Source organism: Nicotiana tabacum, chromosome 18 (assembly GCF_000715075.1).
Source record: "Nicotiana tabacum cultivar K326 chromosome 18, ASM71507v2, whole genome shotgun sequence".
Taxonomy (NCBI): domain Eukaryota; kingdom Viridiplantae; phylum Streptophyta; class Magnoliopsida; order Solanales; family Solanaceae; genus Nicotiana; species Nicotiana tabacum.
Window position 1 is genome coordinate 3,868,420 of NC_134097.1, and position 72,089 is coordinate 3,940,508.

At 38.0% G+C, this 72,089-nt stretch overlaps 2 non-coding genes across 2 annotated transcripts; one reads left to right on the forward strand and one right to left on the reverse strand.

The window, feature by feature from the left end:
* Window positions 1-42,618: 42,618 nt before the first annotated feature.
* LOC142173092 (small nucleolar RNA R71) lies at window positions 42,619-42,725 on the reverse strand. The gene has a single exon (XR_012702521.1). It is a non-coding gene; the product is annotated as a small nucleolar RNA R71 (small nucleolar RNA).
* A 6,721-nt stretch (window positions 42,726-49,446) lies between these two features.
* LOC142173114 (small nucleolar RNA R71) lies at window positions 49,447-49,553 on the forward strand. The gene has a single exon (XR_012702544.1). It is a non-coding gene; the product is annotated as a small nucleolar RNA R71 (small nucleolar RNA).
* Window positions 49,554-72,089: the final 22,536 nt, after the last annotated feature.

The window sequence follows — 72,089 nt, forward strand, 5'->3', positions numbered from 1 at the left end:
ATATATATATATATATATATATATATATATATATATATATATATATATATTACAACCTCTTATTAAAGTTTGGCTTTTGTTACCCCTGAAATTCACCAAGTTCTCAAGCCAATTACACCGATGTTGCTATAGTAAATGAGATATAAATTTAATTAATTGAACCCAGCGTTTGATAAGCAGTTGTTCCTAGTCAATGGATGCTTAAATACAATGAGGATACATAAGCTACATAAATAAAGTTCCTAAATGGAATAGATTACATGAGATTCAATACTCTATTTAGGAGTGCTTTTCTTGCAAAATCAAGTATTTTCTTTAATTTGACAGAATAAAAAGGTGCCAAACTATGATCCTCTTAGTAATTACAGAAACGCAAAAAAGGAAAAACTATTAACATTGGTTTTATTCAAAACTTATCTCTTTCAAAGTTGTTCACACTATGGCTTCTCAAAGGGAATCAGATCTCCATAATTAACTCTAGTTTTTCTTCCTATTTTAGCATAATAACAAGAAACTTAAACCAGTATATAGATGATTGTAATAATTAAGAAGTGGTGGACATGTTTCAAACACATTCAAGCAATTAGCAAAGCACCTTGATGTACTAAAGTGCTATGCCAATGGAAAAAATCCTCCATTTTCACCTTTTGATATCAATTATTTTCTCTATTCTATTTGTTGTGTTGGGCAATGCAAAATCTCTTTCGCCACTCAACTCCACTTACATTATGCAATCTAGAAAGAGATTTATGTCTCTTGATTCAACTAAGCTTCCAGATCCACCAATGTCATGCCATACTTTTACTATTTACCATCGCCATGTATTTGAAAAATCAAACTTTAAAGATTATGACTCGTTGCTTGAAAGTAGGATTGCTCGATGTCATGCTAGAGCTAGTTATTTAGCTTCTATTTTTTATGATGGTAACGATGTTGTAACGCCAAATGACAACCAGAATGATGCAAATGCAGGTCTCACAAGGCAACAAGATGCACAAGGGGGTAAGATTCGCGAATTGGTCCCAAAATCAACTGATACACACTGCGTACATGGTGAGTATATTGCATCATTTTTTATTGGTACTCAATTGATCAAAACTTACTTGCTAATAGACAGTGTAAGTGGTTTACTTTGGTGGCAATGTGGACCATGTGAGGCCAATAACTGTTACAAACAGGATCAACCTCTATATAATTTTACTACGTCTAGAACTTCTCGAAAAGTTGATTGCATTCGACATAGTTCATATTGCATAACTGCGGACCCAGCTTTTCATTGTGATCATGATACTTCTGAATCTATATATAACAAGAAATATACAGATGGACCAGGAACAAAAGGTTTTATGGCAGATGACGTGATTTTTTTGTTTTAGACCAAAGACCAATTCGGGTTACGTTTGGATGTAGCAATGAACAAATTGGTCTTTTTAGTAGTTCCTATTCTGGGATTGTTGGCCTTGGGCGTAAAGTATTTCCACTAGAAAAGGGTGGATATTCTTTACCATCGCAATTTAGGGCATACCTATTTTCCACGTGTCTACCAACTTTTCATTCAGGAAAGGGATCTATACTGAGTTTCCATATAAGCAAGTGGCCAAGTGCAATATCAGCAAAATTGTTACCAAATTATAAGTACCCATCATTTTATTTTGTAAACTTTTATAAAGTTTTTGTTAATGAAAGGGAAGTTCCAGTGAAATCCTCGTGGTGGAATTTCAAACGAGATATGAGTGGTGGAATCTTCGTGGATACAGGGACAACTTTTACCCGTTTTCCTAATGATTTTTATGTCATATTTCGCTACATATTTAGAGCTGCAGTAGAAGATAGTCCTATGGTTGAAAATCCAATCGGACCTTTTGACACTTGCTATAAAGTGGATCCAAATGGTGAGGAACTATATTTTCCTATTGTGAAGTTGTACTTTGGTAGTGTAACCCGGAGTACAGAGTTGATTCTGGAACAAGAACGTGTAATTGTGAAATATCAGGGGTTTATTGTTTGGCTTTTATTGGATGGGAAGAAAACTACTCAATATTAGGGGTTAATCAACTCCAAGGTGTAGGATTAACTTTTGATACTTCAGCAAATACTTTGTCCTTTGACATTAATGCATGTGATTGAGGTATAAATAAAATTTCTTGTGTCTTGCAATCTCAAGGCGTACACAAATTCACTACGATTACAACTAGCATGTATTTTTCTTGCTTTCTTAAAATCATGGATCCGTCTCCCGTAAGAATGCCGTTCAAAATCATTTGTAGCAAGCGTCTCCAAATTGATATTTTTTTCATTCTTCAATTTGATTGATTAATTAAGTTACTGACAGCAAAGCTATCATATATCATAGTAAAATTAATATATATATATATATATATATATATATATATATATATATATATATATTTCGAAGGAAACCTCCGTCGATATATAGTATTTTTAAAACTATATATTGTAAATTCACTTATTTCTTTTTATTCTAATTCATTGAACAGTAATAACTGTTGAAAGATTTCAAAGGCCCTCTTCGAAGGCCATGCAGTCGAGAATTTCTCCTTCCCTCCTGGCATTGAATTGTTTCAACGACATTTGGTAGACTTTTAGTTGATATTATTAATGTTATTTAAAATTTATATTTTATATTTCCATCGGACTTGCATCTGCCTTTCCGGTATATCGTTATCTCTGCTATTGGTAAGTTCCATCGAAATTTTAGAATTTTTACCATAAGACCAATAAGTTGATTCAAAACCTCGCGATCAACCTCCTATACAGAGGCTAAGCTTATTTGAATTCCTTCAAAGTTAAAGGTTATAGGACTCTCCTTTTCTTTACTCTTCCTGACGCAACTCAGTGTCTTAAAGAAGCTTCTTTACCGGCAAGGGTCGGGATCAACTACTTTCATTAACTGGTCTAGTAAAAGAAAGCTTTTTTAGCATCTTTTACATCGTAAATATAATGCATCACCACCGACTTTCATAGAACAACCATAACTGTCAACCATTTCCACCGACTAACTACCTCTATCGCCTGCCATCATCAATTAGCCACCACGCAAAGGCACTAACTACCATCGCACAACCATTACTGTTAGCCATCATCGTTAACACACTAACTACCACCACGCTAGCTGATATTTAGCTTAAAATATATATATTTATATGTATATCTCCTCATGTTTTACTCATGTTTCGTGGAATTTCGGATGTAAAATGTATTGATTTATATTAATTCAAGGTGTTTTTATGTGTAGGAATCATCCGCAAGCAATTGAGGGCGAAAGGTGCGAGATTAGAGTCAAAACGGAGGAAAACGAGAAAAGTTGGAATTTCAGCGCCACAGGCAGCGCTTCACGGCACCTGTGGCGCCAGTGGCAGAAACTTTAGAAAACCAATATGTCACGACCCAAAATTCCACCACAGGCGTCGTGATGGCACTTAGTCTCTAAGACTAGGTAAGCCGATTACAATTACATTTCGAGCCATTTGTTTTTTTTTTTTTAAATAGATAATCGAAACCAACAACGGAATTAATTAACAACCGCCCAATACTGGTAATACTGAGTCGCGAACTCTAACTGAGTACATGCAGTGATCCCAAGGAGCGAATATACAATACTGTTCGAATAAGAGTGGACAGTACAATAAAAATGAAAAGACTCCAAGGGACTACGACGACCAAGCAGCCCTTCCTTGAATCCTTGTGATCACACTCTAATCTCTGTCCGAATCCGATATCTCCAATATCTGGCTCTGTACAAAAATGAGCAAAAGTGTAGTATGAGTACACCACGGTCGGTACCCAGTAAGTATCAAGATTAACCTCGGTGGAGTAGTGACGAGGTACAATCAAGACACTCACTAATCTAATAACCTATGCAATATATTATACAAAAATAATAGAAAACAAATAGCAGTGATAACAACAATAATCAACTAGTGATGTAAACAGCAAAGCAGCAAGAACTCCATAAATATTGCTCAAACAGGTAATGAACATAAGTACAACCAATAATCAAGTCCTTCAAAATATACATCTTTCATCTATAAGTTTTTCAATAGAAATCTCTAGAATATAATCATTTTCAATAAATATATTTCGAATATACTTCTTTCAATTAAATATCCTTCAAATATGATTCTTTCAAATAAATATCTTTCGAATATAATTCTGTCAAATAATATTTTGAATATAATCCTTTCAAATAAAAGTCACCTTGTGACACCTCATCTCATAATCATAAAATACGGGTCTAAGTCCACTTTCATATTTCCACAGCATCTCATGCCAATATCTCTATCACAACCGCACGAATAACTCACGTGCCAATATCATTATCATATTTTCCCCGGCACCTCGTGCCCACATTTCATGTCCGTTGCGGTGTGCAACCTGATCCCATATAACATTAATCATACCTGTTGCGGCGTGCAACCCGATCTCATATAACATAATCCGCCTGGCAATAGCCACATGCTTCCAATTTCAACATAAATCAGACTATTATCAAGTTTAACGAAACAACAAGACAAGTTGCACAAAATATAAAAATAAAACACAAGAAAAATCACAACATCACATGAAAATTACCAACGCAATAACCCCACATCATCACATAAAAATTACCAACACAATAACTCCACATCATCACATATCATCCCTGACAATAGCCACCCTTTTCTCTTCTATAGCCACCCTTTTCACTCCTATAATTGCCTCCCTTATCCCTCAGCCCTGACAATATCAATAGTCACCCTTATCGCTCTTATAGCCACCCTTATCGCTCTGCATAATAGCTACCCTTGTCACTCCGCCCAAATAATGTCCCAACACACATAACCATAGTGAAATGACACCCTTATACTCACATAATATCAACAGTGAAATGCCACCCTTATATCCTCATAATAATAACTCAAATCACACAATAATTTACACGAAATATTATCACGACAACACAACTCAATCAATTAATATCACAATTTTCCCAATGACCATAACCAATTCCAATGATATAGTAAAATCAATAAATTTCTCAAAAATAATCCAAGCGTCCACATAACGTATATAAAACCTCGAAAACAACAACAAGGAAGGAAAATTAACTCAGCATAAGACAACACTTTCTTTACTCCAAGTTATTCTTTGATAAATATATTAATACCTCAATTTAAACTTATTTAATTAATTATTTGCAGATGAAAAATCCATAAAGAATTAAATTCTAAGAAAATATCAAATCAACAAATACACGAAATTCAAATAAAAATCCCAATGACAATCACAGAAAATTATCATATAAAATACAAACCTAACAAACAAGGAATGAGGCATGACAATTTCAAGGATTTACTAAATACCAACAATTATACAATTTAATACATAAAAATACCTAAGACTTTAAGCCAATAAAATTTGCACATATAAGCCCGAGTACATACTCGTCACCTCGCGTACACGGCTTTCAATCATACAACTTCCACATAAGACTCAATGCCTAAGGGGTAATTCGGCCGCTCAAGGTTAGGCAAGATACTTACCTTTTTGAAGTTAGACTGATATTCCAAAATCGCCTTCTTGCTTGAATTGACCTCCGGACACCTCAAATCTAACCAAATTAATTGTATAACTTCATTAAAATTTATCGAAAATAATTTCGGATAATAAAACGTCAACTTAAAATTTCATATTAAAAAGTCAACGCGGGGCCCACCTCTCGGAACTTGACAGAATTTTTATGAAATCCGAACACACATTCCGATACGAGTTCAACCATACCATATTTACCAAATTCCTATAACGAATCGACCTCCAAATCTTAAATTTTTGTTTTATAAAATTTCTACAATTTTCCCCAAATTTTCATCTCAAGTTAAAATTTCTACAATATTCATGTATATTAACCAAATCTGAGTTAGAATCACTTACCCCGATGATTTTCTTGAAAATTCAACGAAACATCGCCACAAACCGAGCTCCCAAAGTCCAAAAATAAAAAAAAAAGAGATAAAACCCTCGCTCATATAGTATAAAATCTGATCCCCATTGTGCTGACCGCACATTGTCTTGTGCGGTTGCACATCCTAGGTGCTACGGTCGCACTCCAAACGAGCGGCCGCACTTCAGCAGCTCTGCACTATCAGGCTTCAGTAAATCGACCATATCTTTCTCTACAAATGTCCAAATGATTAATGGTATACTATTTTGGAAACTCGATTCAAAGGGCTACAACTTTCGTTTTTGAATAATCTCCAAATGCTTTGTAGGTTAAACAATTTATGCTTCCGAAGTCGGACCATCGAATCTGCGAAATCACCTTTCTGCGGCCGCGAGAAATATTCTGCGGACCGCACAATTCCTACTGCTACAGCACTCTGGGAATTTGCAGCCGCACTTCTGCACTCTAAAATGTGCCCTCCGCACTTTATTTGTCCCATAACATCGTCAGAGTGCCGAAATGCCTGGACTCGCTCAAAACTCACCCCGGAATGCATTCGAGCCACTCGGAACCCCGTCCGAATGTACCAACCAGTCCTATAACACGATACGAACTTAGTCGGGCCCTCAAATCACATCAGACAACATCAAAACACGAATCACACTCAAATTCAAGCCTATTAAAACTAAGGAATTCCAACTTCTACAATCGATGCCGAAACCTATCAAATCAAGTCCGATTAACCTCAAATTTTGCACACAAGTCATAAATGACATAACAGACCTATTCCAATTTCCAGAATTACATTCTGACCCCGATATTACCAAAGTCAAGTCTCGGTCAAACTTTCAAAACTTCCAATTCCAACTTTCACCATTTCAAGCTAAATTAACTACGGACTTCCAAATAAATATCCGGACACACTCCTAAGTCCAAAAATACCATACGGAGCTATTAGAACCATCAAAATTCTATTTCGGAGTTGTTTGCTCAAAAGTCAACTCTCCTGTCAACTCTTTTCTTGTAAGCTTCTTAAATAAGAATTGTTCTTCCAATTTGATCCTGAATCGTCTGAAAACGAAACTCGACCACACACGCAAGTCATAATACACAACACAAAGCTGCTTGGGACCTTAAGTCGCTAAACGAGATGCTAATTCACAAAATGACAAGTCGGGTCGTTACATTCTCCCCATCTTAAACATACGTTCGTCCTCAAACGTGCCAAGAATCTTTCTGAGGACTTTTATTTACTTAGTGTATTTACTACTCGTGGATGATTCTACGTCACCGCAAATTTAACATGGATCCGACAACACCATCTCAGTTGAAGATTACTCTTTCATCCATACTTATAAACTTTAAAACCAAATTTCTTACACTCCAAACATTTTAAAAACGCCCGATTTTTCATATCAATACACGGTATTAGTCTCAACCGACTATAGCAACTCGTGCCTACGCACACATCATACGTATGCCCATAATCACATCTCTGGTCATAATAGATGTTCATAATTAATTCCATCATCAATTAACCTCATATTAATCAAAGCCTCATTTCAAATTTTCACAACACTCACAGCAAAATGTGAGGCATGAAGACCTCATAATTATTTATCCGACTTAACGAGTCACTTGGGCACCCACCTCGTAGGCTAAAACTCAATAATTACAACATGAATATGGCAAATTATGCACCGAGAAACACATATAAGAATTATCAAATAAGCCTAACAGATACGACTCCCTTTCAGTACTATAATACAAATTAAATTTTACAAATGGAGAATTTAAAACACATTAATTAACCACAAGGATCTCATCCTAATATAACTTCCACCGTGGCTCGTAGCCCGGTTTAAATATTTCACAACATATTAAAATGCGAGGACCCCGTCCTCAACTCTAAGTCACAAGTAATATGCACATTGTGCCAACTAAAAATTTTCATTTTCTCTTCAATAATTTCCGTTAAACAAAACCATAACACATAATGAACCCCCATACCGGTAAGGCATTAAATTCATAAAATTGAAATCAATTATCCCGGAATTACATCAAAATACATTGTAGTGAGTAATAGAAAGCCACTTTTGGACTCATAACCCATAATAATGTACAAACAATAATAATAGGCATGGTCTAACACTAAAAAATCTCCCAACAGGGATAAACACGGGAGTGGAGTATAAATTTCCAAATCCACCATATAAGGAGCACGAAAGGAGTTTTCACCTCAATAATCGGAATCAAATCAAAATACGAATAGTGCTCCTTTTATTATAAATTAAATCATACCTGCAACGACACCATCTGGTGTATCGGCCTCATCCAATTCATAGAAATTATATCAACGGGCTGGGCCTCCCCCTCTTCGGCTCCCTCTACCCGCATGTCCTCCACCCCTAATGTAATGACTCAACCGGTCATTTTGACTTTTAGAACCCCATTCCCTAAAATAAAACTCCTTGTATGTGCTTTTATTGATTTATGACTTACGTGGATGGTTGGTTCGGGATTTGAAATGTTTGGGTTGAAATCGGAACCCTTGGTTCCTTAAGGTGGCTTTAAAAAGGCTAAGTTTGACTTCAGTCAACATTTTGAGAAAACGACCCCGGAATCGGGATTTGACGGTTCCAATAGGTTCGTATGATGATTTTGGACTTAGGCGTATGTTCGTATCGGGTTTTGGATAACTTCAGGGCGTTTTGGCGCTTAATAGTGAAAATCAACTATTTGAAGATTTAAAGTTCTTTAAATTTGGTTTGGAGTAGGTTTTGGAGTAATTGAAGTACGTTTGGAATTCCGAGTTTGGGAATAGTTTCGTATGGTGATTTAAGACTTGCACGCAAAATTTCGTGTCATTCTGAGTAGTTTAAGTATGTTTCGGCATATCGGAAGTAAATTAAAGAACTTGAAAATTTTAAGTTGAATCAATTTGGTTTGAGGTGTGATTCTTAGTTTTGATGTTGTTTTACACGTTCCGCGGGTTCAAGCGACTCCATTTTATGATTTCAAACTTATTTGTATGTTAGGGCGGGATCCCGGGGGCCCCAAGTGTCAATCGCACGAGGCTTGGACCAAGTTGGAAATTGGGAGCCAAAACTGAAGCTTCCAGCTACGGTCAGAATCGCACCTACGCATTGGCCAGCCGCAGGTGTGAGCCATAAGCCGCAGGTGCGAAGGTGAGGAACTACCCAGCAACCGCAGATGCAAAGTGTTTTGGCATAGATGCAAAGTGTTTTGACGCACCCGCGAACGCGCAGGTGCGAAGGATTGGCGCGCAAAAGCGGATGGGTGAGCAGGTGCGAAGGGATGGGCGCACCTGCGTTTGCGCAATGGCGAGCCATTTTCCGCAGGTGTGGTGCTAGGACAAAGGGGGAAATGTGCACCTGCGAGGAATGTTCCGCAGGTGCGGTACCGCATGCGTGAGTGTAACTCCGTAGGTGCAGAAATCACTGTTGGGCAGAACCTTAAAAATAGACGAAGCTCAGTCCATTTTTAGTCTAGTTTTCTTCCATTGTTGGGCGATTTCAGAGCTTTTTGAGAGGGTATTTCAACTAGCAAATTGGAGGTAAGTTAATTCTACGCACCTTGGGTTAAATACATAGATTATGGGTAGATTATAACTAGTAAATCTTAGAAATAAAAGGTTTAAATGAAAAATCTGGATTATTATAAAAACGAGATTTTAACCACGAAAATGGTTATGAAATTAGATAGAAATTATATATTTGAGTTTTTGAGATTATGGGTAACGTTTTCATCCGAAAATTTCTGGAATTCGGGCCCATGGTGAATTTTAGGAATTTTACCGTTTTGGTTAGGGTAATTTATTTAATAGCCAAAATTCGAGTTATTGAACATGTATTAATTATTTTGTATAACATTTGGATAGTTTCGGATTTTTCGGCATCGAATTGAGAATTTAACGCGACGTGGTGATTAGAAAGTGGACTTTGAGGCAAGTTAAGTCTGTTTTCTAATCTTGTAAGGGAGAATTTACCCCAAAGGTGATGAAATTAAATAATTGTTGATAATTGCGGGGGTTACGTATGCACGAGGTGACGAGAGTCTGTGCCTAGCTTCTACTTATGCAAAAGTATGGATAGTTTAGGACTCAAATCATGAATTACTTGTGTAAATTGTATTCTTTATTTAATTATATTATTTGATATATATAGTGAATTGTTAGGGAAGATAGTAAAAGATGAAAATCTCATATACTTAATTTTCTGTTTAAATTAATTAATTGTTAAAATAAGTTGTTCATCCTCGAATTAATCGTACAATAAATATATTCTCATTCCGGAGGTACATAAGAAAATGTCCCCCTTTCTTATGGAGCGGGCCGAATGCCTCGGCAGTATATATGCATCTATAGATCACACCGCACGTCCCTCGGTAGTGTACACAACACTCTGGAACGGGAGTACCTAATAAAAATAATAATTACACGATAACTTGGTATTTTAATTGCAGCTTGTGAATTTAATTAGTAGATTGAAAATTGTTGTATTTGAAGGAATTGAATTGTTTCTGTTGGTTAAATAAATTATTGTAAATTCTATGAAACATGATTTATTTAGACATTCTATTTTTATTTCAATTATTATTATTGATCCTTAGTGAGTGTCAAAGTCGACCTCTCGTCTCTATCTCTTTGAGATTAGGCTTGATACTTACTGGATACACGTTGTTTACGTATTCATGCTACACTTACTGCACTTTTTGTGCAGGATGTGAGACAGGCACTAGTGGAGGACCTATCATCGCACATCCACGTTATCTAGAGGAGTAGTGGTGAGCTGCCTTTCTGAGTAATTCTGCAGCTACCAATGACTCTTCTTGTATTTACATTTTGTCTATTTTATTTCAGACAGTATTTGGAATTTTGTATAATCTACTAGATGCTCATACACATTGTGACACCAGGTCTTGGCACACGCACAAGTAGAATTTGGATTTGTATTATTTCTTTGATTTAAATTAATCGATATATTTTCTATTTTCTTTAATATTGCTAGTAAAAGAATAAAATTACTTAAAAAAGTATTCTGAAAATAATTGATATATGTTTAACTTATTAGTTGGCTTGCCCAGCTGTAGTGTTGAGCGCCATCACGACCTTTAGGTGAATTTGGGTTGTGACAACAAGGTATCAGAGCACTAGGTTCACGTAGGTCTCACAAGTTATGAATAGGCCTAATAGAGTCTTGCGGATCGGTACAGAGATGTTTGTACTTATCTTCGAGAGGCTATACGGTGTTAGGAAACTACCTTTCTTTATCTTCCGTCATGCAATTGACGTAGTACGAAATATCTTTCTCTTACTCTCTCACAGATGGTGAGAACACGCTCTAATGAGGCTTCAGACCAGGGAAGAGCTACTCCCCCAGTTGCTAGAGGCCGAGGCTGGGCTCCAGCCCGTGGTAGGGGATGAGGACGTCCCAGGACTGTTCCAGTTATACCGACAGTGGGTCCAGCAGAGGATCCCATTATTGAGGAGCAGGGTGAAGTGCCTGTGGCAGAGCCAGCTCCGGTGGATTTCACATCTGCACCAAGAATCCAAGATGTCATGGGTCGTACGCTGCGATTCATGGACACTATGACTTAGGTCAATTTATTTTCGACAGACCCAACCACATCTCAGGCAGGCGGGGGAGCATAGACTCCGACCGCACAGGCTCAAGGACAGGCAACTGCTGTATATCAGACCCAGAGTGCACTACCCGTGGGTGGAGCCCAGCCAGTGGCAACATCTACACCTGAGCCCAGGCCAGCTGTAGCCGCCGATCCACAGAAACTATTGGACAGATGGACTAGACTACATCCTCCTATCTTTGGGGGTGAGCGACATGAGGATCCCTAGGACTACATTGATCGGTGCAGGGATAAACTGTACAAGATGAGGATATTAGAGTCTCATGGGGTTGACTTTGCTATTTTTCAGCTAGTGGGCAGAGCCCGTAGATGGTGGAAGTCTTATATTCTTGGTAGACCAGCAGATTCTCCTCGCATAACTTAGGACAGGTTCACCGTTCCTGGACATGTATATTCCACCCTCTCAGAGGGAAGAGTTGAGGTTTCAGTTTGAGCAGCTCTAGCAGGGCCATATGTCAGTGACCGATTATGAGGCAAGGTTTTCTAAGTTATCTCACCATGCACTTATGATACTCCCTACTGAGGCGAAGAGAGTGCAGAGGTTTGTTACGGGTTTACATACTGGCATTCAGGCCAATATGGCTCGAGAGGCTAAGATGGGTACTTCTTTTGAGCTAGTCGTGGAGATAGCCCGAAGGATTGAGGGTGTGCGTCAGCGGAGTCGTGAGCAAGTTATGAGAGATAAGCAGGTTAGGTATTCTGGAGAGTTTAGAGGTCCTCCATCTAGGGGCAAAGGTCAGTTCGTGAGAGAGCAGTCCAGCAGGCCCCCATATCCAGCACCACCGCCTCCTCGGGGTGCCCTAGTGCTACTTTATTTCAGTGCTATACCAGAGAGTTCTTATCGCCCACCAGCTATTCAGGGTTCTTCTAGTGGGTATTCAGGTCACTAGGGCCAGACTTCTAGTCAGTAGCTTATCGCACCGAAAAGTTGTTACGAGTGCGGGGATCCCAGTCACATGCGGAGATTCTGCCCCAGGCTTCGGGGTAGACTAGTGCAACAGGGTCAGCAGCCTATGATTACCGCACCAGTTGCTCCACCAGTAGTCCGACCACCAAGAGGTAGAGGACATATGGGTAGAGGCCATCTTAGAAGTGGAGGTCAGCCAGGTAGAGGCCAGCCAGTTGGCCCTCCAGCTCGGTTCTATGCTTTTCCGGCTATTGATTCAGTGTCTGTAGTTCGAGAGTTCTCCGATGTATTTCCTTCAGACCTTCCAGGTATGCCACCTGATCGTGATATTGATTTCTGTATTGATTTGGTTCCAGATACCCAGAATATATCTATCCCACTGTATCACATATCTCTGAAAGAATTGAAAGAACGACTTGAGGAATTACTAGCCAAAGGGTTCGTCAGACCTAGTGTATCGCTTTGGGGTGTACCAGTATTATCTGTGAAGAAGAAGGATGGAACAATGCGAATGTGTATTGATTATCGTCAATTGAACAAAGTCACTATTAAGAACAAGTACCCATTGCCGCGTATTGATGAACTATTTGACCAGTTGCAGGGTGCTAGTGTGTTCTCTAAGATAGAATTGAGATCAGAGTACCATCAGTTGAAGATTCGGGATTCAGATGTTCCGAAGATTGCTTTCCGGTCTAGATATGGTCATTATGAGTTTTCGGTGATGTCTTTCGGTTAAACTAATGCCCCGGTAGCATTTATGGATCTGATGAACATGGTATTCAGGCCATATATTGATTCGATTATCATTGTCTTCATTGATGACATTTTGATCTACTCGCGCAGTAAGAAAGAGCACGAGCAACATATGAGAGTGGTGCTTCAGACATTGCGGGGACAAAAGTTATATGCTAAGTTCTCCAAATGTGAGTTCTGGCTAGAATCTGTAGCATTTTTAGGGCATATTTTATCGGGCGAGGGTATTAAGGTTTACCCAAAAAGATTTAGGCAGTTCAGAATTGGCATCGTCCTACTTCGGCGACTGAGATCAGGAGTTTCCTAGGTTAAGCAGGTTATTATCGTCGGTTCGTGGAGGGATTTTCATCTATTGCGGCACCTTTGACCAAATTAATCCAGACGAGTGCCCCGCTTCAATGGTCCGATAATTGTAAGGTGAGCTTTCAGAAGCTTAAGACAACATTGACTACAACACCAGTGTTAGTGTTGCCTTCCAGTTCGGGGATGTATACAGTGTATTGTGACGCTTCACGCATTGGCTTGGGTTGTGTATTGATGCAGGAAGGGCAAGTAATTGCATATGCGTCATGTCAGCTGAAGCTAATTATCCAGTGCATGATTTGGAGTTAGCTGTGATTGTTCACGCTCTTAAGATTTGGAGGCATTATCTTTATGGGGTGTCTTGTGAAGTTTACACTGATCATCATAGTTTTCAGCATTTGTTCAAGCAGAGGGATCTAAATTTAAGGCAACACAGATGGCTTGAGTTACTAAAAGATTATGATATTACTATCCTGTATCATCCGGGAAAAGCAAATGTGATTGCAGATGCCTTGAGTAGAAAATCGGAGAGTATGGGTAGTTTGGCTTTCATTTCAGTAGAGGAAAGGCCATTAGCTTTGGATATTCGGTCCTTGGCTAACAGACTTGTGAGGCTGGATATTTCAGAGCCCAACCGAGTTCTTACATGTGTTGTAGCCCAGTCTTCACTAATTGCGCAGATCAAGGCTCACCGGTATGATGATCCACACTTAATGGTTCTTCGAGAAACGGTACTACGGGGTGGTGCCAAGGAAGTTACTATTGGCGTGGATGGTATTCTACGACTCCATGATCGTCTATATGTTCCTAATGTGGATGAATTGAGGAAAACGATCCTAGAGGAGGCACACAGTTCTCGGTATTCTATTCATCTAGGTGCTACGAAGATGTATCGTGACTTGAGGCAGCATTATTGGTGGCGGTGAATGAAAAAAGACATAGTTGAGTATGTAGCTAGGTGTCTAAATTGCCAGTAAGTTAAATATGAGCACCAGAGGCCAAGTGGCCTACTTCAACATATGACTATACCAGAGTGGAAATGGGAACGCATTACTATGGACTTTGTAGTGGGGTTGTCGCGGACTTTGCGGAAGTTTGATGCAGTTTGGGTCATTGTTGACAAGTTGACCAAGTCGGCACACTTTATTCCGGTTGTGACTACGTATACTTCAAAGAGGTTGGCCCAAATTTATATTTAGGAGATAGTTCAGTTGCACTGTGTGCCAATTTCCATCATATCATATAGAGGCCCTCAGTTTACTTCATATTTCTAGAGAGCAAGACAGAGTGAATTGGGGACCCGTGTAGAGTTTAGCACAACCTTTCATCCACAGACCGACGGGCAGTAAGAGCGGATAATTCAGATTTTGGAGGATATGTGTGTGATTGAATTTGGAGGTCAGTGGATTCGTTTCTTGCCTTTGGCCGAGTTTGCTTATAACAACAGTTACCAATCCAACATCGAGATGGCTCCGTTTGAGGCTTTATATGGTCGGCGATGTCGTTCGCCCATTGGACGGTTTGAGCCCGGTGAGGCTAAGTTATATGGTACCGATTTGGTGAAGGATGCCTTGGAAAAGGTAAAGCTGATTAAGGAGCGACTTCATACAGCACCGTCCAGACAGAAGAGTTATGCGGATCAAAAAGCGCGTGATTTATCATTTATGGTGAGTGAAAAATTTCTCTTGAAGGTTTCGCTGATGAAGGGAATCATGAGATTTGGGAAGAAAGGAAAGTTGAGCCCAAGGTTTATAGGCCCATTTGAGATGTTGAGACGAGTTGGGGAGGTTGCTTATGAGCTTGCATTGCCTCCCAGTCTATCAAGAGTTCATCCGGTTTTTCATGTATCTATGCTCTGGAAGTATCATGTCGACCTATCACATGTGTTAGACTTCAGCACAGTTCAGCTAGATAATAGCTTGGGTTATGAAGAGGATCCAGTTGCCATTGTTGATAAACAGGTTCGCTAGTTGAGGTCCAAGAGTATTTCTGTAGTAAAAGTCCAGTAGAGGGGCCAACTAGTCGAGGAAGCGACTTGGGAGGCGGAGGAAAACATGCAGAGCAAATATTCACACTTATTTAGCACTCCATGTATTATTCTAAACTTGTTCGAGGACGAACATTTATTTAATAGGTGGAGAATGAAATGACCCAACCAGTAATTTTGACTTTTAGAACCCCTTTCCCTAAAATAAAACTCTCAGTCTGTGCTTTTATTAATTTATAACTTGCGGGGATGGTTGATTCGGGATTTGAAGTGTTTGGGTTGAAATCGGAACCCTTGGTTCATTAAGTTGGCTTTAAAAAGGCCAAGTTTGACTTCGGTCAACATTTTAAGAAAATGACCCTGAAATCGGGATTTGACGGTTCCAAATAACCCGGGAGCGTTTTGGCTCTTAATAGTGAAAATTAACTATTTGAAGGTTTAAGGTTCTTTAACTTTGGTTTGGAGTAGGGTTTAGAGTAATTGAAGTTCGTTTCGAATTTCGAGTTTGGGAATAGTTCCGTATGTTCCGCAAGTGCGGAATCGTAGGCGCGAGTGTAACTCCGCAGGTGCAGAAATCACTGTTGGGCAGAACCTTAGAAACGGATGAAGCTCAGTGCATGTTTATTTCGTTTTTCTTCCATTGTTGGGCGATTTCAGAGCTTTTTGAGAGGGGATTTCAACTAGAAATTTGTAGGTAAGTTAATTATACACACCTTGGGTTAAATACATAGATTATCGGTAGATTATAACTAGTGAATCTTAGAAATCAAAGATTTAGATGAAAAACCTAAATTTTTATAAAAACAGGATTTTAACCACGAAAATGGTTATGGAATTGGATAGAAATTATATATTTGAGTTCTTGATATTATGGGTAACGTTTTCATCCGAAAATTTCTGGAATCCGGACACGTGGGCCCTAGGTGAATTTTAGAAATTTTACCGTTTTGGTTAGGGTAATTTATTTAATAGCCTAAATTTGAATTATTGAACATGTATTAATTATTTTGTATAACATTTGGATAGTTTCGGATCTTTTGGCATCGAATTGAGAATTTAACGCGACGTGGTGATGTGAAAGTGGACTTTGAGACAAGGTAAGTCTCTGGTCTAATCTTGTGAGGGGGAATTTACCCCATAGGTGATGTAATTAATTAATTGTTGCTAATTGCGGGGACTATATATGTACGAGGTGACGAGAGTCTGTGCGTAGCTACTATTTATGCTAAAGTCCGGGTAGTTTAGGACTCTAATCATGAATTACTTGTGTAAATTATATTCTTTACTTAATTAAATTATTTGATATATATTGTGAATTGTTAGGGAAGATAGTAAAAGATGGAAATCTCATATACTTAATTTTTTGTTTAAATTAATTAATTATTAAAATAAATTGTTCATCCTCTCGAAATTAATCTTACAATAAATATACTCTCATTCCGTAGGTACATAAGAAAAATGTCATGCTTTCTTGCGGAGTGGGCCGAACGCCTCGGCAGTATAGATGCATCTATGGATCGCACCGCACGTCCCTCGGCAGTGTACACGACACTCCGGAACGGGTCGTATGACCTCGACAGAAATCGTGCCTAATAAAAATAATAATTATACGATACCTTGATATTTTAATTGCAGCTTGTGAATTTAATTAGTAGATTGGAAATTGTTGTATTTGAAGGAATTAAATTGTTTCTGTTGGTTAAATAAATTATTGTAAATTCTATGAAACATGATTTATTTAGACATTCTATTTTTATTTCAATTATTATTATTGATCCTTAGTGAGTGTCAAAGTCGACCTCTCATCTCTATCTCTTTGAGATTAGGCTTGATACTTACTGGATACACGTTGTTTACGTATTCATGCTACACTTACTGCACTTTTTGTGCAGGATGTGAGACAGGCACTAGTGGAGGACCTATCATCGCACATCCACGTTATCTAGAGGCGTAGTGGTGAGCTGCCTTTCTGAGTAATTCTGCAGCTACCAATGACTCTTCTTGTATTTACATTTTGTCTATTTTATTTCAGACAGTATTTGGAATTTTGTATAATCTACTAGATGCTCATACACATTGTGACACCAGGTCTTGGCACACGCACAAGTAGAATTTGGATTTGTATTATTTCTTTGATTTAAATTAATCGATATATTTTCTATTTTCTTTAATATTGCTAGTAAAAGAATAAAATTACTTAGAAAATTATTCTAAAAATAATTGATATATGTTTAACTTATTAGTTGGCTTTCCCAACTGTAGTGTTGGGCGCCATCATGACCTTTAGGTAAAATTGGTTCGTGACACCTAACTGGTTGTGCACGTGGAGTACTAATTGGAATAAAGCCCGCAACCTGAGTGTTTTGATGAAATTCGCCTCTCCCAAGTCTGGGACAATCTCTCATGATGTGCCTAGTATCACCATACTCATAACAACCTTTCTGAGGTCGCGGCTGCTCTAACTGAGTTTGTGCCGAATAACATGAATAACCACTGTAAGAACCCTGTATTGGTGGTGCATTATAAGAACTTACTGGAGCACCCCGAGTAATCTGATGTGCGGATTGAGCTGGCCAACTACTCGAGCCTCTGTCATAATGGGTCATAACTGAAGAGTAAAATTCACTAAACCCTCCAGACCTTTTGGCCTCCTTAGACTCCTTTTCCTTACCTAGAATACGCTCAATGCTCCTTGCAATCTCTACTACTTGCTGAAATGGAGTATCGGTTTGCAACTCTCAAGGCATACATATTTTAAGATCAAAATTGAGCCCCTCAATGAATTTGTGGACCCGCTCTCTGATGGTAGGAATCAAAGTAGGTGCACGACAGGCTAATTCACTGAACCTGATGGCATATTCTGACGCTGTCATGGTGCCCTGACACAACCGTTCAAAATTTGTGCGCCACACATCTCGGAGAGTCTGGGGAACAAACTCTTTCAAGAACACCTCTGAAAACCGAGCCCAAGTAGGTGGTATTGCATCAGCTGGTCTACCTTCTTCATAGACTTGCCACCACTGATACGCTGCTTCTGACAGCTGAAATGTAGTAAAGGCTACTCCGCTCACTTCCACAATAATAATGGTGCAGAGAATACAATGATATTTTTCTAGAAATCCCTGAGCATCCTCAGTAGATGTGCCACTAAAGGTAGGTGGACCATACCTCTTAAATCTCTCAAGTCTCTTGTGTTCTTCTTCTGATGCCTCTGGCCTAACCTCAGGCTGAACCGGAATAACAAGTTGTACCGGTATGACATCCGGAACCTGATAAATGTGAACCCGCTGCTCTGGAATACATGCAGTAGGATTCTGAGTTACTCTCCCAATTGGTGAAATATTTAGTGAAACAGAGATCAATCCCGCCTGAGTTAATGCACCAAACATATTCAAGAACTGCGCTAAAGTCTCCTGAAATCAGGGGTAACAGCAGGTGCTTCTGGTACCTGTCCCCCAACTGGAGCTACTGGCGGCTCCTCAATTGTTGCTCTGACGGGTGCTATAGTCGCAGCACGTACCCTTCCTTGGCCTCTACCTCGGCCCCGGCCTCTTGCGGCCCTAACAGTATGTGCGGGTACCTGCTTAGTTGACTCGGTAGTATGTGTCCTCATCATCTGTGAGAGAATAGAGATACAAAGGCTCAAATTCCACAATCAACAAATCCGCACGACAATAATGAAAGAAGTGAAAATTTTCTAATAGTTTTGTAACCTCTCGAAGATAAGTACAGACGTATCCGTACCGATCCGCAAGACTCTACTAGACTCTTTTGTGACTCATAGAACCTATGAACCTAGAGCACTGATACCAACTTGTCACGACTCAAAATCGCACAACAGGCGTCGTGATGGCACTTAGTTCTAAGACTAGGTAAGCCGATTACAATTACATTTTGAGCCTTTTGTTTTTCTTTTTTTAAATAGATAATCGAAACCAAAAGCAGAATTAATTAACAAACCTCCCAATACTAGTAATACTAAGTTACGAACTCTTACAGAGTACATGCAGTGATCCCAAGGATCGAATATACAATATTGTTCAAATAAGAGTGGACAATACAATAAAAATGGAAAGACTCCAACAGACTGCGATGACCAAGCAGCCCTACCTTAAATCCTTGTGATCACACTCTAATCTCTGTCCGAATCCGATATCTCCAATACCTGGCTCTGCACAAAAATGTGACGAGGTACAATCAGGACACTCACTAGTCTAATCACATGTGCAATATATTATACAAAAATAATAGAAAACAAATAGAAGTGATAACAATAATAATCAACTAGTGATGTAAATAACAAGGCAGCAAGAACTCCATAAATATTGCTCAAACGGGTAATGAACACAAGTACAACCAATAATCAAGTCCTTCAAAATATACATCTTTCATCCATAAGTGTTTCAATTGAATTCTCTAGAATATAATCCTTTCCAATAAATATATTTCTAATATACTTCTTTCAATTAACTATCCTTCAAATATAATTCTTTCAAATAAATATCTTTCGAATATAATCATTTCAAATAAAATTCACCTTGTGTTACCTCATCTCATAATCATAAAATACGGGTCTAAGCCCACTTTCATATTTCCACGGCACCTCGTGCCAATATCTCTATCACAACTGCACGGACAACTCACGTGCCAATATCATCATCATATTTTCCCCGGCACCTCGTGCCCATATTCCATATATGTTGTGGCGTGCAACCCGATCCCATATAACATTAGTCATACCTGTTGCGGCGTGCAACCCGATCCCATATAACATAATCCGCCTGGAAATAGCCACATGCACCCAATTTCAACATAGATTAGACTATTATCAAATTTACCGAAATAACAAGACAAGTTGCACAAGATATAAAAATAGACACAAGGAAAATCACATCACATGAAAACTACCAACGCAATAACCCCACATCATCACATAAAAATTACCAATACAATAACTCCACATCATCACATATCATCCCAAACAATAGCCACCCTTATCTCTCCTATAGCCACCCATATCACTCCTATAATTGCCTCCCTTATCCTTCAGCCCTGACAATATCAATAGCCACCCTTATCGCTCCTATAGCCACCTTTATCGCTCTGTATAATAGCTACCATTATCAATCCGCCCAAATAATATCCCAACACACATAACCATAGTGAAATGACACCCTTATACTCACATAATATCAACAGTGAAATGCCACCCTTATATCCTCATAATAATAACTCAAATCACACAATAATTTACACGAAATATTATCACGACAACACAACTCAATCAATTAATATCACAATTTTCCTAATGACCACAACCAATTCCAATGATATAGTAAAATCAATAAATTTCTCAAAAATAATCCAAGCGTCCACACAAAGTATATAAAACCTCGAAAACAACAACAAGGAAGGAAAATTAACTCAGCATAAGACAACACTTTCTGTACTCCAAGTTATTCTTTGATAAATATATTAATACCTCAATTTAAACTTATTTAATTAATTATTTGCAGATGGAAAATCCATAAAGAATTAAATTCTAAGAAAATATCAAATCAACAAATACACGAAATTCACATAAAAATCCCAATGACAATCACAGAAAATTATCATATAAAATACAAACCTAACAAACAAGGAATGAGGCATGACAATTTCAAGGATTTACTAAATGCCAACAATTATCTAATTTAATACATAAAAATGCCTAAGACTTTAAACCAATAAAATTAGCACATATAAGCCCGAGTACATACTCGTCTCCTCGCGTACACAATTTTTCATATTACACAATTTCCATATAAGACTCAATGCCTAAGGGTTAATTCCCCCACTCAAGGTTAGGAAAGATATTTACCTTTTTGAAGTTAGACCGATATTCCAAAATCGCCTTCTTGCTTGAATTGACCTCCAGACAGCTCAAATCTAACCTAATTAACTGTATAACTTCATTAAAATTTATCAAAAATAATTCCGGATAATAAAAAGTCAACTTAAAATTTCCCATTAAAAAAGTCAATGCGGGGCCCGCCTCTCGGAACCCAACAGATTTTTTACGAAATCCGAACACTCATTCCGATACGAGTTCAACCATACCATATTTACCAAATTCCTATAACGAATCGACCTCCAAATCTTAAATTTTCGTTTTATAAAATTTCTACAATTTTCCCCAAATTTCCATCTCAAAATACTAATTACATGATGAAAACAATGATATATTCATGTATATTAACTAAATCCGAGTTAGAATCACTTACCGCAATGATTTTCTTGAAAATCCCACGAAACATTGCCACAAACCTAGCTCCCAAAGTCCAAAAATGAAATATGAGATAAAACCCTAGTTTATATTGTACATAATCGGATCCCCATTGTGCTGATCGCACATTTGCTTGTGCGGTCGCACATCCCAGGTATTGCGGTCGCACTCCAAATTGTGCGACCGCACTTCAGTAGCTCTACACTACCAGTTTTCAGTAAATGGACCATAACGTTCTCTACAAATGTCCAAATGATTAATGGTATACTTTTCTAGAAACTAGATTCAAAGGGCTACAACTTTTGGTTTTGAATAATCACTAAATTCTTTGTAGATTAAACGATATAAGCTTCTGAAGCGAACCATCGAATATGCGAATTTCTGTGGCCGCGAGAATAATTCTGCGGACCGCACAATTTGAACTGCGGTCCGCACATATTCAAGTGCGGTCCGCATAATTCCTACTTATACATCACTTTGGGAGTTTGCGGCCGCACTTCTGCACTCTAAAATGTGCCCTCCGCACTTCAACTATCCAATAACATCGTCAGAGTGCCGAAATGCCCGGACTCGCTCAAAATACCACGGAACTCATTCGAGCCACTCGGGATCCCGTCTGAATATACCAGCAAGTCTTATAACATGATACGTACTTAGTCGGGCCCTCAAATCACATCAAACAACATCAAAACACGAATCACACTCCAATTCAAGCCTATTAAAACTAAGGAAATTCCAACTTCTATGATCGATGCCGAATCCTATCAAATCAAGTCCGATTTACCTCACATTTTGCACACAAGTCATAAATGACATAACAGACTTATACCAATTTCCAAAATCATATTCTGACCCCGATACCACTAGAGTCAAGTCCCGTTCAAACTTCCAAACCTTCCAATTCCAACTTACGCCATTTCAATATAAATCAACTACGGACTTCCAAATAAATATCCGGACACAGTCCTAAGACCAAAATAACCATACGTAGCTATTGGAACCATCAAAATTCTATTTCGGAGTCGTTTTCTCAAAAGTCACCTCTCCGGTCAACTCTGTTCTTTTAAGCTTCATAATAAGAGTTGTTCTTCCAATTTAATCCTGAATCGTCTGAAAACCAAACTCGACCACACACGCAAGTCATAATACACAACACAAAGCTGCTTGGTACCTTATGTTGTTGAACGAGACGCTAATTCAAAAAACTATAAGTCGGGTCGTTACACAGCGCCAGGGCCAGCTCCCCACGCTGTCCTGGACACTAGTGACGGAAAAGTTGTCCAAGTTTGTCCGGGACAAAGTTATTTCGGCCGTAGACCTACCCAACGTGTATAAAAGAAAGACTAAGCCTATTTTGAGAGGGGAGACACCACTTTGAAGAGAAAATACACACGGGAAACATCTGGGAGCGAGGAGATCTCAGTTTTCTTCATCGTTTCATAGTATTTTCAATTATCCAACACTTAAGAATTTGTTTGATACTATCATGAATGGCTAAAACCCATAGTTCTGGGGTTGTGATTTAGCTATGAATAGTGTTGTTTAATGTTGACTTAACCTTGATTACAATTCACTAATATATGGTTGTTTCTATAATTCTGTGATTAATTGCTTAATTGTCTCGCCAGTAGTTAGGTTCTCTTTACTATCAGTGTTATGCTTGGGACAACCATGTTTATAGTAGAGAAGAATTGAAGAGAGCACGATCTTAACCCTTAGGGGGGGCGAATTTGTGGTTAGGATAGGAATATACCTAATCACCGTATTTAATTAAATATCGTAATCTTAATGCATTCTTAATAGATTGATTTCATAGGAATATAGGCGTTAATCTATTTTAAATAGGCGAGTAGTAATTCAGGAGAATGCTACAAGAGCAATTGTTCGATTAATTAGCAACCATGAGTGAATTGTATGAAAGGGAGAGTTAACTAAAACACAATAAGATTGGTGAATCGATTACAACCCAGGAATATTTGTTTCTACTGAATACACAACAATCATTTTGTTGCTTGATAATTTAGTTACTACTTAGAATTATTGTTTAGTATAATCACACTCCTGAACTCGAATTGGCTCGGCTGAATAACAATCTTGGTGAATTTAGTGGGTAGTTAATATAAGTCTTTGTGGGTTCGATACTCGACTTATCATTTTATTACTTGTACGACCACGTATACTTGTGTGTGCGCCTGGGAGCAACAAGTTTTTGGTGTCGTTGACGGGGACTTGAATATTGATTACTTTCTAGTTTTTTGCTTTAATTGTTTATTTTGCCAAGTCTAATATTACTTGATTGTTGCTCTGCTCTTAGGAACCTTGATTGAATGCGAAAGGTTAGAAGTCAGGACAGACATCAATGCTTTGACCTCGAACTTGAAAGAATATTTCATAGGAGGTTGAGGGAAGCAAGGGACGCAAATAATCTTCAGGCACTTGTTCAATTTCCTGTGAGAGCAACATATGGTTGTTTAGGAGATGGCGATGCCCAGTATTGCTAATGTCACCTCCAGCATTGTGAAGCCTAAAATTACTGGGTATTTTGAGCAGAAATAGAGCATGATCCAGCTACTTCATGCGAATGGGCAATTTATGGGTCTTCCATACGAGGATTCACAATAGCATATCCTGAATTTCTTAGAGATTAGTGATTCTTACATCACTAACGGAGTCACTCCAGACTATGTGAGGCTCACACTTTTCACGTTCTCTCTGTTGGGCGAAGCATAGCGATGGCTAAAGGCAGAACCAACTTATTATATTACATCATGGAATGATATGGCAAGAAAATTTTGGCAAGGTTCTTCCCTTCAGGCAAAACTGCAAAGATCAGAAGTGAGATAGTTGCCTTCAAACGGAAAGCGGGGGAGTCATTATGCTCATCTCGGGAGAGGTTCAAGGGGTTGCTCAGAGACAAACGAAGTGCCAGCTCAAACTTTTATAGAACGTCTACTTCCTAACACAAAGATTGTGGTAGATGTTGCAGCTGGAGGTCAAGTGTTGGAGAAAAGCATTGATGAGATATATGCATTATTGAACAAATTCTCCAAAAGCAATCCTGATTGGCAAGGAGAGATAGGTAGACACATAGTGCAAAAATCTATAGGGGTTCTCGAGTTAGATGTCGTCTCGGCATTATCAGCACAAATTTCCACATTGACCAACCAAGTCAATCAGATGACCTTGGTTATTAATAAGAAACAATCCCAGTTAGTGCAACAAGTGCAATTATTTTGTGAAGTATGTGGAGAAGGTCACACGAGCGACTTATGCCCAGTTAATCCTGAGTCTGTCTGTTTTGTGGGTAATGCAAATAGGGCCAGACAAACCAGTATGGGAACACTTATAATCCCAACTGGAGGAACCACCCAAACTTCTCTTGGAGTGGAAACCAAGGTGTTCAGAATCAGTATCGGCCAGAAGCGCCTCAATAACAATATAGACCACCTCAAGCTGAACAACATGCAAACTCGACAAGTCACCTTGAGGAAATGATGAAGAAATTGATGGTTGACCAGTAGGTCCACACAATAGAGATGATGAAGAAAGTGATGGCTAACCAGCAGGCCTAAGAAGCAACAATGAGAAATTTGGAGCGACAATTGGGACAACTTTCCAGTGCCCAAAATACTCGATCAGTTGGAGCTCTTCCAAGCGACACTGAGGCTAATCTTAAGGCATCTGCTAATGCTGTGTCATTGATGAATGTGAGACAGTTAGAATAAGTCCAGTCGAAGAATAGAAAACAAGTGACCATTAATGAGAAGCTGGCCACTATAGAGTCAGAATCAGAAAAATCAAAGGAGTCAGAAAAGCCAGCTCCTCAAAAATGGTGGCTAAGCAACCCCCACCATTAGTTGCAAGGCCACCACCTCTGTTCCCTCAAAAATTGCAGAAAGTGAAGGATAATGCCGCGAATAAAAAGTTTCTTAGTATTTTAAATCATGTGCAAATCAACATTCCATTGGTAGACATCCTGCAAGAAGTGCCAAAATATGCAAACTACATCAAGAACACAGTTGAAAATAAAAGGAGGTTGACCAAATTCGAGACTGTGGCACTCACTGAGGAATGTAGCTCAAGAATCCAAAGCAAGCTACCTCAAAATTGAAGGATCCGGGTAGTTTTACTATCCAAATCTTGATTGGTAAGCATGCAGTCGGGCGAGCTTTGTGTGATCTTAGAGCAAGCATCAATTTGATGCCGCTATCTGTGTTCAAATAGTTGGGTTTGGGTGAGCCACACCCAACAACGATAATCTTATAATTGGTTGATGGCTCCCTTGCTCACCCTGAAGGAGTGATTGAAGATGTGTTAGTTCAATTGGGTTCTTTCATATTTCATGTTGATATCATTATCTTGGACTACGACCTGATCAGAAAGTCCCATTTATTTTGGGGCATCCATTTTTAGCCACGGGTCGAGCTATTATTGATGTATGCAAAAGAAAGATGACGATGTGAGTAGGTGATCAAGTGAAAGTATTCAATGTGTATAAATCACTCAGATTGCCAGTCCACTATGAAGATCTATCCATGATTTCTGTGGTGGAAAGCGATGTTACGTCATTGGTGCCTTATATGAGCCGCATAGATCCTCTTGAACGAGCTTTGATTGGGGATGAAGAAGAAAATGAAGATGATATGAAGGGAGAAATTGAGCAAGTACTTGACATGTCGTGCAATTATGTCCATGGGTTTGGAAGATTTGAGGAATTGGACAGGCCTGTCACTCTGACCCCTCCTAAGCCATCTATTGAAGAAGCTTCAAAGCTAGAACTAAAGCCCCTTCCAGCGCTTCTGCACTATGCTTATTTGGGGAACTATGAAACATTGCTAGTAATTATCTCATCCAGCTTGACTAATGTACACGAAGAAAAATTGCTCAGAGTACTTTGCGAGCATAAAGCTATAGGGTGGACAATTACGGATATCAAGGGAATAAGTCCATTGTTTTGCATGCATAAAATCTTTCTAGAAGATGGAGACCACCTCAGTGTTGAGCAGAAAAGAAGATTAAATCCCATCATGAAAGAAGTCGTGAAGAAGGAAGTAATTAAGTGGCTCAATGTAGGTATCATCTTTCCTATCTCTGACAGTAACTAGGTAAGCCTAGTGCAATGTGTGCCTAAAAAGGGAGGGATGGTTGTGGTTGAGAATGAGAAAATGATATAATTCCTACTCGCACTGTGATGGGGTGGAGAGTTTGCATTGATTACAAAAGTCTCAACAAAGCAACCCGCAAAGACCACTTCCCACTTCCATTCATTGACCAAATATTGGACAGATTGGCAGGGCATGAATATTATTGCTTCCTTGATGGCTATTAGGGGTACAAGAAGATTGTCATATGCCCAGAGGATCAGGAGAGGACCACTTTCACTTGTCCTTATGGAACTTTCGCCTTCAAGCGAATGTCGTTTGGTCTTTGTAATTCACTAGCCACTTTCTATACTTGCTTGATGGGTATTTTCACCGATATAGTGGAAAGCTTTGTGGAAGTTTTTATGGATGATTTTTCAGTCTTTGGATCTTCTTATGATGATTCTTTGAAGAATTTGAGCTAGGTGTTGGCCCGTTATGAAGAAACAAATCTGGTGTTGAATTGGGAAAAGTGCCATTTTATGGTACAGGAAGGCATCGTGTTGGGTCACAGTGTGCCTAGGAGCAACATAAAAGTTGATAAGGCAAAGGTGTAGGCAGTTGAAAAATTACCTCCACCCATTTCTATAAAGGGTGTCCGGAGTTTCTTGGGACACGTAGGGTTCTATCGGCGCTTTATTAAGGATTTTTTAAAAATTGCTACTCCTTTGTGCAGGTTGAAGGCGCTTTTAAGGATTTTTTGATTTTGATGACGCTTGCCTGAAGGCATTTAAAGAGCTCAGAAAGAAGTTGGTGGCTTCCCCCATTATTGCGGCACCAGATTGGTCCTTACCAATTGAACTTCTATGTGATGCAAGTAACCATGCTATTGGGGCAGTGCTAGGCCAGAAGCACAAGATGTTTTATTCCATCTGCTATGCAAGTAAGACTCTTGATGATACACAACTGAATTACACCACCACTGAAAAGGAGTTGTTGTCCGTTGTGTGGGCCTTTGAGAAATTTTGGACATACTTCGTGGGAACAAAAGTCATAGTCCATACCGATCATGCAGCAATCAGGTATCTATTTACAAAAAAAGAATCCAAGGCTAGATTGATGCATTGGGTTTTGTTGTTGTAGGAATTTGATGTAGCAATACGAGATCGAAAGGGCACAGAGAACCAAGTAGCTCACCATCTATCAAGGCTGGAAAAGCACGACCATGTGGAGGAAGGTGGACAAATTAAAGAAGCATTCCCTGATGAGCAACTTTTTTCTATCACCCAAGACCCTCCCCCATGGTACGCGGACTGTGTGAACTATCTTGTGAGCGGGGTACATCCTCATAAAATTGAATCTGGAGCGAAAAAGAGGTTTCTACATGATGTAAACTTCTACTACTGGGATGTGCCATACTTGTAACAACAGTGTGTTGATAAATTGATGAGGAGATGCATTCCAGAAAAGGAGGTGGAATTAGTATTGTATGATTGTCATGCATCACCTTATGGGGGCCATCATGGAGGTGATATAACAATTGCTAAGGTATTACAATCCGGTTTTTTTTGGCCAACATTATTCAAGGATGCTCATACATTTGTTAAGAAGTGTGACCTGTGTCATAGAACAGGAACAATCACTAAGAGACATGAGATACCTTTGAATAACATCTTGGAGGTCTATATTTTTTATGTGTGGCAAATAGATTTTATGGTACCATTCCCACTGTCCAGAGGAAACAAATATATTTTGTTAGCAGTTGACTATGTGTCAAAATGGGTAGAGGCGATCGCATTGCCAACAAATGATGCCATGGTAGTAGTTGCATTTGTGAAAAAGAATATATTTTCGAGGTTTGGGACTCCACGTGCCTTGATTAGTGATGAAGAGACATATTTTTGCAATCGGTTGTTGAATAACCTTCTAGCTAAATATGGAGTATGCCATAGAGTTTCTATGGCATATCATCCTCAAATAAGTGGACAAGTTGAGGTATCTAATAGAGAAATAAAGAAAATCTTAGAGAAGATGGTGAGTGTGAATAGGAAGGATTGGACTGCAAAGTTAGATGATGCCTTGTGACATATAGAATCAAAACACCAATTGGGGCATCGCCGTATAAGCTTGTTTATGGGAAGGCATGTAACTTGCCTGTTGAACTTGAACACAAAGCATACTGCGCCATTAAGAAGTTGAATATGGACCTTAAGTCGCGGGCGAGAAGAGACTCTTGCAGCTGAATGAGTTAGATGAGTTCAGGATTCACTCCTATGAAAATGCTAAGCTATACAAAGAAAAAATAAAAAGATGGCATGACAAGCGTATCATGCCACGTCACTTCGAGCCAGGACAACATGTATTATTATTCAATTCTAGGCTCAAGTTGTTTCCTGGGAAGTTAAAATCGAGATGGTCAGGCATGTTTGAGGTGGTGAGAGTCACTCCTTATGGTGCAATTGTGCTGCGCGTGTTAAATGCTGAAAAAAAATCTTTAGTGAATGGACACAGAGTCAAGCACTATTGGGGAGGAATAGTTGATCGTGAGAAGACCAAAGTTGTACTCACTGATGACTAAGAGAGGCCCTGCGTCGTACATCGACAGTAAATCAGGAGCTTGTTGGGAGGAAACCCAATTTTTATTGCTTTCATAACTTTTAATTTTTTAGTTAGAGTAGACTAGAGTTTGCATTTTCTTTGTAGACATAGAATTTATAGGTTGAATGGTGTGGGTCATGTAAATTAAATGTATAAAAGGCTTGGGGGATATGGATGTTATAAAAACAAATTCTCGAAATTTAACGCCCATGTCACTGACTTGGGGGACCCAATACAGTATGGTGAAACCCCAGTGCCAGTAATAGCGTGGGGCGCTGGGCTGGGCAGGTACGTTTTAATTTATTTTTTTTCCTTTTATTTAATTATATAATTGATTTAACCCATGCCCATAAAACCCAACCCATCTACCCATATACTCTCACATAACAACCCATACTAAATACACATACCCACCCATAACATAAATTAAAACATAACTCAAACACCCACCTCCCAAAATACCCAAACGCAACTCTCTCTCTCTCTCTCTCTCTCTCTCTCTCTCTCTCTCTCTCTCTCTCTCTCTCAACATTTCTTAAGCTCTTCTCGTGATCTCATCCTAAATCATACAGGTATGTTCTTCGTTTTCTTGTTCTTGTTGTTTTAATAGGTAGATGCTAATAAACATCATATCTCCCCAAATATCCTAATTCCCAATTTTTGCACCTAAGTTGTTTCTTAAGAATTGTTCTATTGTAGGTGGTCCGATTATAGGTCAAAATTTGTTGTGGTTATATTGTATATGGAGTAGTAAACTAAAATTCCTTCTACTTCATTGAAATTTGGGAGGGCCACCATGTTCCACCATTATTAAACTAAAGTGCACACACTTCATGCCCACAAGGTATTTGTTAAAATGTTTGAATGAACATTTTGTGCACCGGTGAAGTCTGAGTAACCGAGTGTAGTTGTATATGATATTGGGCTAAGTGTGGGGTGTATGGGGATTATTTTACATGTTTGGGAGCTTGGTTTTAAATGCGCACATGTAGACCACACCATGTATTCTTTATTGTGTATGTTGTAGAACTTTGTAGGATTAGCTAATTTAGTGTAGTGGTTGTGTAAAAAGTAAGTACCATATGCCGCTTGCCTGCATTGAGGTTCATTCACTTAGCCAGGATCGATCACTTGTGTGTGTGGCGTCGTTAGTGCCTTTTAGATATTGTGTGGAATGGGGAAGTATTGAGTACCCATTTCCTTATGGTGCAACACTTGTGTGTTATAGACCACGATTGTGAGTAATTTACATTGAGCCTTCGGTTTTAAGTGTAGGATCATTTTTGACTAGCGCGGCAACCTTAGACTGATTTATTGATTTGTTATCACATTCATGCTTATTTGTGTTGCAGGTTGCTATGGCTCGTGATAATGAAAGTAAAGGCAAGGGAATAGGAAAGTCCTCCACCAATTCCCCCGCGCTCAAAAAGCGCAAGCAATGAGAAGGATCCTCAAGGCAAATAAAAGGGAAACAAGTGTCCGGGGGATCAAAGCAGACACCATTACAACCGAGGCCTCGTTTGTATCAAACAAATGATGCTTCTATTGCATGTCATAGGGATATGCCATATGGGTGGTACGTTTCCGAAATGGGAATTAATGTAAAAACTTTAGAAAGGAATTTCCCGGATGTGCTTGGCCGATTGCGATCACTGGACATGGACAAACTCATAGAATGCATCGGCCATGCAAATTTAAGCATGGTGCGAGAACTGTACGCCAACTGGAATACAGACTTATTTAGGTCACATGTACGTGGAATAGACGTGCCACTGAATAGGAAGGCTATGTGTGAGTTTTTGGGGGTAGAGAATCCCTACCCGAGGAGGCTAAATAAATTTTCAAAAGCCCGAGCTACACGGCGATACGTCACACTCTTTTTGGTGTTGATTCAAATGCTAAGTGGACCAAAAATTAAGGTGATATTCACCTTCAGATGGTTCACTCTGATTTCAACAAGACCACCAAAGTGTGGAAGAATTTTATGCAAGCCAGACTCATGCCAGTGGAGCACAACAGGGAATGCACTCGAGATCGAGTGTGTGTAATATTCTTTTTGATGACTGGGAGACCCAATAATGTGGGTGAGATCATGCTGGGGGAGATGGCCCGCGCACGATTTGGACGGCAGATTAAGAGGTTTTTCTTTGGCAACTTGCTCACGCAATATATGCTCTCCCGGGAGGTACCAGAGTACCCAAGGTATGATGAGGTGGTGGAGGCGCCTAAAGGGCTGTTGGACATCACATCCTTGTTGGAGACTATGCTTAAGATTACTTAGGCTATACGGAACGAACAAGACGAGAACTTCAACATGTATCTTTATAACTCCTTAAATTTAATCATGAGCAGTGTGGGTGTCTCGGATGAGGAGTGTATGCATTTACACAATAATTTATCTAGTTCCTCCAAAGAGATTTAGGGATTGCACCTGGCAGCCTCATTCACTCGTTGGAGGATGCAAACACTTACAGAGGCTCCGATATGGAGGATGAGATTGGTGATGATATCACGGGGCCCATGGCTTTGGTGCCTCTAGGACCTTATGATGATGTGCCCGAAGCTGTGGATGGCGGGCATGCTGAGGAAGAGGACTCCGACTGACAAAGAGTTTTCTTTTCACCCTACTATGTTTTACATTTTTATATGTATTGGGGACTATGAATAAGCTAAGTGTGGGGTGGGAGAACTACTACTTGTGATGTATTGTATATAACTTGTGTCAATTTGTTTTTGTTATTAGTTTTACTTAGTCTAGTCTTTAGTCTAGTTTGTTTTAGAAAGAAAAAATACAGAAATGCGAAATAAGAAAAAAAATATATCAGAAAAAGCTCGGACTTTTCCCGACGATGGATCTTTTGGACAATTTTCTTGAGGTGATAAATCCTGATTTGAAACACCAAAAAGATTTTTTTAGGATAGTTAGGTAGTATCCTTTGGTTTTTCTTTAGGCGCCAATTATTCTCCAAGGGTGTAGTTCGAACCAGATACTTTATATTTTTTTGTAAGAGTAGGTTAGGAAGAAACTGAGTTGTTCTAAGATACTCATTGACGTGTTTGGTGCTGGCACATTAGGCTATGACATACATTCTATCTTCCTGTGCATATGGTTTGAATTGTGACGTCTAAGTAAAGTAAATAGCCTATTTTGTGATGTCTTTTATCAGTTGTTCGACTTGTATGCTACATAGTACATTAGTGCTTAAATTTCTCAACTATATGTACTTGATTGACTTGAGAGTTGAACAGAACTTTTCTTTGGCACCCACATTACAAGCCGTACTCCTATTTTGTTCTTAATTTGAGATTGTTGAACCTTTACCTCCTAAGGCCCTTAGTCGCTAAAAGAAGTAAAGTGAGAGATTTGGGGAGTAGCTTTCGAGTAGAACCATGGAAAGGCCCTTTGGTGCACTAAAGTTGAAAAACAAAAAGTCACTAGCCAATGAACTTTAATGTATGGAGTGTGTGTAGAAAGATAAATAAAAAGTGCAAGAAAAAAAAAATAATGATAGTGTGAAGACCCAAAAGGTCATCTTTAAATTTAATAATTATTTCTGTGTTCTGAGACCTCAAACAGCACTATTCATTATTCCTCGACTTGCGTGCGCAGTTCGAATAATTTTCCGAAAAGTTTTTAAGTAAAAAATTGATTAAAATGTGAAATATAGCCTTAAAACTCAATTAAGTTGACTTTGGTCAACATGTTTAGTGAACGGACTCGTATCAGTGTTTTGATAGTTTCGGTAGGTCCGTCTCGTGATTTGGGATTTGAGCGTATGCCTGGAATTTAATTTGGAGGTCCCTAACTCAAGTTATGGAAATTTAACGAAAACTAAAAATTTAAAGGCTAAAGATTTTCAAAGTTTAACCACGGATTTGACTTTTTGATATCAGGGTTGGAATCCAATTCTGGAAATTGGAATAGCTCTTTTATGTTATTTATGACTTGTGTGCCAAATTTGAAGTCATTCTGAATTCGTTTAATATGTTTTGGCACGAGTTTTGCAAAGTGAAAAGTTTGAAAAAAATCAAATGTTCGAATCGAGGTGTGAATTGTAATTTTGATGTTGTTTGATGTGAATTGAAATCCCAAGTAAGTCTGTATTATGTTTCTAGACTTGTTGGAATATTCATACGAGGTCCCGAGTGGCTCGGATGAGTTTCGGACGAGCCACAGAGCATTTGGAACCTGCGGCCCAGTGCTGGTTCTAGTGTGTCGCACCTACGATATTTTGTGCGCAGGTGCGTGGTCGCTCCTTCAGAAATCCAGTCGCTTATGTGACATTAAACAGCCCGACTGAGCTCCGCTTCTGCGGAGAAATGAGTGCAGGTGCGCAACCGCATCCGTGATGGACGAGTCGCTTTTGCAAGGAAGACCGCTTCTGCGGTCACTAGGGCACTTTTGCGATATCGCAGGTGCGATATTTCTTGGTGCAATGCGAGCTTTGTCTCGCAAATGCAAGGCCGCAGGTGCGAAAATGCTGGGCAAAATACATAAAATTGGGGTTTAGCCATTTTCACTCATTTTTGAGTTTTAAGTCTCGGATTTTGGCGATTCCAAAGAGGTTTTTCACGACTTTGAATTGAGTAAGTATTTTATAACCAAAAGTGATTATATTTCATAAATCCATGTCTATATGCATCCTTTATTTCGGATTTAGATGGAAGAAATTGAAAATTTTGTAAACGTTTCCAAAAACGAAAATTTAAGATTTGAAGGTTCATTTGACATCGGAATTTGATAATTTTTATATGGTTGGACTCATCTCGGAATGGGTGTTCGGATTTCATAAGTTTTTTCGAGATTCGAGAAGTGGGACCCACTGATGATTGTTTAGATGAATTTCGGATTTTAATCAAAAATTAATAAATTCATATGGAATTAATTCCTACGATTAGTATTGAGTATATTGAATTGTTTATGACTATATTTGGGGATTTTGGACACGAATTCGCGAGGCAAAGGTTTATTGGATTCTTGAATTTGGTTGCAAAGCGAGATAAGTGTCGTGGTTAACCTTGACTTGAAGGAGTAGGACTTATTTGTCTATTTGCTACGTGATTTCATGTGCGGGTACAATGTATATGTGAGGTGATGAGTACTTATACGTTGTGGTTGAGTCAAAGCATGCGGGTGGAAATTTTTTTATCGAGAATAATTGCCTATTTAATTAAGATATTCCTGCTTCAGTTTATTATTGATTATTTGATCATTATTCATGAAATTATTATTCATTTAATTATTGTTGAATATTTTTTAAGGTGAAGTCGGTATTCTGGTACTGAATTGACTGATGAGTGTATATCCCCGCATTTAAATACTCTTCCGAATTTATATGATTATTTTCATGGTAAGGAAGAGTGTAAAAGCACGAAGGGTGATGCCGTGCCAAAAGAGAGTTATGGCACGAAGGGTGATGTGCCAATTATAATTATTTATTTATCAATTTATGGGAGGAATGAGAGTAAAAGAACGAAGGGTGGTGCCGTGCCTTTTTCATATTATCAGTTGCTCATTTTATTGTTGATGAATTAATTGGCTGCTAAGTGATACTTCTTCTGCTAAAATTATTATATCATTCCCCTTCGCATGTCCCCTCAAAATTTATAAATTTTTATTTATTATATTATTGTTACTTTGTATTTGTATATACCTGTACAGGTCGTTTACGTACGTGTCTTGTCATAGCCTCGTCACTACTTCGTCGAGGTTGGGCTCGATACTTACAGAGAACGTGGGGTCGGTTGCACTCATACTACACTCTGCACTTCATGTGCAGATTTTGGATTTGGTACCAGCGGCGTACCATAGACATGCTCGAATTTAGCTACTCAGAGGAGACTTAATGTATAACTGCACAGTGTTCGCAGTCCTGAAGTCCCCTTCTATTTTATCTTAGTTGTGTATTATCTTTGAAACAACTTGAATTTTATTCAGTTCTTTATTTGTATTTTTCTAGAAGCACGTGCACTTGTGACACCAGATTCGGGGATGTATTGTACTGATTAGGTGGTTATGGTCTTCCGAACTTTATTTTAATAATTAACTTTTGTTTAAATTAATTTGCTTAAAAATGGTTAAGATTATTTTAACGTTGGCTTGCCTAACAAGTGAAATGTTAGGCACCATCATAGTCCTGAAGGTGGGAATTTCGGGTCGTGGCAGATAGTCAAATAATGTAGAATAACACACACCTCTGAATCTTACTAATTTGTGCTAGTAGGGGTATAAAAATGCTTAATGAAAATAAGGGTTATGTTGTATATGGTTTGTGGCAAGTGAATTGGTTGAGAAACAAATGTGTTCAAATTGTGAGTGTAGTGTATTAAAGTGCTTAGGAGGGTTAGTCACTATTCCTAAATATATCATACCCGTCCCTTAGCCTATATTATAACCTTAAAGTCCTAATTTGATCCTAGATTTGGTTTGCTTAGATTAGTAGAGATGTACACTATGGGCAAGCTTATGGTACAACTACATGATGCATATGAGATCTTTGTGAGAGTGAGCGAATTTTGTTCAATTTCGTGATGTCCTTAATTTATATTCAAAAGCATATTTGAATGGGCGGACTAGTCTATATTCACTCTTTTGTTTGTTAGTGAGGGCACATGATCTCATAAATGATTGGTAATGTTGTAAACTTCTCTTATTGGTTGAGTGCGCGAGTTGAGAGTGCTTAGTGGTAACGAGTCGGCTCTTGAGGTTGGGTGGTTACAGATTGGTTGTTTGTATTGATTGAATTGAAATTGTTGTACTTGGGCATGCTTAAAACGAGAAGAATGTGAATTTTGCATGTTTAAGCTTGGTTGTCGGTATCGATCATAGTCAAGGGTAGAGTGTATGGTTAAAAATTGAAGTGTTCCTCTCTAGTTGAGATTTGTATGTAGTTGGGATAGGGTTGTTAGTCCCATTGCTCGAGGACGAGCAAGAGTCTAAGTGTGGGGTATTGATATTTAACTTAAAGTATATATATTTATATGTATATCGCCTCATATTTTACTCGTGTTTCGTGCAATTTCGAATGTAAAATGTACTGATTTATATTAATTCGGGGTATTTTTATGTGTAGGAATCATCCAAAAGCAATTGAGAGCGAAAGGTGCGAGATTAGATCCAAAACGGAGGGAAACGGGAAAAGTTGGAATTTCAGCGCCACAGGCAGCGCTCCACGCCACCTGTGGCACCAGTGGCAAAAATGTTAGAAAGCCAGTGCCAGGGCCCCACATTGTCCTGGATGCTGGTGACGAGAAAGTTGTCCAAGTATGCCCGGGACAAGGTTATTTCGGCCCTAGACCTATCCAACGCATATAAAAGCAAGACTAGGCCTATTTTGAGAGGGGAGACGCCACTTTGAAGAGAAAATACACACGGGAAACATCCGGGGGCGAGGAGATCTCAGTTTTCTTCATCATTTCTTAGTATTTTTAATTATCCAATACTTATGAATTTGTTTGATACAATCATGAGTGGCTAAAACCCATAGTTCTGGGATTGTGATTTAGCCATGAATATTGTTGTTTAACGTTGACTTAACCTTGATTACAATTCACTAATAAATGGTTGTTTCTTCAATTCTGTGATTAATTGCTTAATTGTCTGACCAGCAGTTAGGTTCTATTTACTATCTACGCTATGCTTGGGAAAGCCATGTTTAGATTAGAGACGAATTGAAGAGATCACGATCTTAACTCTGAGGGGGGCGGATTTGTGGTTAGGATAGGAATACACCTAGTCACCGTGCTTAATTAAATATTGTAATATTAATGTGTTCTTAATAGTTTAATTTCAAAGGACTATAGGCGTTAATCTATTTTGAATAGGCGAGTAGTACTTTGGGAGAAGGCTACGAGAGCAATTGTTCGATTAATTAGAAACAATAAGTGAATTGTATGAATTTGGGATTTAACTAAAACACAATAAGATTGGTGAATCGATCACAACCCTGAAATATTTGTCTCTATTGAATACACAATAATCATTTTGTTGCTTGATAATTTAGTTACTACTTAGAATTATTGTTTAGTATAATCACACTCTTGAACTTGAATTGGTTCGAATGAATAACAATCTTGGTGAATTTAGTGGGTAGTTAATACAAGTCTCTATGGTTTCGACACTCGACTTATCATTTTGTTACTTATACGACCACGTATACTTGCGTGTGCGTTTGGGAGAAACACTAACTACTACAGTCTACAGCACAACCATTCCCATCAGCCATCGTTGTCAACCACAAACATCACCACCTCATAACAATTACTTTTGACCGCTACCACTGCAGCTAACTTTTGGTGTGTACTTCATCAAACAATCAGTTTTTACAACGATGGGTAAATTAATATTTTCTCAATCATTTTTTTGAATCTAATAGTTTTTAATAATTTTCTTTTGAACTTAATATTGATTAATTTTCAAATAAAGAGAAATTATACGCATTCAAATGTTGAGAAAGTAAACTTTTCTAGTTACTCAATATTCAGATTTAAAGACAACATCTTAATAATTAGATAACAATGAGATTTGGGCGTCCTATTCTTCATAAAATTAAATGATACTTAATAAAGTAACTATACTAGTCGATGGATGCTTAAACTAATGTAAATACAGTCAAGCCTCCGTATAATAATCTTATTTTGCCTGTTTTGATATTTTATACTTCAATGCCATACAAGAGGGGAGGGGGTAATTTGTGTGGTGTCCATTTTTTGCGTGCACAGATTATAAAAGGACCTGGTTCTTCTACGTGTTCCTTACAATACGGTTGCGAAATAATAAATGCAGAAAGTAAAGAACACAAGTATATTACGTGGAAAATACTTGGCTCAAAAGGTAAAAACATCATGACCTACTTCCTAGTAGGATTTTCCCCAACACTCCACTAAATCATTGAACCAAAAATAGCCTTTACAAAACTCTTGTAACTCTAAGGATTACCTCTAACTCTTTGTGGCAACCAACTTCATGTTGTTGCGACAACTTCAAATTAACTCTAACTTGAACAATACACCGAGAGTACCTAGTACAAATGCTTTTAGAGAAAGATGAGAGGTACAACTCAAAAGCCCAACTACAATGAAATTAGAATAAAAGACAGACACTTGAAACTGGTTCTTCTATCTGGTTCATGTAGCTTCTGGTTCGCACATATGAAACATACAGGAATTGTTCAAAGATTGCCTTGCTATTTTGCTCTCAACTCTTGTTTAACTTCGGCGTTTGTGCGTACCTGTAAAAGAGAACATCCTGAAATATATAGAGTTAGTAGAATATGATCAACTAGAGTTCTAAAGCTATACTCTTCCATGGTGGAAGAGTTCTAGTTATCTTCAATTTCTAACTCCTTCCTTATCTAGGATAGAGTTGTCTTCAAGTAAGGAGTCCTGCTCCTTATCAATTATGCAACCTTTTTGTTCAAAAAATAGCAGATATAACCACTTATGCTTATCTCCTTCACATGCATGCCTTGTGCTTGAATCGGCCCGTGCCCTGTGTACACTGTGTATTGGCCTGGTTCATGCATGTGTCCCTTTGTCAATCATCAAAACTTACTTAGGCCAACAAATTTCCCCCCTTTTGATGATAACAAACTCTATGCTTTTCATAAGCATGAAACTTGTTTCAACTCAGCTCAACATCTACACAATGTTAGAACACTTTCCATTTTAAGGTCATAAATCATCAAGGACCAGGATCATTAGGTTATAAACATCACAGTCCAAAGCAAAAGCATAACCTATCTTCCCCCTTTTGGCATCATCGGAAAGTTGCATAATTAAGTTATATAACCAGATTTTAGCAGATCTTACTCATGGCTATTTAGGCTACTTCACATGCAATCATGGAGTCAAGTATCACTTATCAATCTAAGAAACATAAACAAACAGTTAGAGAAAAACCAATGATTATCATTGATATGAGCCATCCACAAAGTATATAAGGAAATAATAGTACTACACCATGAGTAAAAAGATCTAAAAAAAAAATCCCATTCGGGTCACTGGTTTTCTAACTAGGCTAGGAAGGGTTTAAAGCTGGAAGAACCAGGTTCTTGCTTTCTGGCTTGAAGAAACTTCATCATATCATGAAGAATGCCTTCATTCTTCTCGTTCTCCTTTGCAAGCTCATACCCGAGAGCATCCATCTCAGTTTCTACTTCCGCTAGCTTCTTCTTCAGCCTTTCAATCTCAGCATCCTTAGCCCCATTCTCCTGCTCCAAGTATCTCACCTTGCTGTTTACAGGCACCCTCTTGGATAAACAAGGTTTTTTGGGAGCAGCATGGACCTCAGAGTCAAGGGCAATCAAGTTGTTGGCCTTAAAGTGATCTTTGTTTGTGCTAATATCCCATTTCTTGAGGGGAACCTTGAAGTGAGAAAGCACAACAGTGAGAATGAACCCATATGGTATGGCATGAGTTTTGGTGCCAGAAACCACCCTATTAAGGAGCTAGATTATAAATCCCGGCCAGTTGATCTGCCTCCCACTATCCAAGCACTCCATAAGGACCGAGTCCATAAAAGTAGCAATGTGCCTTCTTTCGTGCCTAGGCAGAATCACCTGGTTGACAAATTCAAAGACCACTTCGTGTGCAGGATTCATCACACTCTTATAAACAACTCAAGGTCGCAGTTCAAAGTCCCTATCAGCAAACTTCTTGGTGATAGCAAGTAAGGTAGGTAGATTTTCTAGACTTGGCCACTTTAACTTTTTATAGTCATAGTAGCCTTCAGCAAGTATCCTTAGAATCTCCCCTAGCTCTTTATCATCAAAGATTGCCTTCAATCCTTTCACCACACTGTTTACCGTTCCATTCTCTATCTTACAGTTTCCAAGGAATTCCACAATTTCAGCTCGGGCTAATGATGATAGGCTATAATCTCGTGTTTTAGTCGCTTATTCCACTCTAATTCACTATACTTTACTTATGTTGAGCTTTAATTGGTAGTATTTTGCATTTATTGCGTATTTTATACCGTGTAGGAATGATTTCGAATTATGTAGATGTTGTGGAACTAATTCGAGCTATTTGGAGCTTTGAAGTCTGAGTAAAATTCCAAAAGATTAAGCCGGGATTGTGTTCAGGGGTCGAGGATCACTTCTGGACGTCAAAAATCAAGGAAGAAGAAACAACTATAAAATGAACTAGTGCGACGTAGTAGGGTATATTTATGTCAGAAGATTGACAAAGTTCAGAGGATGGGTTTTTGAGATCTGACAAAAAAATACACTAATGCTAGGCATAGTGCGTGACATAGTGCGTAGCATCAGTAAAAATTTCTGTTAGACAAGCTAAGTTCAGAGAGTTTATGATCGAGAGAATTGCACTAATGCGACGCACTAGGCGTAGCATAGTGCGACACATGAAAAACATTAAGTTTGCAAGTTTTTCTATTTCGGCTAGGAAAGGGTGATTTCATTTAGGCCCGACCCTACTTGGTATAAATATATGGAAAAATATTATTTTCTGGACTTTTGACATACTTTAGACCTAAGGAAACCAAGGAGGAGTTGGAGGAGCAAAGGTACAAGTATTTCATCATTCCTCCCTCACTCAAGACCCGAGTTTGGATTCAATTTATGTTTTCCTATACTTTAACTTTATTTATGATGAATTGCTCCATATCTATGGAGTAGTTCTCTTTAGGGTTTGATGGATTTGATGTTTTGATATTTGTTTTTGGATTATTACTCTATTTTTATGTATTGAAGCGTTGTTGGATGACTCATGTTGCATATATATATTTACTTGTTCATGTAATCAAGAGAGGCTAAACTTGTGATATTTTGCATTATATTGTTGGTTGAGTTCATTAATTCTTCTTAGTAATCGAAAGAGGCTAGTTGAATTATTGATTAAACCTAGTTAGAAGAATAATCGAAAGAGGTTTTCTTAAAGACCAATCCATTACGCATTCTTGCATATTTTCATGTACTTAAATTGGTTCATCTTGTGAGGTTAAGACTTAATCGAGAGAAGAGTTTTTGCTGAATGTTTGAACTAATAATTGAGTGAATTTGAGAGACTCACTTGAATATTAGAAATGAATTATCTAGAGTAAGATTCCAAACAATTGTCTTGTACCTATCCTATCAACCTTTATTTTCTCCCACTAATAACTTCCTTGCTTATCTTTGTTTCGATTGTCATTAGCCAATAACTTTAGAATCTTAGTTAATTTTAGCTAGAAATCTTATTAATCTCAAGTGTTGATTATCTTTGATTGCAATCAATCTAGAATCTACGAGAATACTGTTTAAATACAATCCTTGTGGATACGAGAGTATACCATACTATATTTGATTAGCGAGCAAAATTTAAGTGTGTGTTTTACGCTCGTCAAATTTTGGCGTCGTTGCCAGGGATTGGCAATCAATAGTGTTTGAAATAGTGCGCGAGTTACAGGTGTAGATTGGTGCACGACTCGAGCTTCTGCGAAAGAAGTTCTACCATACGAGCCTGAGATAGAAAAATAATTGTGACTGATGAGGAAGGAAAGAAATCTCACCGAGACGTTAGAAAAGGTTGGGCAATCCTAAACCAAAGAATTTATGGCTAGAAATGGTGAGGATAATGTAGATTTTTCTGCGAGAGAAGTAGCCCAACGACGTGAACAAGCTGCACGGGATACTGAAGAAGCATCTATTAGAGATACACAGATTATCTATGAAGAAGGTAGAGGTCGTAGAATTGCTCAAAATCAACCCTTGGGTGCAGACCAGTTCGAAAATAAAGCTCCCATGCACGAGAGAACACTTTGCGATTATGCTAGATCGGTCTACAATCAAGGATTATCAAGTGTGATACCACCTCCAATTGTTGTAAACAATTTTGAGTTAAAGCATGGGTTGCTTCAAACCCTTTAGAATTGATGTGTATTAAGAGGGAAGCCAAACCAAGATCCAAACACACATCTAATGGACTTCGAGGAGATTATGAACACCTTTCAATATAATGGTGTGTCACAAGATGTAGTGTAGTTAAGGGAATTCCCCTTTTATCTTATAGATAATGCAAAACAATGGCTTCGAAGCTTGCACACAGGTTCGATTAGAACATGGGAGGAGGATGACCAGAAAATTCCTTGATAAATCTTTCTCCTCAGCTAAAATGAGCAAGTTTAGAAGAGAAATCCATAACTTCCACCAGAAAGATAGTGAAACGGTTTTTGAAGCATGGGAGAAGTTTAAGGAGATTGTTCGAAAGTGTCAACATAACGAAATTGAACTGTGGATGCAACTCCGGGACTTTTGGGATGGATTGAAACCGGCTTCACGTAGAATATTGAGCAATGCAGTTGGAGGCCCATTGATGAAGAAGACTCCAGAGAAGATAGTTACAATTTTTGATGAGTTTTCTAAAGATGCTAATCAATGACCCACGGAGAGTGCGGAAAGAATAAGATCAATTGGTGTTCACCAGGGTTGATGCAAATACATATGTGCAAGTACAACTTGATGCTATGGCTAAAAAATATGAAAGATAACCTTAGCCTTGATACAAAATGAGACTCATGCAGCCTGTGATATATGTGGAAGAGGACACCCTACTCATGTGTGTCAAGACTCAACCGAGGAAGTAAATACTGTGGGAAACCACAATTTCAATGAAATGGGTCAGAGCCACCCCGGTTTTTCATGGAGTTCACCTGGAGGTACTGCAAGTGCTTGGAAACAAAATAACTCTAGATCGCAGGGGCAAGGAGCTCCAACATACCAAAATCAGCAGAGGCAGCAATTTCAGCCTCAACAACCCATGCAGCCTGGTTTAGAGGATCTAATGAAGGCTTTCATTATCAATACAGATGAGAGGTTGGACGCTCATGGAGCATCTATCAAAGAATTGGGCACTGGTTTGCGAAACCTGGAGAGACAAGTGAGACAGATTGCAACAATATTATCTGAGAGGGTTCCAGGTAATCTCCCCGCTGACACAGAAAAGAATCCCAAAGAAACAGTGAATGTTTTAACTCTAAGAACTGGGCAAGTGTTGAAAGATCCCACCCCAATCCAAAATGATGTGAGACTTGAAAAAGAAAGTGGGTAGTAGCTGAAAAGTTATGAGGACAAGAAGAAAAATGGCCCGATGAAAGCTGAGAAAAAATAGAAGGAAGAAAAATCGAGAAGGGAATAACCTGAGGAGAACAAGCATATGGATGCTTTACCTTTCCCTCAAAAGCTATATAGAGAAAATCTAGACAAGAAGTTTGAGAGATTTTTAGATATGCTGAAACAAGTTCATGTAAACTTACCATTCACAGAAGTGTTCTCACAAATCCCTTCTTATGCTAAATTCTTGAAAGAGATCCTTATGAAGAAGAGGAAAGCAGAGGAGACCTCAGTGGTCAATCTCATAGAGCATTGCAGCACAATATTGCAAAATAAACTCCCACAATATTCCTTGATCTTTAGGAACTATCGATTTTGACAAATCTTTATGTGATTCTGGTGCCTCAATTAATTTAATGACACTGTCTATTTACAGAAACTAGATAAGAGGTTGGAGAGATAAGGTCTGCACCAATATATTTGCAGCTGGCAGACCAAACAACTTTAATACCCGAGGGGATAGTGGAAGATGTGTTAGTTCGGGCGGATAAGTTTGTATTTTCTATGGATTTTATAGTGGTGAATATGGAGGAAAACAAGGAGGTCGCCCTCATCTTAGGAAAACCATTCTTAGCGACGGGCAGAGCGATATTAGATATACATGAGAAAAAACTCATACTTAGAGTGGGTGATGAGATTGTGACTTTCAAGATAGATATAGAAAATGGGTGCTAAAACAAAAACCAAGTGCGAGTGTTGAGTGGAAAATGAAGGGCTTGGAAGAGAAGGCTGCATAGAGTGAGAAAGATAAGTGTGGGGTGTAGCCCAAAAATGTTGAGAAGAAGTTGTCTGCATGGATGTGCGCATTGGTTCGAAGGTAAGGGATGGAGCTCGACTTCGACTCAGACCCCGACTAGATGTTCAGGGAAGTTTCCTTTACCTTATGCTTTTTAATTGTATGTCATGGGTACATGCCACAACTTAAAGTGTGGGGTGGGGGATATGTTGTATGTATGTATATTACTTTTAGTTTTTGTTAGTTGTAGTAGATGGAAAATTGGAAAAAAACCATAAAAATTTGAAATATTGAAAACTTGAATTTTGTTTTTCCCGATGAAGGATATCATTCAACGGGTTTCTTGAGGGAATAAAGTTGAAGTAAAAAAAGACAAAGATTTTCTTTTGTTAGGTAGTGTAACAATTCCCCCTTGATTTTTCTTTGTGTCGCGGTTCTTTTCCAAGGGTTTTGTTTGAACTGGGTGTAGTTAATTTTTATTTTTGTTAGGAGTAGGAGACCTTGTGCTATGGTTTAGATGGAAGGAAATATATCTTGACTCTATTATACCTTGAGAATAGCGTGATTGCTTTAGTGTGACACTTAGGCTCAGTTTTTGACTCTTGTATAAGTACCTTAAGTTTTTTGATCTTAACTTTGCATTACGGCTTTGACTAGAGTGTCTTGATGAATCCGATCCTAAGTAAGTTATGTGCCATGTGTGTGTGAGGTTTTGTGTTATTCTGTGCATTGCATTTAATGTCTAGAACTTGCCTCGTGTGTTTGCAAAGTGAAATAGTAGTTTTGTTCAGTCTTGGAAGTAATAGAGGCATTTCTTTGTTGACCCAGTTATATGCTTTTACCCACCTAATTGTTATGTATCTTAGTTAACCTCATTGAGCCTAAAATGTTGTTTCTTTGGCAACCACATTACAAGCCTTGCCCATTTGTTTGAATTGACCATCTATTTGAACCGTTTACCTCTCGTGAGCAATTGGATTTGTTATGAACTTTGTAAAAGTTGAAGTGTAGGGTGGCTGGTTTGGCTTTTTAGTAGAACTATTGAAATAAGGAAGAAGGTGCAATATTTTGAAAAAGTAAGAGCCACTTGAATTGAAAGAGAAAATAAAAAATGTTGTATTGTTGTGCAAAATATTCTTTGATAGTGGTGACTCTTGATGTAATTAAGCTTAAAGAAGTAGGGAGTTAATGCATATTGATGTGAAGGTGGATTTTCGGTTTAGTCACTCTTATATCTAAATGTATCCTACCCGCCCCGCAACCTACATTACAACCAAGTAAAGTCCTACTTGATCCTTGACTAAATGAGCTCAATTAGTAGAGTAGCACATTACGGGAAAACCTATGGTATGTCTTTTGTGGCATATGAATGTTGTTTATGAGAGTGAGCGAATTCTTTATATATTGATTTCCTAATTGTTCTTAAATGTTATTGTGTGTGGAACTACTCTTTATTATTGTGTGAGGGCACTTGATTCATGAAGGAAATATAATGTCATTGACCTCTATGTTAGAGGGATTGTGAAAACTGTGTGGTGCATTTGAGTCAAATCTTGAGGTGGGGATGTTACAATATTGTGCTTAATCTATTTTAATTATTCTTTGGTGTGATGAGTTAGGAAAGTTGTTTAAAAAGGTCGTGTCTATATGAAGTGTAGTTTGATTGCTCGAGGACAAGCAATGGTTAAGTGTGGGGTGTTGATGATAGGCTATAATCTCATGTTTCAGTCGCTTATTGCACTCTAACTCGCTGCACTTTACTAGTGTTGAGCTTTAATTGGTAGTATTTTGCATTTATTATGTATTTTATGCCACGTAGGAATAATTCCGAGTTATGTAGATGTTATGGAACTAATTCGAGCTATTTGAAGCATTGAAGTCTGAGTAAAAGCAAAAAGGATTAAATCGGGATCGTGTTTGGGTGTCGAGGATCACTTCTGGACGTCAAAAATTAAGGAAGATGCAACATATGAATAAATGCACTAGTGCGATGCACTGAGCGACACATAGTGCGACGCAGTATAGTAAATTTATGTCAGAAGATTGACAAAGTTCAAAGGATAGGGTTTTGAGGTCTGACCGAAAAATACACTAATGTTAGGCATAGTGTATGGCATAATGTGTAGCATCAATACAAAATTCTGTCAGACAAGCTAAGTTCAGAAAGTTTACGATCGAGAAAATTGCACTAATGCGGCGCACTAGGCGTAGCATAGTGCGACGCATGAAAAGCATTAAGTTTGCATGTTTTCATATTTTGGCTAGGAAAGAGTGATTTCGTTTGGGTCGGACCCTACTTGGTATAAATACATGGGAAAATGTTTTCGACTTTTGACATACTTTAGACCTAAGGAAGCCAAGGAGGAGTTGGAGGAACAAAAGCACATCTATTTCATCATTCCTCCTCACTCAAGACCAGAGTCTGGATTGAATTTATATTTTCCTAAACTTTAAGATTATTTCTGATGAATTGCTCCATATCTATTGAGTAATTCTCTTTAGGGTTTGATGGATTTGGTGTATTGATATTTGTTTATAGATTATAACTCTAGTTTTATGTATTGAAGCGTTGTTGGATGATTTAACTGTTGCAACTATATTCACTTGTTCATGTAATCGAGAGAGGCATAACTTGTGATATGTTTGCATATTATTGTTGGTTGAGTTAATTCTTCTTAGTAATCGAAATAGGCTAGTTGAATTTTTGATTAAACCTAGTTAGGAGAATAATCGAAAGAGGTTTTCCTAAAGACCAATTCATTACGCATTCTTGCATATGTTCACGTGCTTAAATTGGTTCATCTTGTGAGGTTAAGAATTAATCGAGAGAGGCATTTTTGCTGAACGTTTGAACTAATAATTGAGTGAATTCGAGAGACTCACGTGAACATTAGAAGTTAATTATCTAGAGTTAGATCCCAAACAATTATCTTGTACCTATCCTATCAACCTCTATTTTCTCCCACTGATAACTTCCTTGCTTATCTTTGTTTCGATTGTCATTAGTCAAAAGCTTTAAACTCTTAGTTAATTTTAGTTAGAAATCTTATAAATATCAAGTGTTGATCATCTTGGATAACAATCAAGCTAGAAACTACGAGAATTCTATTTAAATCCAATTCATGTGGATACGATATTATACTATACTATATTTGATTAGCAAGCAGAATTTAAGTGTGTGTTTTGCGCTGGTCAAATTTGTAACTACTACAATTAACAAAAAGAAACACATATACAATCATACATATAAATATCCCACATCCCACACTTTAAGTTGTGGCATTCCCCCATGACACAATTAAAAAGCATAAAGTAGAGGAAACTTCCCTGAATATCTAGTCGGGGTTTGAGTCGAAGTCGGGCTCCATTTCTCGCGCCTGAACTAATTCACACATCCATGTGTATAGCTTCTTCTGGCCTTCTTGGGATACAGCTCACATTTATCTTTCTCGCTCACTACAGCCTTCTCTTTCGAGCCCTTCACTTTCTACTCAACACTCGCACTTGTTTTTTTCTTTTTGTACCCCCTTTTCTATATCCATCTTGAAAGTCATAGTCTCCTCATCCACTCTAAACATGAGTTTTGTCTCATGTATATCTAATATCGCTATGCTCGTCGCTAAGAATGGTCTTCCTAAGATGAGGTAGGCCTCCTTGTTTTCCTCTATATTCACCACTATAAAATCCACAGGAAATACAAATTTATCAACTCGAACTAACACATTTTCCACTATCCCCTCTGGTATTAAAGTAGTTTGGTCTGCCAGCTGCAAAGATATTGGTACAGACCTTATCTCTCTGATCTCCTTCTTTAGTTTCCTATAAATAGATAGAGGCATTAAATTAATTGAGGCCAAAATAATCATGTAAAGATTTATCAAAATCTATAGTTCCTAATGAGCAAGGTATAGTAAAATTCCATGGATCTCCACACTTTTGTGGGAGTTTGTTTGGAATATCGCACTCCAATGCTTTGTGAGCTTGACCACTGAAGTGTCCTCTATCTTCCTCTTCTTTGTAAGGATCTCCGTCATAAATTTGGCATAAGCAGGCATTTGTGAGAGCACTTCTGTAAATGGTAAGTTTACATGAACCTGTTTCAGCACATCCAGAAATCTCTCAAATTACTTGTCCATCTTTTCTCTATATAGCTTTTGGGGAAAAGGTAAAGAAGGCATATGCTCGCTCTTCTCACGTTCCTCCTTTCTCAATTTCTTCCTTCTTCTTCTGCTTAGTTTTCATTGGTCCTTTCTTCGTTTTATCAACATCATTCTTCAGTTGCTCCCCACTTTCTTTTTTAAGTATCACCTCTTTTTGGATTGGGGTGGGATCTTTCAACACTTGCCCACTTCTCAGAGTTACAACATTCACTATTTCTTTGGGATTATTTTTAGTGTCAGCAGGGAGAGTTCCTGGAACACTCTAAGATAAGTTTATTGCAATCTGTCCCACGTGTCTCTCCAGGTTTCCAAACTAGTGCCCAATTCTTTGATAGCTTCTCCATGAGCGTCCAACCTCTCATCTATCTTGATAATGAAAGCCTTCATTAGATCCTCTAGACCAAGATGAATGGGCTGTTGAGGATGAAATTGTTGCATCTGCTAATTTTGGTATACTGGAGCTTCTTGTCACTACGGTCTAGAGTTATTTTGCTTCCAAGCATTCGCAGTACCTCCAGGTGACCTCCATGAACAATCGAGGTGCCTTTGACCCATTTCATTGAAATTGTAGTTTCCCACAACATTTACTTCCTCGGTTGAGGCTTGACACTCATAAGTAGGTGTCCTATTCCACATATATCACAAGTTGCGTGAGGATCACCTTGTATCGAAGCTAAGGTCAGCTTCTTTATCTCTTTGGCCATAGCATTAAATTGTACCTGCATATATGTGTTAGTATCAACCTAGTGAACACCAGTTCATCTTCTTCTTTCTGTACTCTTAGAGGGCATTGATTAGCATCATCAGATAATTCATCAAGAATTGTAACTATCTCCGCTGGAGTCTTCTTCATCAATGGGCCTCCATCTGCATTGCTCAATGTTCTACATGAGGCTAGTGTCAATCCATCCCAAAAGTCCTGAGTTGCATCCAGAGTTCAATTTCTCTATGTTGAAACTACCGAACAATCTCCTTAAACCTCTCCCATGCTTCAAAAATCATTTCAATATCTTTCTGGTAGAAGTTATGGATTTCTCCTCTAAAGTTGCCCGTTTCAGCTGAGGAGAAAGATTTATCAAGGAATTTTCTGGTCATCTCCTCCCATGTTCTAATCGAACCTGTGGGCAAGCTTTGAAGTCATTGCTTTGCATCATCTTTAAGAGAAAAGTGAAACGCCTTTAAATACACTACATCTTATGACACACCATTGTATTGAAATGTGTTCATAATCTCCTCGAAGTCTATTAGATGTGTGTTTGGATCTTCGTTTGTCTTCCCTCTGAAGACACAACAATTCTGAAGGGTTTGAAGCAACTCTTAATTTAACTCAAAATTGTTTCCTGCAATTGGAGGTGGTCTCATACTTGATTATCCTTGATTAAAGACCGGTCTAGGATAATCGCCAAGTGGTCTCCCAGGCATGGGAGCTATATTTCCGAACTAGTCTGCCCCTAAGTTGATTTTTAGAAATTCTACGACCCATATCTTCTTTGTTAGATAATATGTGCATCTCTAATAGCTGCTTCTTCAGCATCCTGTGCAGCTTGTTCTCATCGTTGGGCTGCTTCTCTCGTAGCCAAATCTACATTATCCTCACCGTTTCCAGCCATAAGTTCTTTGGTTGAGGATTTCCCAACCTTTTCTAACGTCACAGTGAGATTTCTTTCCTTCCTCAACAGTCACAGTTATTATTCTATCTCAGTCTCGTATAGTAGCACTTCTTTCACAGAAGCTCGAGTCATGCACCAATCTACACCTATAACCTGCACACAGTCAACGAACACCAAATGTAAAAAGGGAAAAATAAAATAAAATAAAAAGAAAAATTCCTGAATTAGCACTATAAACTATTTCAAACACTATTGATTGCAAATCCTCGGCAATGGCGCCAAATTTTGACGAGCTCGAAACACACACTTAAATTATGCTCTCTAATCAAATATAGTATAGTATAATATCGTATCCACATAGATTGGATTTAAACAGTATTCTCGTAGTTTCTAGCTTGATTGATATCCAAGATGATCAACAATTGAGATTTATATGATTTCTAACTACAATTAACTAAGAGTCTAAATCTATTGACTAATGACAATCGAAACAAGGAATAAGCAAAGAAAGTTATCGATGAGAGAATATAGGGTTTTGATAGGATAGGTGCAAGATAATTGTTTGGGATCTAACTCTTGATAATTCACTTCTAATTTTCAAGTGAGTCTCTCGAATTCACTCAATTATTAGTTCAAACGTTCAGCAAAAACTCCTCTCTCGATTAAGTTTTTACCTCACAAAATAAACCAATTTAAGCACGTGAAGATATGCAAGAATGCGCAGTGGATTGTTCTTTAGAGAACTTCTCTCGATTATCCTCCTAACTAGGTTTAATCAATGATTCAACGAGTCTCTTTCGATTATTAAAAAGAATTAATGAACTCAACCAACAATATAATACAAACTTATCACCAGTTATGCCTCTCTCGATTACATGAACTAGTGAATATAGATGCAATTATTAAATCATCCAAAAATGCTTCAATACATAGAACTAGAGTTATAATCCACAAACAATCATCAATACACCAAATCCATCAAACTCTAAAGAGAACTACTCCATAGATATGGAGAGATTCATCACAAATATAATTAAAGTATAGGAAAACATTAATTCGATCCAAACTCGGGTCTTGAGTGAGGGTGGAATGATGAAATCCTTGTGCTTTTGCTCCTCCAACTCCTCTTTAGCTTCATTAGGTCTAAAGTGTGTCCAAAGTCCAGAAAATAATATTTTTCCATGTATTTATATAAAGTAGGGTTGGGCCCAAACGAAATCACCCTTTCCTAGTCGAAATAGGAAAACTTTCAAACTTAATGCTTTTCATGCGTCGCAGTATGCTACGCCTAGTGCGTCGTAATAGTGCAATTATCTGGATCGTAAACTCTCTGAACTTAGCTTGTCTGACAGAATTTTCTATTGATGTTATGCACTATGCCATGCACTATTCCTAGCATTAGTGTATTTTTCTATCAGACCTCAGAAAGCCATCCTCTGAACTTTGTCAATCTTCTGACATAAATTTACCCTATTGCGTTGCACTATGCGTCACACTCGTGCATCTCTTCAACTGTTGCTTCTACCTTGATTTTTGACGTCCAAAAGTGATCCTCGACCCCCGAACACGATCCCGGCTTAATCCTTTGAGATTTTACTCAGACTGTAAAGCTCCCTATAGCTCGAATTAGTTTCAAAACATTTACATTACTCGGAATCATCCCTACGCGTCATCAAATACATAATAAATGCAAAATACTACCAATTAAAGCTCAACACAAGTAAAGAGCAGTGAATTAGAGTGCAACATACGACTAAAACACGAGATTATAGCCTATCATCAACACCCAACACTTAACCATTGCTCGTCCTCGAGCAATCAAACTACACTTCATATAGACAGGACCTTTTTAAAATCCTATCCTAACTCATCACACCAAAGAATAATTAAAAAAGATTAAGCACAATAGTGTAACATCCTCGCCTCAAGATTTGACTCAAACGCACCACGTTGTTTTCACAACCCGTTCACTTTCTCTAACATAGAGGTCAATGACATTACCTTTCCTTCATGAATCAAGGGGCCTCACACAACAATAGAGAGTAGTTCCACACACAATAACATTTAAGAAACAATTACGAATTCAAGATAGAAAGAATTCGCTCACTCTCCGAAATAACATTCATATGCCACAAAAGACGTACCACAGGCTTGCCCGTAGTGTACTACTCTACTAATTGAGCTCATTCAGTCAAGGATCAAGTAGAACTTTCATTAGTTGTAATGTAGACTACGGGACAGGTAGGATACATATAGATATAAGAGTGACTACACCTCCCTAAGAACTTTAATACATAGATTTCATTATTCTAAACCCCACACTTATGTCAAACCAAAACTCCACCTTCACATCAATATACATTAACTCCCTACTTCTTTAAGCACAATTACATCAAGTTACCACTATCAAAGAACATTTTTCACAATCATAGACTTATTTATTTTCTTTCTTTTTTAATTCAATGGGCTCTTACTTCTTCAAAACAATGCACCTTTTGCAACGACCTGACTTGTCATTTTAAGAATTTATGTTCTGTTCGGTGGCTTAAGGTCTTGAGCAGCTTTGAAATATATATTATGACTTGTGAGGGTGGTCAAGTTTGGTTTTCGGATGATTTGGGATTTAATTGAAAGAACAATTCTTATTTTGGAAGCTGAAGTTGAAATAATTGACCGGATGGTAAATTATGTGTAAACGATCCCGAAATGGAGTTTTGATTATTCCAGTAGCTCTGTATGGTGATTTTGGACTTAGGAGAATGTTCGAAAAATTATTTGGTAGTTTGTAGCGAAAGTTTGCTTGAAATGGCGAAAGTTGAATTTTTGGGAAGTTTGACCGGGGAGTTCACTTTTTGATATTGGAGTCAGAATCCAGATCTGAAAATTTTCATAGATTTTTTATGTTATTTATGACTTGTGTGCAAAATTTGAGGTCAATCGGAATTGATTTGAAAGGTTTCGGCATCAAATGTAGAAGTTGTAAATTCTTGAGTTCCTTAAGTTTGAATTGGGGTTTGATTCGTAGTTTCAGCATTGTTCTATGTGATTTTAGGTCTCAACTAAGTTTTTATAATGTTTTAAGACTTGTTGGTGTATAGGGTTGAGGTCCCGAGGGCCTCACCTGAGTTTCGGATCATTTGTTTTACTGCTGGTTTTTTTACAACAATGTGCAAAATTATTGATGCGCACGACTGACTTTGGAAGATTATATATCGAAATCTATAAGGAATATAGAAATTATCAAAACATGAAAGTTGTAGTCCTTTGATTATAGTTTCCAAAATGATAAACTATTCATCATCTGGAAATTCTTACATAAAGTTATGGTCGATTAACTGAAGTTGGTACTGCAGATTTTGGCTACAACAGTGTGCATCGCCAGAAATTTCTGCTGCACATGGCTTATTTTGGGAGCTTATATCTCGCAATCTATAAGGAATTGGATGTTGAGCGAAACATGAAAGTTTTATCGCTTTGTATCTAGTTTGCATAAATGTAAACCATTTGGCAGTTGGAGTTGCGTACAAGACGTTATGGTTGATACACTACAGGCTATCGGGGAAGAGTTTGATGTTTGCAGCATAAGCATGTAATGATCCAAAGGTCCATTTTTAGTTCTAGAGATCGAGAGGGGATTTTGAGACTTCCAGGATTTTGATAATGAATTATAGGAGTGATCTGAAAAGTTTGGTCTAATTTCATCAAGTCACGATTGGGTGTTTAGCGCAAAACATGAGTAAATTATTTAACGAGCGAAATTTTTATCGCATTGAGCAAATGAGCTGCGAATTGAGTTTCGATTGAACTAGTGGGTTCGTATTATTATTTTTGACTTAGAGGAATAAGAATCGTCAAATTTCGAGTTTGTATGATGAAGTTAGAGCATTTTTTAGTGAAAACAAAACGGCTGGTGTAAACAGTTGTGGTGTGCACCCTTAGCGACCAGATTTGACACTTTTCGCGACCAGATTGGACTTTTAGCGATCAGAATAGTGTTTGTTGGGCAGAAACTTAAGGACCAAAAATTGTCATTTTCTTCATTTCGTTATGGAGTTTTGGAGCACAGTTCTTGGGCGATTTTGAGGATTTCGTCAAGACTTCAACTTGGGTAAGTGTCCTATATCAAAAAGTGATTATATTTCATAAATCCATGGTTATATTCATCATTTAATTCGGATTTAGATGGAAGAAATTGGGATTTTTGTAAAATCTTTCAAAAATGGGAATTTTAGATTTGGAGGCCGAGTTGTTATCGAAATTTGGTAAAATTAGTATGGTTGAACTCGTAATTGAATGGGTTATCAGATTTTTTGAGTTTCGTTGGATTCCGAGATGTGGGCCCCACATGCGATTTTTGAGTTACATTTTGGATTTTGTTGGAAAATTAGTATTTTCATATGGAATTAATTTCTATAATTAGTATTGACTAAATTGAATTATTTTGGATAGATTTGAGCTGTCCGGAGGTCAATTCAAGCAAGAAGGTAATTTTGGAATATCGGCCTAACTTCAAAATGTTAAGTATCTTACCTAATCTTGTGTGTGGGAATTTTCCCTAGGCATTGAGTCTTATGTAGAAATTATGTGATTGGAAAACCATGTACGCGAGATGACGAGTACGTACTTGGTTTATATGTGCAAACTATATCGGTTATAAATTTGTAGACATCCTTATGTATTAAATTGAAAAATTATGGAAATTTAGTAAATCCTTGATTTGTCATGCCTCATTCTTTGTTTGTTGAGTTTGTATTTATATGATAATTTGGTGTGATTGTGACTTGGAATTTTATGTGAATTTCATGTGTTTGTCGATTTGATATTTCCGGGAAAAAAATTATATTATGCATTTTTCCGTATGCAAATAATTTATTAAATAATTTTAAATTGAGGTACTATAATATTTTTCAAAAAATTGGACTAAAGAAGGTGTTGTGTCATGCTGAGTTAATTTTCCTTCCTTGTTGTTTTCGAGGTTTATATATGTTGTGTGGAGCCTTGGACTATCTGCTGTGAAATTAATTGATTTTGTTGCATCTTTGGAATTGGTTGTGGCCTATGGGCAATTTATAACATGAATTGTTGTTTTGTGTTAGCGTGGTAATATCTGTGTACATTGTTGTGTGATTTAGGTTACTGTTATGCGGCGGATAAGGGTGGCATTCAACTATTGATATTATGTGGGTATAAAGGTGGCATTTCATTGTGCTTATGTGTGTTGGGATATTGTCTAGGCGGAGCGATAAGGGTGGATATTAAGCAGAGTGATAAGGGAGGCTAATATAGGAGCGATGAGGGTGGCTATTATAGGAGTGATAAGGGTGGCTATAGGAGAGATAAGGGTGGCTATTGTCAGGGATGATATGTGATGATGTGGGGATATTGTGTTGGTGATTTTTTATGTGATGTTGTGATTTTCATGTGGCTTATTTTATATATTGTGCAATTTATTTTATAAATTCAGTAAATTTGATAATAGTCAGATATATGTTGAAATTATGAGCCTGTGGATATTGCCGGGCGGATTATGATATGGGCATGAGGTGCGGGGGAAATATGATGAATATATTATTGGCACCTGAATTGTCTGTGTAGTTAAGATATGAAATATGGGCACGAGGTGTCGTGGTTATATAATGAAATTAATATTGGCACGTGAAATGTCTGTGTAGTTGTAATATGAAATGTGGGCACGAGGTGCCGTGGTTATATAATGAAAATGATATTGGCAAGTGAAATGTTTGTGTAGTTGTGATATGAAATGCGGGCACGAGGTGCCGTGAGTAAATGATTATTTGTTGAGTAAAAACCCTTCATCACCATCACAATAAACTACTTCTACACCCATTATCACTCCTTCCAACACCCTAACCTCTAAGAAAAGAGTAAAAATGATGGCTCGCAAGGTTGTTGTTGGTGGAGAGCAAATTCAGAAAATTAATGAACAACTGCAAGCAAGTAGGGAGCAAGAACATCAGAAATCTGATGATTCCATCAAATCTGCTACTAAGGGGGAAGAAACGGTTTCTTCTGAAACTGAACAGGTATCTTCTGGTCCTAAAGTCACTCCAAAGACAATTTCTGAAGTAGCTGCAAATTTGGAGAATAGGTTTGTATTGGTAGATTCTATAGCTGGGGTTGAAACTACTAGTCTGCAGAAGTTGGAGGTAAAAATAAAAAGGGAAAAGAAAAGGAGATCAAGGGAGTTAGGAGTGTTGTGAGGGGAAAGGGTAAAAGAGTGGTTGATCCTTCACCCACTCCGGTGAGTTTAACCAAAGACACAGGTACAATAGTTGTTTGGGAAGAGCAATCTGGAGTAGTAGATGAGAGTGTACAAAAAGCAGGGGGAAGTGGGTCTGGCGAAGCGGCTGATGGGCTTGTTAAACTTGGGAAAAATAGAGATGAACCGGGTTCATCTGTAGAGAAAACCCTCGCAGACCTACTAAAGAAAGTAACTGAGAGTTATAATCCAAAGAAGAATGGTACTTCCAAGGATAAAACCCCTGGCTCTGCTAGGTCTAAGAAGAAAAGGAAGTATATCCCTTCTATTACTATTGAAATTCCTCCCTCAAGAGGAAGAGCCACAAGAAGCTAGATAAAGCAGAATGAGGCAGATTTGTAGAAAGCCATAGAATAAAGCAAAAGAAAAGCGGTTGCTAAGGGAAAGAAGAAGATGGATGAGCCTGTTGAGGCTGTTGATATAGATGAGATGGACCTTGTCCTTTGAGATGAAGAAGAGACTGAAGAAGTGGAGGTTCTGACTCCAAAACCCAAGAAAGCCAAGACTTACACTAAGAAGTCTGCTTCTGAGTCTAAGTCTGTTGAACCATCCACCCTAGTAAAAAGAACCAGGTTTGCTGTGAAGTCAAAACAAGTGAAAATTATTGAGGAAGAAGAATGGAGTGGAGAGGAAGAAGATGATTATGAGACTGAGAAAGACAAAATCACCAAGTTTCGCAAGGGGACAATTTGGAAGGGCAGACTCCTCCGGGACTTGGAGGAGCAAGGAATGGTGTTGCTTTTGGAGAAGTTGGAATTGCAAGGCTGGAAGGACATGGTCCTTCAGATGGATGGCAAGTTGGCCAAGAATGAAATTGTTGAGTTTATGGCAAATGGTGAGGTGAAAGATGGAAAGGTTACCAGCATAGTGAAAGGAGTGCAAGTCTCCTTCGATGTGAAGGAGTTGGGAGAAATTCTGGGTGTACCTACTGAAGGGTACAATGACTATAAAAAGCTTAAGTGGACAAGCCTAGAAAATCTTCCTACTGCCCTTGCCATTACCAGAACATTCAGTGACAATGAGGAGAAAGTTGAGCCCGAGGTTATGTATAAGAGTGAGATGAAGCCACCCCGCAAAGTGCTATTTGAATTTGTCAACAAATGTGTTCTGCCAAGGCAGGAAAGGAGGCACATAGCAAACTACATGGACTTGGTCCTCATGAAGTGTTTAGACAGTGGGAGGCAGATTAGTTGGCATGGATTTATAATCTAGCTTCTTGATAGGGTTATAAATGGCACCAAGACTCATGTCATTCCCTATGGCTTCATTCTCACGACTGTGCTTAGGGCTGTGCATGGATCAGATCGGATTGGATTTAGCACATTTTCGGATCGGATTACGGATTTCGGATTCTAGAAAATGCAATCCAAATCCGATCTGAATTAATATAGGATCGGATCGGATTTTAAAGTTTGGATGGGATCGAATTTTCGGATTTCGGATCGGATTATTATGCCTCAAAGTTGCAAACTTATATGCATATTGTTTTTGTAAAAGAGGCAATACAGTAAGAAACATTCATGTTTCTACAATTATGAGAGCACTATGGTGCCAATATAGCTAAATCCATCAATTGTAAAGGTAATAACTTGAAGGAAAATGTAAAGGAAGTACTAATTATCCAAAATTAAAGTTTAGTATTTATACATGCCCTAATAATTTCGGATTTCGGATCGGATCAGATCGGATAGTATTAAAATTATACCAATCTGAATCCGATCCGAAATCCAAAATTTTAATAAACACAACCCGAAATCCGATCCAATACGAAATTTGAAATTCAAAATTGAACGGATCGGTTCGGATTTCGGATATCCGATCCAAATGAATAGCCCTAACTGTGCTTGCACATTTCAAGGTACCTATGAAGAAGTGGGAGGTTGGTACAAGCAAGGATCATTTTGGGGAAAATACGCTGCTTTCTTGTGACTATGACGTCCATGCCACTCCTAAAGAACCCGGTTCATCCAAGAAGCTACCAGTGAACAGCAAGGTGAGAACCTTGGTGCAAGAAAGTAGGGCTAAGGATGTTGAGATTGAGAGGATGAAGAAGAGGTTGGCTGAGGTGGAGACTGAGAGAGATGCTCTCAGAACTGAGCTGGCAAGAGAAAAGGAGAATAATGATGGCATTGTTCAAGATATGCTGAAACTCCTCCAAGCCAAAAACCAAGAAACTAGTACTTCCAAGCCTTAAGCCTCATAGCCTAGTGTAGATCAATCAGTGACCCAGTTCGGGATTTTGTTTTTTCTTTTGCTCATTTTTCCTGTATTTTTATTTCTTCTTATGTTTTGTGGTAGAATCTTATCAATCATCAATGAAATTCACTATCTTTTGCTCTAACTATTTGTTTTTATTTCCTTGATGGTTAAAATTCGTAGCTTGATCTATGATAATTAATCCATGATTGCATTTGAAGAAGCCCTAGTGGCCATGAGTAATTTTAAAAATTTGGTTATCTTACATTTTTATGCAACTTTTCGATGATGCCAAAAGGGAGAAAAAGGTTGTGCTTTACACTTTAAATAGTGATATTTATAACCTGATGAACCTAGTCCTTGATGATAAGTGATAAAAAGGAAAGATATTTCTAGCATTGTGTTGATGTTGAGCGAAGTTGAAATAAGGCCTAAGCTTATGAAAAAGCGCAGAGTTTGTCATCATCAAAAAGGGGGAATTTGTTGGCCCAAGTGAAGGTTAGTTTTGAAGATTGACAAAGAAAGCTCAGGCATGAACCAGGTCCATCCCTTGTGTGCATAGACACGGGCAGATTCGAGCATGTGGGATGCACGTGAAGGAGATAAGCTTAACTTGGTCTAATTAATATCTCCTGGTCGAAAAGGGTTGTATAATTGATAGGGAGAAGGATTCCTTAATCAAAGAGAACACTATCCAAGAAAAGAGAGGAGTTAGAAGTTGATATCAACTAGAACTCTTCCACCAAGGAAGAGTAGCATTAGAAATCTAGTTATTTCTTCATCTACTAACTCTATATATTGTAGGATGTTCTCATTCTACAGGCACACATAAAAGCAGAAGTTAAACGTGAATTGAGAGCAAAATAGCAAGGTATTTTGCAAGCAATTCGTGTGTGATTCAAATGTGCAAACCTGAAGCTACATGAACCAGATAGAAGAGCCATCTCCAAGTGTATATCTTTTATTATAGTTCAACTGTAGTAGGTATTTTCATATTGTACCTTTCAGCTTTATCTAGAGGCATTTGTAATACGTACTTAGAGTATTCAAGTTAGAGTTAATTTTAAGTTGTCGCAACAGTTAGAGGTTGTTTGCTACAACGGGATTAGAGTTAGTACTAGGTTTACAAAAGTATTTTGTAAATGCAGTTTTTGGCTCAGTGATTTAGTGGAGAGTTTGGGAAAATCCTACTGGGAAGTAGGTTGTGGTTTTTTCACCTTTTGAGCCAGGTGTTTTCCATATAAAATACTTGTGTTTTTTACTTTCTGCATTTACAATTTCATCAATAGTAGGTTAAGGAACACATAGAAGAACCTGATCCTTCTATAATTAGTTTAGGAAAGAAATTGGGCACCATACAAACCACCCTCCCCCCTCCTCTTGTGTGGTATTGAAGTTAAAATATCACCACTATACCAAATGGTGTCTTTACAGGTACGATCCCGATTTGTTATAAAAGGATATTTTTCCTTAATTTGATTCGGTTCTGAATATTGAGGCGAGTCTTCCTATTATGCTCCTCTTATGGGTGAGCTTCGTAATTTTGTGACCCACTTATATGTTTATCCATGTTGGTAGATTTGATGATGTTAGCCCGTGTCTATCATTTTTATTTTGTACACTATTGAGGACTATAAGTGCAAAAGTGACTTTCTATTACTCTCTATAGTGGGTTTTGATGTTATTTAGGAATAATTTAGTTCATTTTTATTAATTACATGCCCTATTGTTATGGAGGTTCATTATGTGTTGCGAAAATTGTTTACGGAATTGATTAAAAAGAAGAGAGAAAGGAAATAGAAAAATTTCAGTTGGCACAATGTGCAAAATACTTATGATTCAGAGTTGAGGACGAGATCCTCACATTTTTATATGATGTGAAATATTTAAACTGGGCTACAAGCCGCAGTGGAAGTTATATAAGGACGATGTCCTTGTGGTGAAAAATTTATAAGTTTAAATTCTCCCTTTGTGAAATTAAATTTGAACTATAGTATTAATGGGGAATCATACCTGTTAGGCTTATTTGATAATTCTTTTATATGTTTCTGTGCATACTTAGCCATATTCGTGTTGAAAATATTACGTTTTAGCCTATAAGGTGAGTGCCTGGGTGGTGTTAAATGCGACTTCTTAATTCGGATAAATAATTATGAGGTCTTCATGCCTCGCTTGTTGCTGTCAGTATTGAGAAAATTTGAAATGAGATTTTAGTTAATATGAGATTAATTGAGGATGCTGGAATTAATTATAAAGAGCTATTATGACCAGAGATATGGTTATGGGCATACGTTGATGTGGTGCGTAGGCACGAGTTGCTATAGTTGGTTGAAACTAATACCGTGCGTTGATGTAATAATAAGGCCTTTTGAAATTAATTGAAGTGTAAGAAGTTGGCTTTAAAGTTTATAAATGAGGATAAAAGAAATAATCTCAACTGAGATGGTGTTGTCGGACCCATGCTAAAGTGTAGTGATGTAGAATCACCCGCGAGTATGTGTGTAATAATACACTCAGAAATTTAATATCAGAATAATTCTTGGCACGTTTGAGGACGAACGTATGTTTTAAGAGGGGGAAGATGTAACGACCCGACTTATCTTTTTAAGAATTTACGTTCCGTTTGGTATCTTAAGGTCTTGAGCAGCTCTAAAATGTGAATTATGACTTGCGAGGGTGGTCAAGTTTGGTTTTCGGATGATTCAGGATTTAATTGAAAGAACAATTCCTATTTTGGAAGCTTAAGTTGAAATAATTGACCGAATAGTGAATTATGTATAAACAACCCCGAAATGGAGTTTTGATGATTCCAATAGCTCAGTATGGTGATTTTGAACTTAGGAGCGTGTCCGAAAATTTATTTGGAAGTCCGTAGTGGAAGTTTGCTTGAAATGGCAAAAGTTGAATTTTTTGAAAGTTTGACCGGGGAGTTGACTTTTTTATATCGGAGTCGGAATCTTATTCTGAATTTTTTATAGATCCGTTATGTCATTTATGACTTGTGTGCAAAATTTGAGGTCAATCAAAATTGATTTGATAGGTTTCGGCATCGAATGTAGAAGTTGGAAATTCTTAAGTTCCTTAAGCTTGAATTGGGGTATGGTTCGTGGTTTTAGCATTGTTCTATGTGATTTGAGGATTCAACTAAGTTTGTATGATGTTTTAGGACTTGTTGGTGTATAGGGTTGAGGTCCCGAGGGCCTCGGGTGAGTTTCGGAGTGGTTACGGATCATTTTTTTACTACTAGTTTTTGTTTACAACAATGTGCGAAATTTCTGATGCGTAGAACTGATTTGTGAAGCTTATAACTCGAAATCTATAAGGAATCTGGAAATTATCAACACATTAAAGTTGTAGCCCTTTGATTCTAGTTTCCAGAATGATAAACCATTCATCATCTGGAAATTGGTACGTAAAGTTATGATCGTTTGGAAGTTGGAGTTGCGTACAAGAAGTTATGGCTGATACACTACAGGCTGTCAGGGAAGAATTTGATGTTTTCAGCATAAGCATGTAATGATCCAAAGGTCCATTTTTAGTTCTAGAGATCGAAATTCGATTTCGAGACTTCCGAAATTTTGATAATGAATTATATGAGTGATCTGGAAAGGTTGGTCTAATTTCATCAAGTCGCGATTGGTGTTTTAGCGCGAAACATAAGTTAATTATTTAACGAGCGAAATTAGTATCGCATTGAGCAAATGAGCTCCGAATTGAGTTTTGATTGAACGAGTAGGTTCGTATTATTATTTGTGACTCATAGGAACAAGAATAGTCAAATTCAGAGTTCATATGATGGAGTTAGAGCCTTTTAGAGAAAACAAAATTGCTGGCGTAAACAGTTCTGGTGCGCACCTTTAGCGACGAGATTTGACACTTTTAGCGACGGGATTGGACTTTTAGCAACCCGAATAGTGTTTTTTGGGCAGAAACTTAAGTACCAAAAATGGTCATTTTCTTCATTTCGTTTTGGATTTTTGGAGCACGGTTCTTGGGCGATTTTGAGGATTGTTTCAAGACTTCAACTTGGGTAAGTGTCCTATATCCAAAAGTAATTATATTTCATAAATTCATGGTTATATTCATTATTTAATTCGTATTTAAATAAAAGAAATTGGAATTTTTGAAAATCTTTCAAAAACGGAAATTTTAGATTTGGAGGTTGAGTTGTTATCGAATTTGATAAAATTGGTATGGTTGAACTTATAATTTAATGAGTTGTCGGATTTTTTGAGTTTCGTTGGATTCCGAGATGTGGGACCCACAGGCGATTTTTGAGTTACATTTTGGATTTTGTTGGAAAATTAGTATTTTCATATGGAATTAATTTCCATAATTAGTATTGGCTTAATTGAATTAATTTGGATAGATTTGAGCTGTCCGGAAGTCAATTCAAGTAAGAAGAAAATTTTGGAATATCGCCCTAACTTCAAAAAGTTAAGTATCTTGCCTAACCTTGTCTGGGGGAATTTCCCCTAGGCATTGAGTCTTATGGGGAAATTCTGTGATTGGAAGACCATATACGCGAGGTAACGAGTACGCACTTGGTTTATATGTGCAAACTATATTGATTAAAAATTTGTGTATGTATTAAATTGGAAAATTGTGGAAATTTAGTAAATCCTTGATTTTTCATGCCTCATTCTTTGTTTGTTGAGTTTGTATTTATATGATAATTTGGTGTGATTGTGGCTTGGAATTTTATGTGAATTTCGTGTGTTTTTTGGTTTCATATTTCCTGGAAATAATTATATTATGAATTTTTTCGTAAGCAAATAATTTATTAAATAAGTTTAAATTGAGGTACTAATATATTTTTCAAAACATTGGACTAAAGAAGGTGTTGTGTCATGCTGAGTTAATTTTCCTTCCTTGTTGTTGTTTTCGAGGTTTATATACGTTCTGTGGAGCCTTGGACTATTTACTATCAAATTAATTAATTTTGTTGCATCTTTGGAATTGGTTGTGGCCTATGAGCAATTTATAATATGAATTGTTATTTTGTGTTAGCGTGGTAATATCCGTGTAAATTGTTGTGTGATTTAGGTTACTATTATGCGGCGGATAAGGGTAGTATTCCACTGTGATTATGTGTGTTGGGATATTTTCTGGGCGGAGCGATAAGGGTGGCTATTAAACAGAGCGATAAGGGAGGCTAATATAGGAGCGATAAGGGTGGCTATTATAGGAGTGATAATAAGGGTGGCCATTGTCAGGGGTGATATGTGATGATGTGGGATTAATGTGTTGTTGATTTTTATGTGATGTTATGATTTCCTTGTGATTTCTTTTATATATTATGCAATTTATTTTATAAATTCAGTAAATTTGATAATAGTCAAATATATGTTGAAATTATGAGCATGTGGATATTGTCGGGCAGATTATGATATGAGCACGAGGTGCTGCGATGAAATGATAATAATAATTGTCACGTGAATTGTCCGTGCAGTTATGATATGAAATATGGGCACGGGGTGCCGTGGTTATATAATGAAAATGATATTGGCACGTGAATTGTCCGTGCAGTTGTGATATGAAATGTGGGCACGAGGTGCTGTGAGTAAATGATGATGATATTGGCACGTAAATTGTCCACACGGTTGTGATAGAGATATTGGCACGAGATGCCTTGGAAATATGAAAGTGGGTTGAGACCCGTATTTTATGATTATGAAATGAGGTGTCATAGGGTGACTTTTATTTGATAGAATTATATTTGAAAGATATTTATTCGAAAGAATAATATTGGAAAGATATTTATTTGAAGGAAGTATATTCGAAATAAATTTATTTGAAAGGATTATATTCTAAAGATTTTTATTTGAAAAACTTATAGGTGAAAGATTTATATTTGAAGGACTTGATTTATTGGTTGTACTTCTATTCATTATTTGTTGAGAAATATTTATGTTGTCCTTGTTGCCCCGCTGTTTATATCATCGGTGGATTATTGTTGTTATCATTGCTATTAGCTTCCAATTATTTTTATATGCTATACTGCACAGGTTATTAGACTAGTAAGTGTCTTGACTGTACCTCGTCACTATTCCACCGAGGTTAGTCTTGATACTTACTGGGTACCGACCGTGGTGTACTCATACTACACTTTTGCACATTTTTGTGCAGAGCCAGGTACTGGAGATATTGGACTCGAACAAAGTTAGTATGTTGATCGCAAGGATTCAAGGTAGAGCTGCTTGGTCGTCGCAGTCCCTTGGAGTCTTTCCATTTTATCGTACTGTCAATTATTATTCGAACAATATTGTATATTCGATTTCCTTAAGATCATTTTATGTATTCAGTTAGAGTTCGTGACTCAGTATTACCAGTCTTGGGAGTTTGTTTGAATATTTTTGTTGTTGGTTTCGACACTTGGTTTCGATTATCTATGTTAAAAAAATGGCTTGAATCATTGTTATGATCGGCTTACTTAGTCTTAGTGATGAAGTGCCATACGCTTGTGGTGGGATTTTGGCTTGTGACACCTTTCTCCTTATTTCAATAATTCCACTCAAAAGCCAAACTAACCACCCCACATTTCAACTTTGACAAAGTTCATAACAAATTCAAGTGCTCATGAGAGGTAAAAGGCTCAAATATATGGTCAATTCAAACAAATGGGTAAGGCTTGTAATGTGGTTACCAAGGAACCAGGATTACAGGTCAAAGGTGTTAACTAAGATACATAACAATTAGGTTGGGTAAAAGCATATAACTGACTCAACAAAGAAATGCATATATCACTTCCAAGACTGAATACAACTACTATTTCTCTTTGCAAACACACGGGGCAAGTTCTTGACATCAAATGTAATGCACCGAGTGACACAAAACCTCACACACACTTAGCACATAACTCAAAGATAGATGTGATTATCAAGACACTCTAGTCAAAGCAGTTATACAGAGTTAAGATCATACAGTTTAAGGTACTTATACAAGAGTCAAAAACTGAGCCTAAGTGTCATAACTAAAGCACTCACTATTCTCAAGGCATAATATAGTCAAGAGACATTGCTTTCAATTCAAATCATAGCACAAGGTTTCATACTCCTAAATAATTAAAAACTAACTACACCCGGTTCAAACAAAAACCTTTAGAAAAGAACCGCGACATAAATAAAAACAAAGGGGGAATTATTACACTACCTAAAAAAAAGAAAATCTTTTTGTCTTTTTCTTTCGACTTTAATCCCTCAAGAAACCTGTCGAATTATATCCATCGTCGGGAAAAACAAATTGATTTTTTTCAATCTCTAACTACTATATCTAACAAAAAGAAACACATATACAAACATACATACAAATATCCCCACCCCACAGTTTAAGTTGTGGCATGTACCCATGACACATAATTAAAAAGCTAGAGGTAAATGAAACTTCCCTGAATTTTCTTCTTTTCCGAGAACTTATGACCTCCACCCCTAATTCTGAATTCATTCCTTGTTTTCTCTCCTTGGAATATTTTTTGGAGCTCATTAAGCCCAATTCCTCCGAGGATACCTGCAAGACTCGCTATTTTCTTTCTTTCTTATCCTCATCTTGAGCGGTGAATTGCTCATTCATGATGATCCTTAACTTGTTTTTGCATTCTTTCACATGATCAATCCATACATATTCCTGTAAATACCTAAAAAAACAAATCCACATGATCAAGGTTAGAATAAGAAAACAAAGAAGAAAAGTCAAGTGAATATTCCTCTGGTATGTCTAAGACCATTTGTTTCTCATTCTCTTCTACTAAAGGTTGCAAATGTGAAAAGGTGGATTGGGGTTTGAACTCTTCTTCTGTTGCTTCACACTCAGCCACAACCTTATTTTCAATTATCTTAGTTGAATCAGAGTCTTCTTGAACAGTGGAAATCTCTCTCTGTGGATGCTCATCCTCTTGTGTAGGCTCGTTCTCACAAGGTATCTCCTCCATATATTCACCATCACAACACAATGAGATTACTGAACGTATACTTACTAATTGACTCACTCGCATTGTTTGGTTCTTAATAGCTTCATCATTTTGCATAAACCTTTCTTCAACACTATTCATGAACCTATGCATAAGTGCTTCTAAACTACCATTCTCCTATTGAGGTTGTTGTCTCACTTTGCTTTCATTCCAGTCATAATAAGTGTATTCTGCCCAACCAGGGCCAGAATTGTGCCCATATGAATCCCCCATACCTGTACGAACTTGAAACTGAGTGAGACTGCTCAAAATACGAACCATAGGAAGAATACATACCTGCTTGACAATCAACCTATAGATGATTTCCACCGCATTTAAAACACATAGCAGACCGCTGATAATGTTCAGTTGCTAACTCTTCAACCATTTTCTTAGGCTGGTTGTACTCCATCTTCACAATATTTAGAGTTCAAAATCTACAGTATCTTCTCCAACTTGTTAGGTACTACAAAACAAATCTTGAAAATAAGTTAACTAATAAAGAAAATAAAATATAAAAGGAAAAATAAAAGAAAAGAGAAAAAAAACTAAAACCTAATTCTTGAATTGGAGTATAGTATAATATCGTATCCACGGGGATTGGAGTTAAACAGTATTTTCATAGTTTCTAGCTTGATTGCTATCCAAGAGAATCAATAATTGAGATTTATATGATTAATTACTAAAATTAACTCAGAGTCTAAAGCTATTGACTAATGACAATCACAACAAGGAACAAGCAAAGAAGGTTATCAATAGGAGAAGATAGGATTTTGATGGGATGGGTGCAACATAATTGTTGGGATCTAACTATCAATAATTCACTTCTAATGTTTAAGTGAGTCTCTCAAATTCACTCAATTATTAGTTCAAACGCTCAGCAAAAACTCCTCTCTCGATTAAGTCTTAACTTCACAAGATGAACCAATTTAAGCACGTGAAGATATGCAAGAATGCGTAGTGGATTGGTTTTTAGGAAAACCTCTCTCGATTATCCTCCTAACGAGGTTTAGTCAATGATTCAACTAGCCTCTCTCGATTACTAAGAAGAATTAAAGAACTCAACCAACAATATAATGCAAAAATATCACAAGTTATGCCTCTCTCGATTATATGAACTAGTGAGTATAGATGCAACAATTAAATCAACCAAAAATGCGCCAATACATAAAACTAGAGTAATAATCCATAAACAATCATCAATACACCAAATCCATCAAACCCTAGAGAGAACTACTCTATAGATATGGAGCAATTCATATCAAATAAAATTAAAGTATAGGAAAACATAAATTCAATCCAAACTCGGGTCTTGAGTGAGGAAGGAATGATGAAATAATGTTTTTCTATGTATTTATACCAAGTAGGGTCGGGCCCAAATGAAATCACCCTTTCCTAGCCAAAATAGGAAAACTTGCAAACTTAATGCTTTTCATGTGTCGCACTATGCTACGCCTAGTGCGTCGCATTAGTGCAATTTTCTCGGTCGTAAACTATTTGAACTTAGCTTGTCTGAAAGAATTTTGTATTGATGCTATGCACTATGCCACGCACTATGCCTAGCATTAGTATATTTTTCTGTCACACCTTACAAACCCATCCTCTGAACTTTGTCAATCTTCTGACATAAATTTACCCTACTGTGTCACACTAGTGCATTTCATCAGTTGTTGCTTCTTCCTTGATTTTCGACATCCAGAAGTGATCTTCGACTCCCGAACAAGATCCCGACTTAATTCTTTGGGCTTTTACTCAGTCTTCAAAACTCCAAATGGCTGAAATTAGTTCCACAACATCTACATAACACAGAATCATTCCTACACGGCATAAAATAGGCAATAAATACAAAATACTACCAATTAAAGTTCAACACAAGTAAAGTGCAGTAAATTAGAGTACAACAAGTGACTAAAACACGAGATTATAGCCTATCATCAACACCCTACACTTACATTGCTCGTCCTCGAGCAATTAAACTACACTTTATAAAGACACGACCTTTTTAAACAACTCTCCCAACTCATCACACCAAAGAATAATTAAAATAGATTAAGCACAATACTATAACATCCTCGCCTCAAGATTTAACTCAAACGCACCACGCATTTTTCACAACCCGCTCACTTACTCTAACATAGAGGTGTCACGACCCAAAACTAACCCCTGTCGTGATGGCGCCTATCGTGGAACTAGGCAAGCCGACTCATTTCCAAAACAAACCGATATTTTCATTTTAAAGAAAATTTCAAGGTTATTTAACATAAACCTTTAGTTAAAGAGTTCAAATCAAAGAAAAATAGAAGTGCGAAAAAGAAAAGCCCGATATCGGGGTGTCACTAGTCATGAGCATATACTACAATCTCTCTAACAATATCAAGGCTAACTCAGCCCAGAAAATAGCTAAATACAACTAGAGGAAGATAAGAGGGAGAAGAGCAGGGGCTGCGATCGCCAAACAGCTACCTTGCTATCTCCAAGAAAATCTGCAACCAGAACACTCAATAACTGCTACCGTGTCCAGCTACACCTGGATCTGCACACAATGTGCCGGGAGTAACGTGAGTATGCCAACTCAGTAAGTAACAACAATAAATAAAGACTGAGCAGTAGTGACGAGCAATAAAGCATGTAACGTTCATATCAGGAAATCTCAGTAAAATACCACATGCTCTTAAAAATCAGGATTTGAATCAAACATCTCGTTTAAACCCAGTTCCAGTAAATATTATTTTAAAGACATCTTTCTAATAGTTTTTCAAACAAAGGCTCAATGCAAAGGTGAGCAAAAATGGTGAAATCATAAATAGCCCCTCGGGCAAAACATCACTGATATACAAACCCCTCGGGCAAACCTCACAGTCACTCGTGCCACTCGGGCATACCTCACAATCACTCATGCCTCCCAGTCACTCAGCACTCAGCACTCAGCACTCGGCACTCGCACTCAATAGGTACATGCGCTCGCTGGGGGTGTGTACAGACTCCGGAGGGATTCCTTCAGCCCAAGCGCTATAATCTGCACGGAAAACTCACGTGCGATAATAATAAAGTATGTTGCAGGCGGGCAGCCCCGATCCATACTCATCCTCACAAATCAGGCCCTCGGCCTCACTCAGTCATAAAGTATGTTGCAGGCGGGCAGCCCCGATCCACACTCATCCTCACAAATGAGGCCCTCGGGCATTTCAGTAAAATCGGGCATTCGGCCCAAAACATTTATATGCATCAAAATAGAGTCATAAAACTGAGTTATGCGGTAAACAAATATAAACATGACTGAGTATAGATTTTCAATCAAAAACAGTGAGAGGATGGTAAGAAACAGCCCCTAAGGGTCCAAACAACATTGGCTCAAGGCCCAAACATGGCATTCAGCCCACTTTACAGAAATTCTTTCTAAAACATATAAGTATCAAATGGTTTCAACAAAGTATGCAACTTTACAGTTGCTACGGGACGGACCAAGTCACAAATCCCCAATAGTGCACTCCCACACGACCGTCACCTAGCATGTTCGTCACCTCAAAATAATAGAATGATACGAAATCCGGGGTTTTATACACTCAGGACTAGATTTACAATCGTTACTTACCTCAAACCGGTCAAATTGCTACCCCGCAATGCTCTTGCCTCTGGACTATGCCTCCAAATTCTCCAAATCTATTCACAATCAGTATAATACCATCAATATATGCTAATGGAATGAATTCCACAAGAAAAGCTTCAAAATTAGACCAAAACCCGAAATTGGCTCAAATATCTCCTGTGGGGCCCACATCTCGGAACCCGACAAAAGTTACAAAATCCGAAAGCCCATCCAACCACGAGTCTACCCATACCAATTTTAGAAAAATTTGACCTCAATTCGACCCTCAAATCTACAAATCTTATTTCCAAATTTTTAAGTTCCAATCTCTAATTTACACCTCAAAATCATGTAATCTAGTCAGATTAGTCAATGATAATTCAATATTATGGAGTAGAAATGATCATAAGGGACTTACCTCAAGTTTTCCTTGAAAATATATCAAAAATCGTCTCTCCCCAAGCTCCAATTTGTCAAAAATGGCAAATGGGATGAACTCCCCTTTCTATAATTCTGCCCAGACATCCTCGGTTCAGCCTCGGTCTTGGCCTTCGATCTTGGCCTTCGATCGAGGTCCTCGATCCTGGCCCTCGATACTGGTTCTAGATCCTAGGCCTTCGATCCTGGTTCTCGATCATAGGCCTTCGATCCTGATTCTCAATCCTAGGCCTTCGATCATGTCTTTGACCCGGCCTTGGACCGTGACCCTCGACTCTGGGCTCGATCATGGCTCGATTTCTGGGCTCGAATCTGGCAGAAGCAAATTTCCAACAGAAGGAAATTGCAGCAGCTGTTCTAGTTCAATTTTTGATCCGTTAACCATCCGAAACTCACCCGAGGACCTCGGGACCTCAACCAAATATACCAACAAGTCCTAAAACATCATACGGACTTAGTCAAATCCTCAAATCACCTCAAAAAACACTAAAACCATGAATTACGCCCCAATTCAAGCCTAATGAACTTTGAAATTTCTAATTTCTACAAACGACTCCGGAACCTATCAAATCACGTCCGATTGACCTCAAATTTTGCACACAAGTCATAAATGGCATAACAGAGGTATTCCAATTTTCAGAATCGGATTCCGATCCCGATATCAAAAAGTCAACCCCCGGTCAAACTTCTCAAAAATAAAACTTTCGGCATTTCAAGCCTAATTCCTCTACGGACTTCCAAATAATATTCCGGACACGCACCTAAGCCCAAAATCACCATACGGAGCTATTGGAATCATCAAAATTCAAATCCGAGGTCGTTTACACATAGGTCCATATCCGGTCCACTTTTCTAACTCAATTTTTCAATTATGAGACTAAGTGTCTCATTTCACTCCGAGTTCCTTCCGGACTCGAACCCACTAACCCGATATAACATAATATAGCTGAATAACACAAAAAGAAGTAGGAATGGGGAAAACGGGGTTATAACTCTCGAAACAACCAACCGGGTCATTACATCCTCCCCCTCTTAAACATCCGTTCGTCCTCGAACGGGTCTAGAAACATACCTGGAGTCTCGAATAGGCCTGGATATCTGCTCTGCATCTCCCACTCGGTCTCCCAAGTGGCCTCCTCCACAGGCTAGCCTCTCCATTGCACCTTCACTGAAGCTATATCCTTTGACCTCAACCGTCGAACCTGCCGATCCAAAATAGCCAACGGCTCCACATCATAAGTCATATCACCCTCCAACTGAACCATGCTAAAATCCAAAACACGGGACGGATCTCCAATATACTTCCGGAGCATGGAAACATGAAACACTGGATGCACACTTGACAAGCTGGGTGGCAAGGCAAGCTTACAAGCCACCTCTCCTATCCTCTGACGCACCTCAAAAGGCCCAATGAACCGGGGGCTCAACTTTCCCCTCTTCCCAAATCTCATAACACCCTTCATGGTGATACCTTCAGCAAAACCTTCTCCCCAACCATAAAAGACACATCACGGACCTTCCTATCCGC